Below are 71,117 nucleotides of genomic sequence, written 5' to 3' on the forward strand. Positions count from 1 at the left end.
GCTGGCAGTCACGAATAATCTTCTCCCCCTCCCTCCCTGGCATTTGTCACGGTGCCACTGAGTGTAAAAGCACAAAAGGCGGAGGTATGTCCCTCTTTGGCTAATGTATTTTAAAGATGGAGGCGCAACATGGCGGCCGTCATTCGAGCGACTCGCTCCTATGTATTCTGAATGATTCTGAAAGGCAGATTCTACGCTTACAAGAATACTTTGATTAGTTGGTGGAAGTAATTACACATGAATGAGTACATATTTGTGAAAGAACAAATGGGTTTTTGCTAAGAATCAACTCAAAAAATTACACAATGGAGCTTTAAAGATAAAGTGCAATACAGAACTAGCTTTACTGTATCTCTGCAGATATTTGTCGACATACTCCTAAAATCTTTTCAGTGATGCTCAGGCTGAACAGAAGTTAGTGAGAAGAGCTGACACAATAAAGTGACAAACATGCAACAAGCAAGTCCATTCTGGATTAATTAAACTGCAACTACATTACTGCACTGCTTCACTCTATTTCACCCAAACTACACACACACATACTCCTCCACTATGACAGTTGCATTAGAATGAATGAGAATCTCCAAACCAATCACTTTATAGCTTTATGGATCATCTGTCAGATCAACCATTAGACAGCCAACGTCTTGACATTTACCAACAAATTCATATTTCTCACAACACACACACACACACACACACACACACACACACTTGTGTGCACACGCACGCAAACACACAGAGAAAAGACGCACACTTAGTCACCCTCTTGGTCTGTGGTAGAACTACACCCACAAACAGCCACACAGACACACACTGAACGCTTGTTGACATTTCCCAGCTCTACGCATTTTTCTGCCAGGCATTTTCAAATGAAGGACATGAGATAGATCCCTGCGACTTAAGACAGATTGATCCGTTCCCGCCATAAAACTTGTTTCACAGCCTCTGAAGATGTGCTTCTCAGCAGCGTGCACACACTTGACACAGACAGATCCAATTCAAGCGTAAAATGTACTCGCCCTGTCTTGTTAGCCTCTTCTCTACAATGTGTGTGTGTGTGTGTGTGTGTGTGTGTGTGTGTGTGTGTGTGTGTGTGTGTGTGTCAGATTATGTGAGGTTGATAGAAGGGATGAAAGCTGAGCAGGCCCAAACCAGAGCTAGTTTGAAAGAACAACACATCACGACTTAGTTATGACACATCTTAAATTAGTCAGCGAGAGAAATAGGATGAAATTTTCAAATGCCAAAATCTATATCCAAATGCCAAAAAGATCAGCTGCTGTGAAATACCACGAAACCAGTCAACAACAACATCAAGTTGGGAAATAACCTGTGTGACGTGTGAAGTGAACCTAGTGTTTCTTTAACACATTAGCGAAGATCATGTGAATATTTCACCGGTGGAATCTTTTCTAATACCTTTGTAGGACGTTTATTGTTGTACATTAAAGGAGCACAGAGATGGACGACACCCAGAGCGTCTGTTAAACAATAAGGCAGGCAATACTCTTAACAAATCCCATGAATACACTAAAAGCAATGAATTGGTGTTACTAACAATTATTGTCTGTATACCCAAAACCTTATCTTCCTCTGTGCTGTAGAGCTCCATTGTTGTCCAAAAGCTATTAAGGTGCTCATATTATGCTTTTCGGCTTTTCCCATTCCTTTAAAGTCCACCCCAAAGGGACTTACCATCTCCAACAGAAAACTCTGTTCACAAACTGCTCCAAACAGCTCAATTGTAGTCCAGCCTTTACTTTCGTGACGTTACTTTGTAACACGTTATGATGCTCACCTAGCTGCTAGCATGGCACTCCCTCATACTCTGCTTCTGACTGGCTAGAAGTCCTTACCTAGCTACTGCGCATGTGCGACTCCCAACAAAGATGGAATAGAAGTGTGATGCCTCACTCGGTAGCTAAAACAGAGAGCTCAACACACAGGGTGAAAAGAGGAGCTGCAGCAATGTGCAGTACAACAAAAATATAGTGTTTTTTAAATTTTTAATTATACCATGTAAATCTATTCTGATATAACCTCTAAATACAATTATGAACCTGAAAATGAGCATATTATGAGCACTTTAAAACACATCAGAGAGCCACACCGCTGCTCTGGCTCACATGTTCCTTTATTAACCTTGATCATAACACAAATATAGAACATCACGAGCATTTTCCATTACAGTAAGTAGGTAAGTAAGTAAGGAACACTTTATTTATATAAATAGCACTTTTAAAAACATCTCTCAGAGATCTGAGGTGCAGTTAAACATAGTACTCATGAATCAACCGGAGTTTAAAATTCCAACAAAGAAAGCGGAAAGTAATGGACATCCGGCCAAAAAGAGTGAAATACGGCAGAATTTCCGTCGGCAACGGAGTAATCCCAGGAACGTCGTGGATATAGACTTTAGGCCGCTCTAACTGTTATTGTACGCCCAGTTTAATATGCAACTTAATTTTATACAATATTAGGGGTCCCTGCTCCATCTCTCATTCAGTTAAGGGGTCTTTGGCTTTAAAAATGTTGCAGACCCCTGATATAAATGTAAAGAATGCGGAGAAAATATGTGCACTTGGCCAACTGCTGTGAAAAGTGAACATGAAATAAAAATTGGGTGACTTGACCATTTTCCAACTCTTTGAACAGCACATCTAAAGAAGCATGTGAAGGCCCTTAAACCATAAAGCTAACTATCTCAACCTGCTCAGAGAGACCAAGACTCGACGGGACTGGTCCTAATTTCTCTGGTGTCCATGGGAACAGAGGTGAGGTCAGCAGAGGTTGGGACCAATGGGAGGCCAAGGGGCAGAGAGGACGAGAGGTCATGTGTGAAAAGCACAGGAGGTCAGTCCCAAGCGTCCAGCCAGACACCCACCAAAACGCACATACAGAGTAATGAGTATTAGGTATTAATAGAGCTGTAAGGACCAGGCCTGGTTTAGGGCCTAATGAGGCCCCGGGGTTATCAGAGATTCATATGACACTTCCTGTGCTTTGTTACAGGGAGAAATAGATACTTCACTTTGAACAATCACACCTGCTGGATGCTTCTGAAACCTTTCAACTCTGGTTGATTACAAATTTGGCTTTACTTTTGTAATTTTGCCCATCAATCTATTTCACAACTCACCATATTAATTTACTACAGTATTTTAATATTTATATAGGCCTGCTTATATCCTAAATGTATTTGCTTTAATTTAATAGCTTTCTTTCTATATGCTTGGTACTTCAATATTATTTTTTTCTAGCCATAATATCTCAACAACTAGATTTCCATGAAATTTGGTACACCCATTCATGGTTCCCGAGGATGAATCCTTCTGGTAACTTGAAGCACTACCAGATTGACATTTGTGGCTCAAAAAGATATCAATGACGTTAATGGCAGGCCACCAACTCTGTTTATAACCAAGCATCACAGAAATGAAAGGCCTCATGTAACCTTCCTTAAATATTATTTTAATTAGTTCCACGCCTTACATTTAGAAAAAAAGAGAGCACTGGTACTGAATCAGCACTTGGTATCAGCAGATTCTAAGTTCAGACTCTAAGTTCAGGTATCAGAATCAGTACCAAGAGAGAAAAAGTTGGATAAATGACATCCCTGCAGATCTCAACAAGTACTTTGGTGAGTACAATGTTACCATGAAGGCCAAAACTACAAAAAATAAGACACCGGTTTTAATAAGCCATAAAGGAGAATTCATTTTGGAGAATATGATGCTAGCACTTTCTTTACCATCGTCTAGCAATTGTTCTTCCTTTACTTGATGTTACATAAAAAGATGTATGTGTCATTTCACTCTCAGCATCCTTTTACCCACCAGTCAGTGTCTAAATCTAGAAGCATTGGGTCATACATCTCATTCCCACCACCAAGTGTTCAAGGTAACATGGGAGGTTGCTCCATTTGAAATATTCACACACAATGTCAGAACAGGTACAGCCACACGGCTAACGGTGGACCTTAACACAGTCTGTGCAGTCACCGCTGGATTTTCACACACATCTACTGTACAAGGTTACTGCGAAGCTGTAAAGTCACATCAGCATGCAGGGACCTGCTGCACGTGTGTTGCCTGTAAAGCACTTTGGGACATGTTCTCTGATCCATGACAAGTGAAGGGCTGAGTGGGAGGGGAGGCATAGAGAAGGAAAAAAGGGCTGCAGACAAAGAGTTTGTGTGGTATGCATGTGTGTTTGACTGTGCCTTCACACGGGCAAATCCTGTCTCATAAGCTGTTGTGATTGATGCAGCTTCACTGTAAATTAAACGTGATGTGGTCAAAATGTTCAAGTGTATCAGTGTACTGCCAATCTTTGATTTGTTGATCTAAGAGATGAAGGCACGACACTCTCTCATGGCCAAAGTGGAACATTTATTAGAAACCAGAAGCAACCTTCATCCAATCTTCTATAAACAATTTGTTTATTAACAATTAATCAAATGACTACTTTTAATGTGAAATAGGTAGCTCAACAGTGAATTGTTAACTGACTCTGCAGTTCCTCTCAGCTCTACATAGTGTTTTAGCATCTTTCAGCTTATCGTTTTGGTTTTACAGCCTGAAATTGTACTTATTTTTGGTTCACTTTCACTGCACTCACCAGTGTCGTTTCAGGCAGCAGCAGGCCACTGTTTTCAGCAAAAGGCTCTAAAAACAACACTTCACAAACACCCCAGCAGCAAGATATGTTTTTCAGATGGAAAGCAAAAGCAGAGCTAAAGGCAATTATAGATTACTAGGCACCAAATTGGAGTATCCCAGTTGCAATTACAACGTGAGTGCTAAAGTGAACGTTACAAGTTGGAAACTGGTAATTACATTAACTCTGATGACATGAACATAGTATTCGAGTATTTTCTCAAAGATATGAGTTCCTAAGAAGCTATACCTTTCTGTCTGTTTCTTGAGAAGCAAAAGGGATATTAACGTGAGACATTTCAGTTAATCAGTTTCTGGCTTTAGTGCATACTGTGATCATCCCAAATGCCAATTTTCTCAAGATAATTACCATTGATTTGCATGCATTTTTGAAACATTGCCATGTAGCCTATTAATTAAAGGTTTGGCATGGTTCCAAGGCTACAGACCACAGGGACAAGATCAACTTAATCAATTAAAAACACACACACAAAACAGGCAACATGGAGCTTATTTTGTTTGTACAACTGAGTACAATGAATGAATTAAAACAAAAGTCAGCGGTGAAAGTCGAGGTGCTGCTGCTCCTGTTATTGGTGGCACTGAGGTTGTGTTAGTGCATGCCTGTGTGTGTGTGTGTGTCCAGGGGAAAAAAAACAAAACATCAGACAGACCCCTGGAGCAGCTGTTGTCCCCAGTGTGCCCAATGCCACACACACACACACACACACACACACACACAACTTTATTTCTTTACCAAACTGTACTGTTCCTTTGTTTTTTCAATTGTGTGCTCTAAGCTAAAGTACACACGGACACACACAGAGACTGTTGCTGGGCTTATGCAACCTCACAGAAAGCCAGAATCAAAGGTTTACCAACAGATGTGAAAATCTTCAGTGATGTTTAGGGTGAGGGGGTTCAGAGAAATGTGTGTCAATGTGTGTGTTGAGGGATCGCGGTCATCATTTAGTGTTGAAATTAGGGCCATAACATGCATATATTCAAACCACCCCTCTTTACATCTGCTCTCAACTCTGATCTGACCCACACTCACCTCTACTACATCTTTTTAGAAATCTTTATGGTACTGCACCTAAATACATGCTCTTGAGGACCTCAGCTACCTTCCAGTTATATCAAACACGTCCACCAGATGTCTTTTTCTACAGTATACTGTAAATCTTTCCCTCATCCCTCGCGTCTCTTTAACCCTCGCCTTTCTGCCTCACCTCATGTCTCTGATTTGCTCTCTATCTCTAATCGTCTCCCTGGAGGTAAGACGGACAGATGTGCAACACACACACACACACACACACACACACACACACACACACACACACACACACACACACACACACTTTTGACCTAATTTCTTCAAGGAGGCCAGTTTAACAGAGCATATGAAAAGACAACAGCTGTACAGTACAAATAGACACAAAGGGGGATGTCCTTGTTTTCTTTAAAACTGCATTGTGACAAAAACAGTGGTTGAATACTTCAAATTACTCACCATGCTTTAAGACTGCAACTAACAATTTCCATTGTCGATCACTCTTTTTTTTCCACGCAGTGCCAGAAAAAAAGCATTAAATGCTCATTATAATGTTCCACATGTTGAAGGTGATGGATTAAAAGTTCTTGTTTTGTCTGACCAACAGTTTCAAACCAAAAGACATTTAGTTTACGATCATGAAAGACAAAGAAAAGCTAACAAATCATCACATTTGAGAAACTGCAACCAGGGAATAAATGAGGTTTGTTCAGTTAAAAAATGTGACAAAATATCTCCTAAGATTGCTAGTAAGTAGACATTGAGTTTAGATTTCTTTGTCAAACTATTGTTTCCAAGGTCAAAAATAAACTTTGTGTTTTTTTTATTTTTTTATTTTATTCACTGTTTTACCTCATACACAAAAACAGCTTCATCTTAATGTCAAAGACACATCTCAGTTGAACGCAGTATATAAGTACAAGGTGCAAACAACCTGATGGTTGTACCAAATGTTTGGTACTCGTGATATGAGAAACATGCATTAAAATGCCCACAGAAATCAGACATACACACACAAATTAAGGGCTTACATTATTATCTGCATTTGATGCAATTAAATCTTTTGGGAAAACAATTTCGGACCTGAGGGGATGACAGAGCAGTCATGAGAGGCTCACAAGCTCACTGGGAGTTCAACTCCAGGGTCTTCATCACACCAACGTGAATTCATAGTTTGGCATGAAATTCAAGTTGTTTAGATTTACACAAAGTGTGTTTTTGGTTAAAAACAAACCCAATGAGTAGTTGCAAATTACACCCACTGCATCCGGCTAATGAAATAAATCCTATTCCTCGATTTTCATTCAACAGCAGCAAAATGAGTATGTTTCTAAATATCTGTTTCAAAAGATGTATGACTCGTTTCATAATCAACTTAAAACCTAAGCAGATCTGTTCAAATTATTAAAACTTTCTGTAATGATTCATCTATGGGATTTTGTTTGTTTATGTGGCAAATAGATTTGGCAGAACTGATAGTAGATGGAGTTCAAAATAGCCTTAAAAATCTTTGCAGATGTGGGCTGACATCAAGTGAGACAACAAAATAAATGAAATGCAACTAAAAAAGCATTGATTAAATGTGAAATATCTAAACTACTATCAACAGAGCTAATACAAGTAAATCATTGCACTTTCACTATTTCTACATTTATTTCTTCTATAAGAGTTTTTCATGACTTTTACGGCCCTAAACCTGGAAATAGTCAACTTTAGACATGGAATTGACAGCATCCATTTTCTTTCTTTCTTTTACATCTTGGTTGGTTTCATTAAACCCAAGTAACATCCTACAATCATTTATCTAGTTTATCTAATGCCTCTGCCAGAGTGAGACCAGTGCAGGTGTTGGTGTAAGTGTTTGAGTGTGAATGTGAGAAAAAAAACAAAAACAAAGAGAAAGTGTCTTAAGCACGCCAAGAGCCAGGGGCAGGAATTAAATCCTCATTATGATCTGGCACCACCACCACTCTCTCCCTGTATGAGTGTGTTGTTCTACATTGCACTAATAATACAACTGCATCTTGACTATAGTCTGAAGATCAAAGACCCTGGTCAAAGGGGGATTTCCCTGCATTTTTATGTCTTAGGCAGCCAATCAAGTGCAAGCAAGGAATACATGCAAAATCTGCTTTTTCAAAATTTATAAAACAGTTTTATATCAATCACCTGTTTCCAAGCATCATAGATGCACAAATGCATACTATCACTTTAAAAGTACAGCCAGTGGTAACAGAATGTACTTCACTGCAGAACAAGCTGTTTGTGTAATAAGAGCAAGAGGCACATCAATGCCAACCATGCAGCATACGGCTGTACATGTTCCCTTTGCAATGTCATTTGTTTATTATTTCAATCGTAAAAGTGAGCTGGCACATGAGCCAAACATAGGCTAGCTGTTCCTCCTGTTTCCAGTCTTTGTGCTAAGCTAAGCTAACGGGCTGCTGGCTGTAGCTTATTTAACGTACTTTAATTTAGACCCTAGAGTGGTATCAATCTTCTAACTATCTAACTCTCGGCAAGACAACAATCAAGCATGTTTCCAAAAATGCCAAACTAGTGTGATTCATAAAGACAGTATTTTATATGTAAAATATCTGGATCACCTTTGAAAATATAAACCTCAGACTGGTGATTAAAAACCATAATAATCATTTTTACTGCCCCACATGTTCATTTTACACACACATTCATAAAATTCAATTAAATGTTTCAACCATTAAATAAAAAGCCAATCAGATTGTTGCTCTGAAAATAAATAATTAGACTGTTGACAGTTTATATTAAGGCACCTCGAGTACCCTAACAAAACAAAAACACAGATGCCCAGCCTGTTATTGCAATTAATCACATCGGACACACACACACGTAATGATGTACAGCTTGTCAGACTGAAAAGTGGAACATGCAGAGGTCTAGTCGAATAACCACTACAGCTTACTGACTGACTAGATGTCTGAACTGGCTTGCAGGCCAGCTGACTACCTTAGTTACAGGCCATTGATAGATTTATTGACTCTCTAATAAAATCACTGAATGATTATCACCAATCAATATCGCAGCAATTGGCATTTTCTGAAGAACGCCTGAAACTAACTACTAATGGAGTGATAGATTGATTGACCAGTTTGTTAACTACTCAGCTCTGCAATACTTCTCAGATCGCCCTGAGGCTAGAAATGGAGTACCCTAGATTTGTACAATATATGTACAGTAATTTCATACCAAAAAAAAAAAGCACAAACCAGTTGAATTCATACACTACAGAGCAACTAAAAATCAACAGGGTAAACTTCACATCCAATCTGACTTCCTGCAAAGATGCCAAAAATTCATATCTGATGACGGAGAAAGGAGGATTGAGAGTGCTCTGACTCCAGTGAAGTTGTGTTAACAGATGCAACTCGGCAACATGCTGGTAAAAGCTGATGAATATTTCAGAATATTGGTCGGCACACAGAGCATGAATTGCTGTTTGGAGAAACCCCTGTGCCCTGTAAATATGTATGTACCTCAGTTGGAAACAGCCTGTATTATTAATATTCACTTTTCAAACTCAGTGATTACGTTTGGTCCAACAATATGTATAGGGTGTGCGATGCAGGTAGTTTACTTCTTTCACTACAAGAAAAATAAAAACCTAATTTCACATATGTTAAACTAATCACTGTAGCTGTAAAATGCTGAATAGAAATATAATAAAGGAGAAGAACTGAGTCCATGTACTGTAGTTCTGTTGAGGACTGCTCAGTGTGGATGTAAGTGCAAACCCAAACCTCTTAAATATTTTAAGAATGTAAAAGTACTGGTCTCTTCCCCATATTCATTCAGCAGTGGTAGGCCACCACAACAGCCAGCAAACTGCTTCAGAAAAAAATAAAACATAAAAAATACATATTTCTATAACTCCTGCAAAATGCATCTGCAAAAGGCCCACTGCTTGCATTGAGTGCAGCGTGCTAACCATGTGTAATGTTTACATTTTGGGGCAGCAGCAACTCATCTTGTGCATCAAACTGGACTTTAAATGTAACTCGCTGACACCTGGAGTAAAGCAATTAATACCAGTGGCTCACAGGCAAAATCACTCCCTCCATATTTCCCATTTTTCCCCTGCTCTCCTTCTTTGCTCATAACTGGAAGCTTTCAGCAGAAAACACCGCTCTTAAATAATTTGTATTCATGTGTTATCATGCTGGCTAAGGGCACTTTTGGCTCTCAGATATGGCTGCTGATCCAACAAGCGCACTAAAACACTGTCAACAGAAATACAACAAAACAAGCATGACAGTCTAAAAACGAGTTATCAGCAAAATAATCAGCTAACAGCAAACACACAGAGACGTGTGTAAAATGTTACACCGATGTAACAGTGTGAGCAACAGCCTGAAAAAGCAAGATGTGTTACTGTCTCACATGCATGGATGGCTAATGAGGCAATGGGCCCCTGGGCACAAACATGTAAAGGTCCCCACCCCTCTTACGTAGGAGCAAAACCCCAGACTGAGAGACACAAAACGACTGCAAACAATGCGTTAACGTCTCGTTTTTGGTCATTTTGTATGTCTTTGTAGTTGTTTTGTGTCTCTTTGTGGTCGTTTTGTGTCTCTTTGTGGTCACTTTGCATCTCTTTGTGGTTGTTTTGTGGGTATTTGTGGTTGTTTCCATGACCCTTTAAAGCAAACAGTCACTTCATACAGAGGCTCTGGCCCAAAAGGCCCAAGTGGTCAGAGGCCCTGGTAGGCTTGTTCAGTTATCCATCCATGCTCACATGTGGTATAAGGTCTGGGGTACCCACTCAGACACAGACAACACACCTGCTGACACACATCCTGAGGCTGGCTAGTATCTAACATATGTTCAGTGTGGTTGAGTAGCAACAACCTGTTTGGCACCTAGATAACTGACCTCCTCCTACGTTCCTGCAACGTTTCCTCTCAGCAAGAGAGACAAGCTTCAAGTCTTTACCGTCTTTGTTTGTATGTGTAATTTTTTTTATTGTTATCTATCTGAAGAGCAGATATGTGTCTGCAGTCGCCATGTGTGTGTGTCTAAATCCCCACCGCCACGTCAGAACAGTTGGAGTAACACCTCAGGTCCCCAGTCCATAGCTGTCTGAGCCACAGCAAACACTGCCGCCCCGAGCGTAGCGGACAGCCCCCACACTGCCATCTTCACAACCGCGTTCCCCTTCCCCCACAGCTGGCCGCGGTCTCGGGGCAAAGCTGCTTCCAGTCCTGAGCGTCGAGAGGCTACGAGCACAGAACAGAAAGGAGGGGTCAGACTGTGAGGAGCGGAGACATGGAGGGGTCAAGAGGATTCATAATGCTGGAACCTGAACCAAAAGGAGGATCAAGTTGCATTTTGTTACTGGGATTGAAAACAAAAAGGGGATCAAGGGATGTCAAAACACAAGGAGTAGAGACAAGAGGGGCAAAAGTATTAAACAACCAATCTTGCTCCATGATCTGTTCTAAGAAGTACTCTCACTTTAATTACCTAGAGGCCCAAAGAGTTCTAAACTCCACTTAAAGTTAGCCAACATTCATCACTTGTTTAACATTTAGACAGCAGGTTGTCTCTTACTGACTCCCATTCATTGTCTGCCACAGTGAAATCAGGAGGTGCGCTTTCTGTCCGTTACGCACCTCATATTGGACGCTGCTAATTGAATTTTGATGAAACTGCAGGGAATGATGTGCATCAATTTTAATATTACATTGCTTGGCCCAAGGGGAATGTTAAAGCATATTTGTGATTGCTTGTACATCACAGACAATATGTCAGAAGCCACTGATCAGATTCTCACAAAACCGACGGGAATAACGCATCTCTTTGTTCTGTTCTGGCATATTGCACTTGATTGGTCTGATGGGGGTACTACATCATTTGTTTACTTGTTATTGATTGGCCCAAAGGGGGCTGCGTTTGTAGGGGGTGACATATTTATTGCCTTGTTCTGAACAGTTGTGTTCATGTGTAAAATGTGAAGAACTGTGGATCCATCAAGCGATTTTGATGTTTGAAATGTTTGTTCTTACAATCTCCCAGTCAATAATTCTTTGTTCCCCAACTTCAAAGAGCATCCAAAATAATTTACTTTCACTTCACTCATCTGCACGTGTGTCTGTACTGTCTGTATGTGTGCAGTCCTTCTTCAGAGTCAGTATTAAGATTACAGTTCCTATTTTTACCGTGTCTGGAGGTGGTGGAGCCCTGGGCCTTGGTGAGGCGTTGGAGAACTGAGTCGGGCCTCTGGTGGAGGGTGGAGAGTTGAAACGCCTGGAAGGTGTTGATGGACAGACTGACAGACAACAAAGGAAGAGAAGGATGGAAAGATGGAGGTGGGGAGAGTTAGTCGGTGATGGAGAACAGAGTCAGGTCTAAGGTGAAGCATAGGCAGCTGGAATGACATGAAGAGATGGATTGAAGGATCAACTGATGGATAAAGACAGGTGGGGGAAGACAATTTGAGAGATCTGCTAACTCAGTAGCTCTTGTAAATAGGAAGCTATGGGAGTAATGCATTATGGGACATCTTTCAGTCAAGGCCTTGTGTCAGTGATGTCACTTCCTCTCCTGAACAATGACTGTAAGTAACACTGAAGGACAAAGAGAGGGAGACTGATGGAGAGACTAATGTAGTTGTGAATCTAATGTTTCCTCCTCGATAATAAAAAATTTGGAAAAATGGTCACATGCTTGGTTACACACACATACACACAAACTAAATGGCCTGTACATGGAAGCAGCACCACTGAGTCTGGAAGTCAGCGCTGTATATTAGAGAGAGTTTGGCCAACTCAAATCATGGGCGCCATATTGGATATCATCGTCAGATGACTCTACAGCGTAACCCTATGGGACGAATATGCTATTTTGAAATAAATCGCTTATTTTCACCATAAACAGGCATATACATGTTATTATCAACGTTTTTCAGTATGTAAAAGGCCGTTACGGAAATATTCCAATGTATATTTACCTTCTATATCGTAAATGGGCCTATAAAAAATGCCCATTATAGTGAGTGACCACATTGCCTAATAAGTCTCTGAGCAGTGTTTACCTTTCTAATGTCCGCTAGCATATGTACAGGCTAACTATAGCCAGTTAGCTTTACCAAAAACTCACCCATCTCGTAGGATCGAAGCTTAATATTTCATTCAATAAAATGATGGTACAAAAGGAGCACTAACACCACAGGTCTTATGTTGACAACGTGGACGCAGATATAGGAAACTCTTAAAGCAGTTGTAATATTTACCTAGCAGGTTAGGCTAACGCTGTTGCGCTAACGTTAGCAAACGCCAGCGTAGCGTTAGCTAGCTGTCTAAACTTGTGAAAAGCCGAACAACATCCCTGTTCAAGCTGTTTCACTTTCCCTCCAATGTTATTATGAACATAATAAAGACACCTGGACTCGGTCGAGACCAAAACCCATATGACTTTGGCAAGATCACAAGCATTTAGGTACATGGAGTGCTAGTGAAAAAGCTAACGCTAACATAAGGCATGACTAACTTCAAACTTCATTCATTTCTAAAGCAGTGTTAAAAGTTTTTTGACAGCATGGTACACATTAACGATGGTATGACTATATTTTTCCTATGTAATTTGTTATCGTAAGTCGAAGAGAGAAATTGACATTTACCTCACACAATAATGAGTAGTCACTTAGCCTCCAGTTATTACATTTTTCCACTATTCCCTGCACTATGTCAATGGAAATCAGATGATGTTGGTATCCAACATGGAGTCCACGATACACGTGACCACCTCGGAACCAATCACATAACGGGATAGCTCAGAACATTCGATTCTCTAGTTGGCCAAACTCTCTAATATACGGCTCTGCTGGAAGTGTTTTTAGAGCACCCCCTCTTGGTTACTAAGGAATTACATGATGTAATTCCTTAGTAACCCTCACCTGTAATTTACATCACACTCAAATACACCACCTCAAAACATTTTATAAACTTTTGTATTAGTGTCACGTGTTCTGATGAAATTCTTGAGCACAGAAAGTGCAGGAGCAATTAGTCAAGTAATTGATTGAGTTTATTGACGGATCACTTTCAGACAACAATTTTGACAACTGACTAATTGTTTAAGTCATTTATTTTTAAATATCCACTGTTTCCAGCGTCTTAAATGTGAACATTTGCTGGATTTCTCTGAGCAAGTCATTTGAAAATAATAAATGGTAGGTTGTGATTCATTAACCAAAAACTGATTTACCGATTAAGTGATGATTAAAATAATCATGATTTGCAGCCCTAGATGCAATACAGTTTGAGTAAATATCAAAAGGAAAAATGACATGCATGACTTTTATTAAATGGTTTTCCCACTTGCTTGAGCAGAATGCAACAATTATTATTTATAGAGCACAATGGGCTTTACACCTTCTATCCTTAGACCTTTGATTTTGGTAAGGAAAAACTCAAATTTATAGATTAAAGTGCTCATAATTATGATTATTACTGAAGTATGACCTTTCATGACACCTCATTCATCTTATATGGATGCATAGTAGTAACATTATTATTATTATTATTATTATTATTATTATTATTATTAACAATTTTTAGTTTAAATTCTTGTCCACTCACCTCTTGCGAGACTGCAGTGCTGCCCGCTTGGCCAGTAGAGATGGAGGGTACTGGTCAAACAGGTCCTGGGCCTGGCCAATCAGGAGTTCATACGGGAGGTCCTGGGGGATGCGGGAGAGGAGGTGGTGGACCATGGCCATGTCACACTCTGTTGTCTTTACCTCCTTCTCTCTGTGCAACACAATCTGTGGAGTAGAGGAGGGGTTAAAGGTTTTTCTGGGTAACCTTGGAGCAAACGTGAATTAGATTCTACATACTGTACACTGTGTACCTTTAGTGATACTAATGAGGCAGAATGAGCGCTTAGCAGTAAAATGGGCAGATGAAGAGTTAACCCTCATGCTGTGCACTGTACTCAGCCTTGAAGGAAACATGAACTTCCTTCTGCTTTGTTGTTTCACACACTTCAAACAGAACTCTCCCTCTGCCCAGCCCCTTCGCATAAGCACACGCGCACACACACACACACACACACACACACACACACACACACACACACACTAAGATCCTCAACTGCAAAAGAGCAAAACGTGCACAATAGTACATGCTAATTAACATTATAATATAATAATAATTAATAACATAATTAACAAAAAGGCCTATCCACACTCAAATTAACACCTATTTCCACAAACACACATGCACACATAAATGTTCCAGCAGTAAACATTTCTGCCAAAAGTTGGTTTGAGCACCACAAGAACAAGTTTTAGAGAGTACCAAGTGAAAAAAGTCACAAATATGAAAATGCTTTTCCTTTGTAATCTGTTTATCCTTCTCAGTCAAACATCAATCAGCTCTCCTTGTCATTCTGTTTCCTGATGCAGTCCTCGTCTTTTTCCCTCTCTTTCCCATTTTATCTCTCCCTCTGTACCCCTCTTTCTTTCTCTCATCTGTTCATTAGGAGGTATCTAATTAACTAGTCCAGTGACTACACAGTACTCTGCCTCACAGTATGCATGAGTACATAAGTGTGTGTGTGTGTGTGTGTGTGTGTGTGTGTGTGTGTGTGTGTGTGTGTGTGTGTGTGTGTGTGTGTGTGTCTGTTAGCATGTATTCACGTGTGAGTGTCCTGGATTACTGACAAAACAAAGTCACTGCCTCTTACCAAATCCCCTCTTACCGTAGCGGCCAGGTAAATGGGCATCAGTGGGTGTGAGGCCAAGAAGAAGTCGTAGAGTCTCATGGTGTGTTTGAAGTCTGACAGCACGTGGCCGTACCATGTAATGAGCCAGGATAGTGCGAAGATGGTTCCCACCTCCGCTCTAAAAGAAAACGACAAATTTATAAAGAGATGTTAACGTAAACAAACAGACGAACGCACATGCAATGCTTTATTTTTTAACATTTATTTAACCAGGAAAGCCTTACTGCGATGAATACAAATGCAAATATAAAATCACAAATACAATTTTAGCTTATATATTTATTATAAAGTATATTCAGCAATAATATGAAAACATGTGGGAAGATTATACTGTTTTCCTGTCTTCTAGGCACCTACTGGTTTCATCACATCACAATCCATCACAAAGAGCAAGTCCAAGTCAATTTTCATACTGTAATCGAAATGAATGAAAACCAATGGCTGCGTGGAAGGTAGGAAATAATTTGGAAAACTAATGGTACACCCAGCGGTGTGCAGTACTGTATAGTATAAGCAATTCTTAGATAAAATATAAGAAATAAACTGGTGTGATCCAGTTAACCTTAGCCAAAAAATAAAATAAAAATGTCTAAGCAGAGAAGCTGAGATGCCCTGACTTTTAATCCCTAGAATGGTTCAAACGCTGCCGCTGGATCCAATGATTCCCAAAATCTATCTCAAATGGATTTTGGTTAGACCCTCCCTGAGAAACTACTACGTTTTTCAAACATGTCTTCAAAAAGGTTTGTAACACAGGTTTTCCCCTGAAATGTGTATTCTCCACATTTTCCAGAGATGATGACATCATCATCATTATTATTATTTTCTCAGACTTGACAAAGCTCCTCTAGAGCTACAAAAGACATCATACAACATGAGTAGTACTTTCTCTGATTTGTAAACTGAACTTATCATAAATTGTAAGGCTTAATCCAAAGGTAATAAAACATTGGGGTGTGCAAGATTTTTAAAGAATTGGCTATATGAAAAAAAAATGTTGAAGGTAAATTTTCTTTACCTTCACATACTGTTTATATCCCTCCTATGCCCTTCCCTTCTCTGTCTTTGTTGTGTGGAAAAATAAATATGTAGAAAATAAATAGGTAGTTTTTTTTGACAGAGTCTCAAGTAAATTGGATACTCTTAGAGGTTGTTGATGAATATTAGATAGGAACACTCAGAGAGGAAGAAGGATAAGTACAACGGAGTGACAAGTGAAAAGAAGTAGGGGGAGTGATGGACAGGGGGAGGGGTAAGGAGAGGGAGAAAAGGGTTGGGAGCATACATGATGAGAGGGACATAAAAGAGATAAAATGAACTGGGAAAGAGAGAGAAAGGGGAAAGAAGAAAGGAGGCAAAGATAAGAAGGCAGGTAAGGGGAAGTGGAAGTGCTCACAAAAAAGAGCGTTCCAAACTTTGAAGTCTGGTGTTGTTTATCCTGCTGTTTTTTTGTACTTTTCTGTTTGTGTGAGCTTCTTGTATTTGAGTAGACGGGCAATTTGCAAATATGGAGGATGCCAGCACAGCATCAATTATGAACAGGCAACAAGACAGCAAAGTTACTGTAGACACACACAGGCAAGCATGTACGCACGCACATACACACACATCAAAATTCCTTTGAGGACATTTCATGACTCACAAACATCCCAAATCCTAGTCCTCACTACAAATCCCAACATTGACCTACAGTAGCTAGTTGTTTCAATAAACTGCAAAAAGATCATGAATCATGTTTTGGCTAATTACACCTAACAAATAAAAGTAAATGTGGTGCACACCTTGCACAAACTGCTCTGAAACAGCTGTTGGACCATCTGACACGAGAACTCCCCAATGAGATTGAGTTCCAATTCAAACACAAACCATTTCACGGTTTGTCTCTCTGTGACGCTCTCAGGTGAAAATCAACACTGTGATGCCCTCTAGTGGTTTTAACTTACATTACCATGTTTAAAGCAACTTACAAAAAGTACATTCAAATGTGAGTGTGTATCTCTCTACTAAAAATAGCTAGAAGTGTGTTCAGTGCAGCAGTACAGTTTGCATAAGCCCAGCAACAGTCTCTGTGTGTGTCCGTGTGTACTTTAGCTTAGAGCACACAATTGAAAAACAAAGGAACAGAGTACAGTTTGGTAAAGAAATAAAGTACTGTGTGTGTGTGTGTGTGTGTGTGTGTGTGTGTGTGTGTGTGTGTGTGTGAGAGATTACCTGATCATGAACTCATGTAGTTCTGCATCAACCTGTTCCAATATAGGCATCAGATAGTTTAAAATGTGTTTAGTGCTGTCCATGGTAGGATCCATGAAATCCCTACAGGCAGAGAAAACGTTTTGATGTACAAATATTATTGCTAAATAATTTGTAATATAGTTAGTTAATTGTGTCCTGTGGAGAAAAAAAATAGAAAAGAATATACAACCTGAGATGGTAATTGGACAGAGTGTCCAGCATGGCGATGGCCATCCGCTCCCCAACTACCAGCAGCAGAGTGACGGCCACATCATGGTAGCCTTGGTAGTAATGGAGCTGAGGGGTGCATTTCAAAACTTCCAGTATGATGTCAATCAGCTGCTCCTGAAGAATGGCTTTCTCTGTGGCTGGCATACCTGAGGGAGATCATAAATAAATACAATGTTAATAGAAAAAATAACACAACCAAAAACAACTGGGAAATGCCTGTGATTGGCATTGTAGTAGTCTCACATTGCCAGACCTACCCAATCTTCTTGGGCGGCACTAAGTGCTGGCGCTCATAGGCAAGGTGCCTATGCAAAATAGCCCCGGGAAGGAACTTGTTTTGGTGGAACATGTGCACATTGTTTTAGTCGTGCAACAGCAAATTCAGATTGGACAGATAATCTAGCTAGCTGTCTGGATTTACACAGCAGAGATCTGAGGAGCAGTTAACCATAGTCCTCATAAATCCACCGGAGTTTAGAATGCCAACGCAAAGAAAGCGGAAGGTGACTGACATCCAGCCAAAAATGAGGGACATCTGGCGGAACTTCCGGCGGCACCGGAACTATCCCAAAAATGAAATGTCATTGTAATAGACTAGCATTGTAGTGAATAGGTCAACACAGGTTATCTGAGTGCTTATAACCAGGGTTTTACACAGACTGCTCATTTGTGATGTGAATAAGGTCAACATAATTCCCTTGCACAACATGTGCATAAAACATCAAGTTTAACTTCCCAAACGTACAACCTGAAAACATATTTATGCACATACACAAAAGTGCAACAGCAAAAAGACAAATTATGCATTAATGTAGCAGCTTAGTATACAGACAGAGACCAACAAAACTAAATTAGTCAGTAGCTTTTTCCAAAAAATAACAATTTTTTGCTTCCTCCTGGCAGAAAGCTTTATATAGTCAACATCACAATTAACTGGGATTGAACTGACAGCTTCTCGGTTAGATAAGACACTTTTCTTTGTTGCTTTACCACCTTTGTGATTTTGGCTGACAACACAGGCATCTTGTTACATAAGAATATTCCTTGTTGCAGCTTTTACTCAATACTTCAATAATTATTAAGCCTTGCCAGATATCTGCATGTTGCTGGAAGTACGGGGGTACAGTTTGATCAATGGCACTGTGAGCTAAACTGCTATCTTTAGAGATAACATACACACACACACACACACACACACACAGCATTTCACTATCTTTGTGGGGACCCGTCATTGACATAATGCATTCCCTAGCCCCTTACAAAACCTGAACCATCACAACTAAATGCCTAACCTTAACCCTTGCCCTCACCCTCACCATAACCTAATTCTATCCCTAATCCTAAAACCAAGTCTTAACCCTCAAACAGCCCTTTAAACTTGTGGGGTCCAGCATTTTGGCCCCACAAAGTTGTCCGGACCCCACAAGTATACTGTATTCCAGTTTTTGGACCCCACAAATATAGTTAAACAACACACACACACACACACTTTAATCATTTATTTATGTCCACATGAAGAAAAATAGTACAGGACACAAATAATACCGATGCAATACAATACATACACAAACTCATGGACCAGTGACACGCAGCAAATCTTCACAATATCACTTAACAAGTATAATACTCAGTTCTTAAGGGTATAAGTAGCAGCATCTCCACCATATGTGGCGGCTGCCAATAATAGCAGATATGGCACAGTACTTTGCAAGTTGTTTAGCCCTCTTTTTGGCCATCCCAAGTTGTTGCAGCCCTCTTACTACCAACCTGTGTGTGTTTCCTAGGCGCACACACACACACACACACACACACACACACACACACACACACACACACACACACACACACACACACACACACACACACACACACACACACACACACACACACACACACCTTTAGGGAACCGCTTCATGGACCTCCTGACATCCAGGACTACTTGGTTGTAGTCCTTGTGGTTCTCCCTCACATCTCGACCTACAACAGAAGAAATGTTATTATTATTGTTGTCAGTATTAGTAATTGTAACAGTATTATATAGCACACATCAACCCAGTAAATTTTAGTATCAATCAACTACTAACCAGGTTTATGTGGTAGATTATACACATTGATGTTCAGTAGTTTGGGCCAGACTTTCCTCCTCAGTTCATCAGTGAGCAGTCCTCCCTTACTAGCTGCTGCTCTCCTCAAGGTCTCAATGTCCACTGGATCACTGCACATTCAAAAGTCAGAATTGGACAATTGACAATGTGACAGCATGTACGTGTCCACATGCCTAGGTTAAATGGACAAAGAAAACGGTTGTTTTGTTCTTTTGCAATTAAACGTGAATTCACAAAATCAGACTGCTCCATTCTGCATGAGCTTTTCTGAGCCATTTGCCCAACCAGGTCCCACATGGCTTCTGATACTAATGTCTTCATGATCTACATCACACTATTCCTCTGGGCACATGTGAGTAATCTTTATGTGTGAAATTAGCATAGCAGGGAGCGATGAAGGTCACTGTCTACGGATAAATGCATACCATCTAATTGTGGAACAGCGAGCAGCAGAGAGAGGGCTATTCCCACTTGGGAAAACACATCCTCTGGCTCATTGCTTTGGTGCTAATGGAGGCATTTTGTATGATGGAAACTGTCAAAACTTAATAGATTTCTAGAAATGTTGGCATATCAAGGCAGATTTTAAAGGAAAGCTACTGTGGGGTAAGAACCTTGTATCTACTGGGCAAACCGTATTACATAGGGTATTGTGTTAAAAAGGATTATGTGGTATTTCATCACTAGAACATAATTGTTAAATGCTATGTATTTGTACTTCAGTATTTCTCAGCCATTAGCAAGATAGCTCATTTGTAGCCGTTTAATAAATAAATAAGACAAATAAACATAACAGCAATCCAGAGGGTGTTTGGACTGAATGTGACAAACTCGTAGGCCGGGAGGAAAAATGACTGAATATGTCCTCCTGGATGCCACTGAGGGCAGAAGAAAGAGAAAGCATCCTTAACAAGCAAACTGTAGCTGATAATTATATTTTTAACCTGATCAAAGCCTGATGAATCTCAGCCAACTTCTGTTTTCTTCCACAATGTGGTTCTGTAAAAGAGAGACAGGAATGAGGAGGGAGAGAGAAAGGTAATAGGGTGAGAGAAGAAGGGATGGGGAGGAGGTGTGACAGAGCCAGAAAGAAATATTTGAGGGATGAAAATAAGAATGAGAAAAAGAAGGAAGGAGACACATAGGGATGAAAAAAAAGGGAAAGAGGAAAGAATGACGGATAGATGATGTGGAAAAAGAGAAAGGAGAAGACATTGAGGGAGACGAGAGATCATGTTGGTGTTATAAATAGAGGCTACCAAGTGGAACGCACTACAGACACAAAAACAAAAACAGTTTGTAGTGTTGGGACAAATAATTAACACACATTTAAAGTATGACTTTTACATAGATATTAATAATTTTTGTAGAACTTTTTTTCTCCTTAACATAATTGCAGAAAAGATTTGAGGTGTTCCTTATTGTATCCCTATTGAATAATTATTTTGACACCATTAAGTGCCTTTCATGCAAACAATGCCTTACAATGACTGATTATAATTAGTCATAAATATGACCATAGTTAGTTATGTATGTGCTATGCAGTGAGTTTGGATCAAATTCCAAATAAGGTGTTTGAATGACTGGGTTGAAAGGGTTAAACCAAAGTCCAGTGTTTATGTGACATGACATAAGTGATGGCAGGTGGTTGTTGTTTTTTTTTACAGTGAATAATGACATAATCATGTCCATCGTTCTCTCTCTGGCTAACAGCTTTAACTACAAATTGCCAAGTTGGCTGACAGGCTGCCACGCAATCACCACTGGTAGACAAGTAGCTGACGTTTGCTTGCTTTGACAAACGTGTAAAAAAAAAAAAAAAAGAAGAAGAACAGAACATCTGGCGGTTCGATACAGGTTAGGACAACAGCGGACAACTTGTGATTCGTGTCTTGTAGTTTGTGTGACTGTGAGCTGGCTGCAGTAATAGTATTAAGTTAGCTGGCATTTTGCACTGGACAGGTTAAGTTCCTGTCTGTAGGCTACACGTTCTGTAGATCGATATAAGTAAATATATAGGCTGGTTTGTGTGGCTAGTCTGTATCATAGACTGTAAAATCGGTATTTATGTCTAGTGTACGTTTATTGAACACTACCTAGTTAGCTAACTATCTGTTGCTTACCTCTTGTGACAGATCCATTCCCATTCACTCCAACTCCAGTGTTTTGTTTCTTCTTCTTTAGCCTTTTCATCCCTTTAAAAGCTGACTTCCGAATGAACACGTTTGTGTTGTGCCATAGGCAAGTTAAAAAATAAAAAGTATGTCTCTAAACAGGTGAAAACACTGACAACATTTGGCTATACGTGAACGTTTCTCTCAACAGCTGTCCCTGACAGAATCATACTAACTTGAGATCATCGTGCTACGCTCCAATTGGGCAGATATGACACGCAACACAGCGCACGAATGCCATTGGCTCCCCGTCGACTCGCACTGCAAGCTGACTTGACTGTGTAGTTTTGTAGTTCTGATATTCGGGGAATAATGGACTGTTTTATTTTATGTTATAAAGGCATTCACTTGATTGAAATGTGTTCCATGACACAATTACATACTCGGAATGTTTTCACCTGTTTCCACAAGGCGACAGTAAAGCGCTATATGGCAGTTGTTATTTCATATGAAATGAGTATATATTTTTTTGTCATAATGTACTGTAGGTTAACACATGGTCAACGGTACAATGGAATGTACTGGACGAGGAAACAGGTCAATTTAGCAATAAAGGCATTAGTCATAAAAAAAGCAAAATGAGATAAAATGACAAAGTAAAATGTACGATGTGATGCAAAATAAATAATACTATGTCAATAGGATATAATGGACAATCGTGCATGTATTGTGTGCACTACTTTTTCTCTTCTGAGTGTGAATAATATAAGATGTATACACAACAATGAGAAAAGAAAACAACACTGATATTGAACAGTTGCAAAATCCTACATGTGGAACAAAACCATAATACCAGTTTAAATACGGAATACCAATATGTATATGTAATTTCAATTTTGTATTGATTTATTTTTGTTAACTTTAATTCATTAGAATTGATTAAAGTGCAATGGTGGGATCTGTAATGTGAAGACCTTATTGTATTACATTACATGTATGCCTACTTACATTAAAGCTGTAAGTATAGCCATGTTGTTGATATAGGTGTAGGTGAAATCAGTGCTCTCAATGTTTTGCTTCTGCACACTAGTTGTCGGGTCATTTTAGGACATAGGGCTTTTCCCAAATCCCAAATTTGTACCTCCTCGACTCCTTGATCCTCCAGCTTGTGACCCGGAAATCATTCTCAGCGCGCCATGTTTAAGGACGTCCCAATTCCTAAAATGCACATCAAGGAGTGAGGATCAAGCATCGAGGAGGCTCCTCGGAGGAGTTATAATCGAGGACACACTGATGTATCCTCGCGGCACGTTAACAAAGAGACATGACAGAGCGAACTGAGGAGAGAGAGAGAGAGCCAAAAGGCGAGAGAGAGAGAGAGAGAGAGAGAGAGAGAGAGAGAGAGAGAGAGAGAGAGAGAGAGAGAGAGAGAGAGATAATATCCGCGGCTATGTGGTTAATCTAACGTTATGGATCGGGCAGTTCAGATCATACAAATTACCATTCTGATTAATAGCGGGTGGGTGAAATAATACGCAATCAACGAGGAAAATATTATTAACGTTCTCTAAAATGTGAACATAGCAGAGCAGAGCTGCTGTCGGACAGACAGCTTCATTTCTAAATGCGTCTGAGAGACACTTGAGAAACAGCAGCAACTTCATTAGGGTTAGGCTACTTCAGAATCTAAAGGTCTAGTTCTGTTTCCTCTGTCCAGTTTATAACTACAGTTAGTTTTGCTGCTTAAATATCCGACGATAGGCCTATCAGCTGCAGTGACATTTCTGCGAGCATGGAAACGTTTACAAGCAGCATATCTAATCATTAAAGTAGGTTAAATCGTTATAGAAAACACTCATCAGGCTAAATCAATACAATAGCCTCATCATTTAAAAAGCAACGGAGCCTGCAGAGACTGCCGAGGGCCAGTTAAACGTCCATGCGGGTTTCTAAATCGAAGAAAATAATTCAGTCAGGTGGGTGGAAGGTGGAAGATGTTAAGCTACAGGCGGATTCGGTATAGGCTATTATAAGTATATAGGCCCATGTGTGTGTGTGTGTGTGTGTGTGTGTGTGTGTGTAAAATACAACAAATAAAAATGTACAACCCCGTACATTGTTATCACATTTTGTCACGTTGTGAATTGAACTCAAAGTAGAAGTTGTCATGAACACGGTCCTGCTCCTCTGACAGAGATCATAAAATGCAGTATGACAAAACAATGGACAGCTGATGCAGTTTTGCTGCACGTCATATTTAATTGACGTGGCTTTTAATGACGGCTCCGAGGCAGAGAGGTCTCGTGTTTGTTAAATGCCTGTTGCCTCGACTCCTCTCTCCTCGAGGCTCTTCCTCGACTCCTCGGCTCGGATCTCCTGTGGGCGGGACTAAGACACGGGCAGAGGAATCGGGGATGTACAAACTGGGAATTGGGACAGGGCTATAGACTACAGAAGCGGTAGCAGAAACGTAAACTGCCCTGAGTTTTGCCTCGCAGGTCTGGTTGCATACAAACCCCGCCTTGACACTATACTAAAACTAATTTCACATTTACATAAAGACCTAGATAAATACCTTGACTGGATTCTAGGGGGAATAAACACATAGGCCTATTGTAAGTAAGTATTTCTTCAAAGTATACAGGACTAACTAGTGGGTTTGGAATGTGGAATAGGAACCGTAACTGCCACTTCTTTAGCATTGTGCCCCTACTGCTCTACACTGTCTATCCATGTAATCTATTAGCAACTTTCATAATCTCATTCTCATTTATTGATTAGTGGAGTTTGTGTTGGGAGTAATGCTGTCTGAGAGTCTAACCTTGGGGCAATTTTTCCAAGACTCCACAAAATCTTCTTTAATTAAACTGTATACATTTTAAAGTGTTCAGTTGGTTTATGAGTTAATTAATGAATACATAATAAAATAAATAAAATAAAAATAGATTAAACTATATGTACATACATTAGTACATTAGTACAGGTATATTGCCCTGTAAAGCTATTATACTGTCAAAGAATTACTGTTGTAGTTGTTGATGGTTAATAGCATAATGTCTTTAATCTTCTACATCTTTGTTATGGCTAGGAGTTCAGATTTTACAATGATATATGCTCATTAATTCACACAGTAAATGTCAGTTTTTGTAGTACAGCTAATCCGGAAGTGGATTGGGACATCTGCTCGATAGGGGGATATCAGTTGCAAACACAGACCTGGCAACCTTAATAACAATTGCAACTTGAGGTATTACGTGGTGACGAAACATCTTATCATAACCAGCACTGACACGACTTGGTGCTATTCATTTAACGTTAGCTCTTGATGTAACCTTATGGATGGAAACAGATAAACAGGTGACAGCAAGTTGACCAGCGATGCCATGCAGGTAAAAGCTGTATGACTGAAGCCGCAGAAATGAGCGATAGAGCCGAGATGAGAGGGCCCGTATCCCGCCGGAGGAGGACGACCATCTCCGGCGGAGGTGGCAGCGGAGCGGTGAAACAAGCCAACGGGAGCAAGTGGCACGATGCCGGAGAGAAACTGCCACTGTATCCCGCTAAAGCCAAAACAGACGAGGTGCCTAGGCAGGCGAGTAACAACGGGAAGGTGGACAGAGAGATGGGGATGTCAGGACAGCAGCAACAGCTCGCAAAACGTACGAGAAAACAGAGGAGTCTGGTGGAAGATATTAACGAGAAACTCAGGTAACCATTGGTTTTTCTTTTTTTTTTTTTTTTATAAATGGTACATTGACATTTAATGTTTCTGCTGTATTCATAGTAGGCTATGTGTCATTTAAGCCAGATGTTAACATTACTCATTTGTATAAAATCAGTTTTTTTCTTTAACTAATTGCCTTTTTCACCGGGGGTTAGCTGTCAGAGCTGTCCTTAGATCAAATGGGGCTCAAAGGGCCACTTCAATGTCCTGTAAGCACTCTTCAGGTTTAGTGACAGAAAACCAAGATACTGCATGCTTCTATAGAATATAAATTTTCCTTGAGGATTGGAAATTTACCTTCCATGTCCAACACCTTCTTTTGAATAAAATAAAACGTTTCTAACATGTTACTGGTATTTATTTAAGCACAAAACAAACTGCCACAACTGTTGGTGTTGTGAATTTGAGGCTTTGAGTAAGAATTGTAAATTTGTCTGAGTAGCAAGGTCATATAGAAATCATACATGAAAGATTGGTATATATACTGTACATATCAAGCCTTTAAATAGCATGTGTATTTGTTTACATGTGGTGTCATTTCAGCAGCCTTGCTTTACATGAGACTTTTACTTTGTGAAAGAGAGAGGGTGTAGCTCTAAGTTTGGATACATGTCAAGAGAATAGGACAGACATTGTGAAAGAAGACACAATAGCTTGACCTTTACCCTCAACATTTTATGGTAACACAACCACTTCGCCAGATATGTTCTATATGAGTGAAGCTTATTTTTGTAAGCTGCCAAGAGTCTGGCTGGCGTTTTACACAAACTTTTGGACTTAAATATATAAAGATTGGTATAAAGGGCACTAAGGTCACTCTGCAACACCAGAATGCTGAAATAAAATGACTATAGTGTTTGTGACAAAGTGTTTCCTATATTACAGCAACTGTGAAACATGGGCTTTTGCAATCCTGTGCTTGCCGACTACCTCTTCCGTGTACACATTCTTCTGCTAGTCTAGTCTTGCCATGTGTGTCCTGGCACTCAGTGAGGAACCCCCTCTATTATTTCCTCGCTCTAAATGCTCATTCCTTCCTTACTTCCACTCAAACCACCCCTGTCTCTACACCCCATCTTCCTTGTACGCCTTTCTATCTTTAATACTACATTATCCCCACTTTTTTTCTATACGGTTTCTCTTCTCTTTGTACTTGCTCCTTTGTTTCTCCTCTATACAATTTTCTCCTCTTAGTTATTTTCCAATTCTCCCTCCTTCTAACAGTTTGTTCTTTACTCCGTGCTCTTTGTTCTACTCATTCTTGCCTGATGAAGCGCCTCAGTTTTTTTACAATGCCCTTTGAACTCTTTCATTGCCTGGCGCAGTTGTAGGACCAAGCATTAGACTACTGGATGTGATTCATTTATTTAAAAGCCAGTAGGGCTAGGAATTAATTGCTACCACAGTACGCAATACACTTTAATGTTTTAAAAGTACTGCAACATGAAAAAAAATATAAATGTGTGCTGCATTGCATAGTGGGTACTCAACTCTGTCATGTCAAATTAGTAAAATCTGTAATTTGCTCAGTAGGGAGGGAAAGTAAAGAGCTTGATCAGTCCTAAAAATCAATAAAACTGACTTTATGTTACCATGCAGCTGTCACGTCCTCCAAGAGTCTCTCTTAAGTTCAGCCAGTGGCTACAGCAACTACAGAGGAATTCTCAACTGGTGTGTTGTCATGCTGGTGAGTAAAACTGCATGTCCATTGAGAGTGGAAAGTTGTACTGCACTGTGACTTTCAAAAACTATATACCACTAGAAATATAGACCTTGACACTTGGAGCAAAGAAATGACTCACAATACTGAATGAAAACATAACATGCAATTTATAATTTTCTCTTTCATGTCTTGATGTTGCCTCAAATTACAGTGTCTGTGGCCTTTTTGTATATCGACACATCGGTTGTTCTGTAAAGAGGGATTATTATGAACCAGTTGCATATTCCTCTACTTGTCTCACTGTCACACACACTCAGTTATGGACTTTTTGTCAGCTGTACTTGTGGTTCAGGTATACCTATAGTGAATATTATCAGGATTGAAGTGACAGACAACGTTCATAAGTTGAGCACACACTGAGGAAAAAATTATGAATATCAATGCAGTGAGAGAATTTTCTATCATCCCTAAATTTGCTGGAGTATAGATTATAGGGTGAAAAAGCATGAAGAATCTGTGAACACATAAAAAGTGTTGGATTTGTAGTGTCTTCTTTAATTTGATCCATATCCATTTAGTATTATATGGTTTTATTTTAAATCCTTGGTTTTAATAGTCCCATGTTTTTAATAAACGATTAACATCACTTACATGCCTGATGGATGTTTTCTTACAGTATCTTCTGCTCAAAGCAGAGTCAGCATGCTCGGCCAATTAAGTTGTTTCTCATTCTGAAATTCTAAAATAAAACATGAACCCAAAGATTAATCTTTGAGAAGGGACTTTTTTATTTATAGCTCTGAAAAAAGCCCCTGTGTGCATGACAGCTTATGCGTATAAATCTTACAGTGAGCTTGCTAGTAGTACATACTGAGAAGAATAACTTTAAAGCAGCAACAGTAGTGCAATTCAGTTTTTTTCCAAATCAAGCCTAATTTTGCAGTTCTGTGACACGATTAATTCCATCTTTGAAAGTTCATATTATTTTGACGAGCACATCTTTTACTTTATGGTCACCAGGGATGGCTGACACTGCTCAGTTCAGACTGTTTTTAGGAGGCCTTCAGGATTAGGCTATAAGAGTGTGAAGTGGAACTGTGTGCGTGCGTGTGTGCGTGCCTGCGTGTGTGTGTTTAGAAGCTTAGTTGTGTACTTTATCCTCGATAACCAGGACCGTCAGCTAGATGTATTGTTATACTTCCTTACTTTTTACACTTTGAAGCCAAGTGTTTAGAATTACTAATTCAACTCACGCACAAACTTGAAATATAGGTAGTCGGCAAAATAATAAAAATAAACCACTAGTTGCCTTTAGAGCAGCTACGCTTCTTTTAATTCTCTTAAAGTGCTTGTGAAGTGAAGTGTACATGTTTGTGATTGATATCAGACTGTTGTTGTTCAACATGACTTTCTTAAGTTGTTTGGAGGATGGAGGAGTGTAAGCTGCATGCATCACAGATGCTTCCATCTCATAACTGGGAAATCCATGAAAGGTTTGACTTAATGCAGGTGTTCATGGAAGCACTCTTGATTTAATCTGGTTTTCGAAAATGTTTTCCTGTTTCTTACACGAGCCAGTATTAGCATGTAATAACATATGACAAAGGCATACAGCATCTAAGATGTCCTTGGTCTACAGGCATGAGGTTTAAAGCTCTTATTAGCAAGACACACACAATGTTAAGCAGATTTAAATTGGTGCTAAAACATCTGTGCTAGTGAACCAACAAAAGCATGTGCAAAAGCAGTTGTTTTAAGATGCTGAACCTTGTTCAGTGTGGCTGGATGATATAAAGATGTAGTCAGACAGTGAAGATATTTGGCATAAGACACAATGTTGATCCTTGACGGGCAAAAAATAATCCCAGGATGTGGTACAGACATACCATTGTTCCCTCTGATGTACAGCCAAACGGACCATGTGAGCCGCTTCACCACAAGGATAGCGCATAGCAAAGCAAATCAGCCAGCTGGAAGTTTGTTATCACACTTAATACATTATACCAAGGTGTATTAAGGTACAGATTTTTTGTAATATGAATACAAACTGACTATGTAGATACAGAACAAATATGCAGCTGTAGTCTTTGCTGTTTGTCTAAAGAAAACCTCTGAACAGAAGACCTCGGCCAATGCAAAATGTTTAATAATTCAATCTTTGTTGGCGCCAGTTTTCTTAGGTTAGCTTTGTATGTCAGGGTAAAGTTCAGCCAACCCATGCAACTATTTCTATTTTTAAACTTAACAAATCGGACATGTCTCTCCACAGGACACTGAGATACAACATAAGTTCATTACTGAAACTTTATCGTCATATTTCATCTTGTTCATGCAGTATCATAATTGTTGACATTCCAGATTATTCAAGGTAATATAAATTGTGTCTATAGATTGTACATTTTGTATTACTTGGCTATTATTTGATTAAATGAGCCATTTTATTCAAATTGAAAAGAAAAAAACTATTTTAATGTCTCTGTCTGTTTTATTACTGAGGAAACTAAATGATTATAAAGACAATATAAATATTCTAATCTGTGGGTGCTAAAATATGTGAGTTAACAAATCAAAAAAGACATTTTTAAATTACTCCTACAAGATAACATTCCTGAGTTTAAACAATGCAATGGATATTACTGACTATAAGGACAGATAACAGATTGCAGAAAAACTGCAATTACGGCTAGACAGAAATGGTTCTTTACCCGGCAGCCTGGGTTCAGTTAATATACCCCCTGCTGAAGTGTCTTTGAGCCAGAAACTGAATTGCTGCCATCTCCCATGGGGTTGCCCTGTATCTGACTTTGCACACTGATGACACATTTATTGCAAAATTTGATTTTGCAATGTTCTCTATTAAAGCTCTAGACAGGCCACTGTCCCAATAATCGTGTTCTACGTGATGGACCTTTCTTGTCCATGCTAAAGGTTCATTAGGCAAAGGTTTCTGCTTTGGACAAAATACATAGTTGAATCAAAACCAGACTGCTGCAAGATCTTGGCAGGCCAGTGGGCTGAGGCGCCACATAATCACTACTGCATGACCTTATCGTGTGGCATACCCTCACTGTCCTCATTTTCTTCACTGTCTCTAACTCACGCACTGAACACACCATAAAAAAAATCATCAAAAAAATGAGGGTGGGTAGTTAGCTTTATCTCAGAAAACTCAGATAACTGATGGCTGAGTTAAAGCTGTACTCGGACCTTGAACTTTAACACAATATAATGATAAACATAATTTACCTGACACTTTTTAACAGAGTGAGCAACAGCAGGGTGTGACAGGTATCAAGGTGTACAGTATGAAATAAATATTATCAATGCAGTCGTTTAAACAAATCCTGTAGATATGAGCATGTAACTTTATATTGCTTGTGTTGCTATTTCTATTAAAATTTGCTATTAAAATGGCAGCAAACAACGATTTGCTATGTAAAGATATAGTGTCCTCAGCAGAGAATGAAATCACACTCCCTGTGTGTGTGTCTGAGCTTCTGTGTTATTTGACCACTTTTTTTCTGAATATGGAGTACAGCCCTAATCTGTCTGCCCCCTATCTAAAGTCACAGTTGTTTTTAAAAGTAAACATCCTGTTCTTGCTTTGAATACATACTCACTCAACACATACAAACAAACACTTTAAAATCTGCAGACTAATCATTAGAGAGTTGGAAGAGAAAATGATAAGCCAGATTTTTAGCAGAGAGCTAGAAATATATTTGGGTAAACAACGCCCAGATTAAGTGACTGGCCAGATGCAAAACAGCCTTGTTGATACTGTGAACTCATTATCTCCTGTTGTCCTCTCTTTCAGGTGCTGAGTAATGCACGCCTCTTCTTAGAAAACATTATAAAGTAAGTATGCATCTACACACAAACTTACATTGATGTAATGTATATACAAGCACGTGCTGTTACAACTCACTCCCATTTGGTTATACAACTGGCCATCTCTGCTCACCTTCTACTTCACTATTACTCCCTATTTTATTACATTAATTTTAAACTCAGAGAAAGGAACAGATATACTAAGGAAATGTTATTGTTTGTTTCTATAGAATTGAGACATAAGTAAGTGCCAGCATGGTGTGTCCAGATATAACCTGAAATATTATAATTTCATATTAAATTAGATAGAAAACTGTTTCTTTGTCAGTTGACAATCCTGGGGGTTTCACTCCCATTGTTATAGCTCACACTGTTGTTATGAACAGAGGGAGGTTTCTTGCCATAAACTTAACCACACCAGGCATTTACCAGTCCCTCCAGGATTTCGCGGCCTTTTTTTGAGATTGTTGTGGCCCAAAATGCCTGATTTCGCAGGAGCTTTTGTAAAAAGTTGCAATAAAAGTTGCGATGTCTTTTGTATGTCAAATCTGAACATATGTGTCAGTGGCTTGTTGATCTTTACATTGTTAGTTAATTTTCTATCCTGGCCTGGGCTGGGACACACATTCATATGGTTTGATAAAGTACTTATTGGACTTATCATTGCACTTACAATAACGAGCGTAGCTGTCCTCAATTTAGGTCATTGTGTCGTCTCATCTCCGGTTTTTCCTGCAGCCACCGTGTGTGATTGTGTGTGTTTGTGTGTGTGCGCGCGTCAGTCGCGGGGGGGACTGAGCAGCCCCGCCCGTTGCAGAGAGCCGACAGGATTGAAACAGCAGCAGCTTTCAGCGACTTTAGAGTGAAAAAACGTCACAGCGTACATTGATGTTAAAATGTATACAGGTTGGCAGGACGGTCTGAAATGTTTTGCACGGTCTTTCGCTGTATGTTTTGTTGGTGAATGTGAGATGTTCGAGTCAGTCACACACGTCTTGTCTTCATCAGAAACAAGGAAATGATCAACCCGTGGCCGTTCTCACTCCCGCTTGGTCATTGGCTCTCAGAGTCACATACTGACGGTAGTGGGACTGCTGGGATTGGTTGAAGTCGCGGGAAACTTCAGGTTATTGGTCAAATTTGCGGAAAAGTTGCGGTGATTGGTCAAAATTGCGAGTCGCACCAAATTCGCGGTGATTGGTTGAATTTGCGTGAATTGGCACGATCGCGACATCCTGGAGGGACTGATTTACATGACCACACCAATCTTCAACTTCAAACTCAACATCACATACACATTTTCAGCCTCCTATCTAAACAAACATTTTAAAAATGATGCCTGCTGGGATCAATCATTTTATTTTTCTCATCTCTAATGTAGGTATGGTATCTTGGTGGACCCTATCCAAGTAGTGTCTCTCTTCTTGAAGGACCCCTATAGCTGGCCAGCAGCTTGCCTCATTATTGGTATGGAGCATTTATTTTACTGCCTCAATGTCTTGTAAACAGATGTTGAATGACTCGCAGCCAATTGCCCTTCTGTGACCTCAGGATTAGCAAACAAGTGTTGTACCTGTAACTCCTGTACTTCAGGAAGCATTTGTCTCTATCACTGTAACACAAAGTGTTGTTGCCTGTAATAAAACATGTTTTACAGCCTCTCCATGTGCCAAATAGCTGAACCGATACAGCATGTTATAGCAGATGAGCCATGATGAGCCAGATGCTCAAAGAGAGCATATAGAAAACATTTTTGCGTGAGCTCCTTTCCTGAACATTCTAGCGCAGCTGTTATTGATTGATATTTAGGTTGCCTCCTCACATTGTCTATTTTCTGGCAACAGCTGGCTTTATCAAAGCAGTAAAACAAGTTGATGCAAAGGTGAATGAACACAGTTGTCCTCAGCAGGGACGGGCACTGGCTTGCAGGGTAACGGTAGAACAATCAATCTGAATAAAATGCTGCTATTTGGAGGAAAATGCTGGACTGTTATAGCAGCTGAAACTTGCCTGTGGACCATCATGCTCAACAAAATCAGTATTCACCACCAGTTATCAGTTTCTGTGGTTAATGGTGTTACACTGAGTAATAAAATAAAGTCAACATGTTTGACTGTTCTATGTTTCAGTGTCGAATGTGTTCATCTTAGCAGCCTTGTACACAGAAAGGCGTCTGGCTGTGGTGAGTGTTTACAATGATTTGCATACATTCTCCTAGTTGCAACACAGTTTCTTTTACTATTGTGGACACTGCAAATTTTGCTTTATTTTTTTTAAAATGTGTTTGCCTTTGTAAGCTTTGCTTATACATTACTAAACCTCCACCTTAATTTGGATTTGGAAGGGTGACATAACGTTGTTTAGGGATTTTGTGGAAAATATTGCTGCACCGTTTGATGAGAGTGTAGGTTTGTTTTTAATGTATTATTCAGGGATCTCCCATCAATGATGTTTACCTGAAGCATGTGCATTACACATCCTAGATTCTTGTCGGTAGATTCCGCATCACAGCACTCTCTTTTTACCTACTCTTAATTTTGATTAGAATATCACTCCTGGTTCAGATTAGATTACATATCCTCTAAAACGCCTCTCACAAATGTAATATTGTACCTGTAAAAAGCACATTAGATCTAGTGTTGCACAGTGAAAAAGCTGTGATTCTCTGGTTAAAGGAAAAAATAATGAAAGCATATCCACTGTCACAGATCAAATGTTTTACAGTGACAATACAATTTTCTTGTTTTACTTTCATCATTCCTAGGGTACCATTACCCAAATGACAGGACTGATTTTTCACATTTTTAACCTGACGTCCATGTTGATCTTCCCTTCAGCCACTGTACTCATTGTGACCTCCATGACCCCAGGTAATATATACATGTTGTTTACATGGCATATTTATTAGGCATTAATGAAGCACTATGAATGAATGCATGTGCATTTTGATGCTAGCACAAGAAAATGACAAAAATCACTATTTAAAAACTATTAACACCAATCTATCTACACACTATGTCATTCACTGCTCCTTGTTAATGGCCTGTGTGTGTGTGTGTGTGTGTGTGTGTGTGTGTGTGTGTGTGTGTGTGTGTGTGTGTGTGTGTGTCTGTGTCTGTGTGTCTGTCAGTGGGTGGTGTGCTTTCCCTAGGAATCTACACAGTGCTGTTTCTCAAGCTGTACTCGTACCAGGACACCAACAGGTGGTGTCGAGAAATCAGACAAGCGAAAGCCAAGAGACTAACGCGGTCATACTCATGTAAGTATATCAACACACACACACACACACACACACACACAAACTGTTGATGAAATGTTATCTAGATTATGAGTAGGCACACACATGTAAAATGCAGTACAAGGGCAGAGGTATGAGGTGCTCTTGAGCAGGGCACTTAAGCCCAGAGTTGCTCCAATGGAGCTGCTTAGTGGCCAACAGGTCAGATTAGCAGTAAGCCTAACATGGCTAAAGAAATAAAGTTTTAAAAATTGACTCATACACACAAATATTAGTGCACACTTAACAGGATTATATTGTTGTTGTTGTTGTTTTTTATTACTATGCTGCAACTACCATCTAGTGGTGACATGAAAAACTGCAGCTTTTGGCAAATAAAGTGGTGTGTTTTGAACAGCTGTTATCACTTATACCTCTTTCACACCACCTACCAGGGTTGGGCTATGGTTGTCTGCTCAGGGTTCACCCCTCCTTTTGGAAATTCAAACCAAGCCAGTCAACGTGGGTATATCCCTGGTCATGACATTTCAGAAATCACCTGGGTCACAACTCGGGAGCAATGCATAACAATTACCTTAGTGCTAGAAATGGGTGGGGCTTTATACGTCATATTCAGAGAACTATCCGCCTGTATGTCTACGCTGTACTGGTTGGTTTTAGGAAAAAAATAACGGGACACGGGACAACAACGGCACGGTTGGGTTTAGTAAAAGAAGAACGGGACGGTTGGGTTTAGGAAACGTGACACGCGGGACACGATCCCCGGTCTCCTGGGTGAAAGTCCTGTGTTGTTTGACCTATCCACCACCCCAACCAACCTCCCTATGCGGATTTTCAGCCTTTCATACTACTCGCTAGCGTTCTTTTCGCAGGAGAACTTGCTGTAAACTGACACGCAATCGCAAGGTAATGTAAGTCAGTGGAGGCCAAACGGCGTTGATAAACACGCTAAAAAGCGATTATGCGTCTTGATAACACGACAAAATGGCATACAAATTGGCGTGCCATACATACGCCACATCATGAGATCAGTCTGGAAAGAAAGCTTACTTTGATTGTTTTGCAGTGATTACTAAAGCCCAAATAAATAACCATCAAACACTTATCAGACCTCCTCTGCATATTTATTGCTTAGCTGGACAAGTAATTAGGTTACTCTATTATCGATTTTTTTACTATTTTAATACGAGGGGAGAACATTTCTCTTTGTTTGATTTCATTAAAAATAAAGTTGGGCTTTGCTGTTTGCTTCACGACTCATTTTTAAAAAAAGAAAAAATAGAGAGATTCGCACTACTCAGCAGCCGCACTGAACTGCAGGCTGGAGACGTGTGTCTCGTGCAAGAGAGAGGAAGTAAGAGTGTTAGTGCTGGGAGAATTAAACAAAACTTATTTTCATATGTTTAAGTTCTAACACTGGGTTTTACAGGCAGTTTTGCCTGTAAAAACTCCGCCACTGCTCTGCCAGCAGACTAGTGAACATCCGGGCACCCACTGCCAGTGGACTGTTCGGAAATAAATTGAACCGCTCCGCTGTTGTTGAAGCTGCCTGTGAAAATCCTAGTTTCATACAGTCTATGGTGAAAACTCAGCGTAAATCACAGTGAGACAAAATGTATGTTGTTTTTTCAAAGTGTGCGGCAAACATAGGCAGCATTTCCAACCAATCACATAATTCGTCCCGCCCCGGCTGTTAGCGACCCAGGTTGTGTGCAATTCACTCATGTTTTCATTGAAATCGACCCTAGCCTACCCTGATCAAACCTAGCTCGCTACCTGGGTCGCAAAGCCGAGTAGATCAAGGAGGGTTACCCCATTCAAACACACAGTCTACCTGGGTATAACCCTGATTGAGCCATTGGTGTGAAAGGGGTATTAGTGTGTTTTGAAGCTATTTTAATCCTTAATGCAACTTGATGGCTTTATCTCTTAGCTGTAGGAGCTAGAATAAATCGACAACACACACAGAAAACCAACATGCTCTTTGTCTCTTGTATTTATAATGTAATTTGGTGGCTTGTTGTAGAAAAACAAGGGTATGGTAGGTGTATGAAAGACGTAAAGTGAGTTAATTACCATCTCCATTTTTTTTGCATGCATGTGCATTTCAGGTCCATCTGTGGCACAATCCAATGGTTCAGCAGGTCATACTCATGTCTCCTACCCAGGCAACCTCACCCACAGAGGTAGCAATGACGCCTGTATAACTTGTAAAAAACAAAAACAATTTAATGATAAATAACCCTTAATTAACATTTTGTTTCTTTGTTTGTCTTTAGACATGTACTACTTTGTCTTTGCCCCAACTCTCTGCTACCAGCTCAACTTCCCACGGTCACCTCGAATACGCATAAGGTTCCTGATGAGAAGACTTTTTGAAATGGTGAGAGGGAACTTATTGTATATGTTCTTGATGTAAACTGAGATGGTGGAAAACAAACATGCATGTTACTTTTTTTTTCCTTTTGTCTCGCTCTTTCTTGTAGCTTTTCTTCATGCAGCTGTTGGTTGGACTGATTCAGCAGGTATGTTGAACATAGATTATACTCTGCACACACACATTGAAAACACAAAGTTCAACACAAAGTCATTTAAATCTCACCACTCAAACAATGCAAAGCAATTTTCATTTGCGTCTTTCAGTGGATGGTTCCCACCATACAGAACTCAATGAAACCATTCCAGGTGCGTACACACACACACACACACACACACACACACACACACACACACACACACAACTGTACTGTATATGAAGATAAATAGCTCTCATGACAGCAAGAAGCAAAGGATCATAGACTATAATTGATTTTGTCTAAAAGCTATAGTCCATAGTTTCTGTCTCCCCCATGAGGAATTTTAAGTAATGACAACAACACTGTCGCCGCATCCACATGATGCAAGCCTTCGGTGATCGCGCACCGCCCCCACCCCTCCTCCACGCAGTTGCTAGTAGCGCTTAACACGTCTAATCAAGGAGGACACGGAGATGCCCGCAAATGTCGCCGGACTACACCCTTTTGCAAACATAGCCATACTGAGAAATACAGGGGGAGTTTTGTGGAGCTTATAGGCTTAATAGCTTTGTATCAACTCATTTGGCATTGGCTTGAACGGACGTTCAAATACAAAATAGTTGCGCACTATAGCTTTAAGGGCATAACACCGTTAATGAGAAAATGTCATTGTTTGTGTCTTTCACAGGAAATGGACTTTTCTAGGATGGTGGAGCGCCTCCTAAAGTTAGCTGTGAGTATCATGACGTTCTCTAGCTACACTAGACACAATTATGTCCAGTCATAATGTAGCATCTCCAACCTGAATTAGAAATATAGCTATATATAAATTACCTAGGCTCTGAGCAGTAGTTGACAAGACTAAACGAGGAGTTACTTTCGAAACGGAACAGCTGGCAGGTTCACAATCACTGCAACACACTATTCACAAACATATTTTTATCTTGCGTTAGAAAATACCGCAAAATAAAATAAAGCTCTTTCGTTTCGTAAAAAATAAATAGGAAAACTGAAATAAATTGTCCTTGAAAAATAGAAAAAGTCAATCTACCCGGGTAGTAAACCAAAAACACATTCAAGTGTTCCTTATCTGAAATCCAGTATTCGAAATCCGGATCAGTTCAGTCACTCTGCAGAAGAGAATCCGGAACACACAGAAACACAGCGGAATGTTGCTCACTGGGACAGGCTCGCCATCGAAGTCGGCATGGTTTGGAACCAAACTAAATCCAGGATCAAAACACAATCTGTTCTTAACAGTACAGAATAGATTAAAAAAAAAAACAATAACAATCATTTCTATCTCATTTTCCATATATGGTACCTTATTTACTTTTTTCTCAATAAACCAGTTACACATTTAAAACCATTAGCTATGGTTTAGAGAACTGTTCAAATCACACTACAACTGTGCTCCATACAAGTCTGTTTGACTAGAGACCATAGTTTGCATTGGCAAAGACAAAACATGGTACAAAATTAAACGATAGCATTTCCACATTTCTTTTCTTACAGTAAATGATGTTTCTAAAAGGATTAATGCATTTTTTATATCATAACATATGATGAAATGTATGCTATTCAGTTTAAACATGAAATGAATGTAACGTTATTATTTCCCCATTAGTAACTTCACTTCAGTAAAAAACACATTTAGAACACAGTACTTCTAAATACTCTGTTCAGCAAAACATAAAAATCAAACATAATGATTTATGAACCAAGTGCAATATATAAACATTTTACAATACTCTCATGTCACTCCGATTGTTTTTTTTAAGTAGCATGAGATCTTAAAACCTAAAATTGTTGACTGATAGCATCACCTCATGTTAGCTAGCAATACGGTAAGTTAATGAGCACGTTGAGACAACAGAAACTCACCTGAGGGTTCAGCAGGAAAACAAGGTGGAAAACAACAGGAAAAAAACGTCTCCCACAATACAGTCCTCATGTTACTAGGAAAATATTATCTTATCCACACAACTCCTGATAAGAATTGACTAGATATTTCGCTTTATTTCGATCTATTTTCGCCACATGAATTAGAGCTTTTTTCTAATGCAACTTCATATTACGAAGAATCTCTCATAGCGGATTAACAACCGCGCTAGCGCGCCCTCTGCTGGCATTATGTAATTTGACACTCAAATAGTTAACCCTTTAGTGACAGCATATTCTATATGGGTTACAATAACCTTATAATGAAACATAAATAAAGAAAATGAAAAAACACCACGTTTACCACTTATTATTGCATATTGAATTATGAGGTTGTCTCCCGATAATTGTCTCACATGTGTATCAGGACTTTGTGTAGCCTATTAGAGGGGAGGTAGCAACATGGCAACCATAGTATGACCTTACCGACCTGGACAACTTTCCTAAAATCTACCTTGACTCTCTCTCTCTCTCTCTCTCTCTCTCTCTCTCTCTCTCCCAGGTCCCTAACCATCTGATATGGTTAATATTCTTCTATTGGTTTTTCCACTCTTCTATGAACTTTGTGGCAGAGCTGCTGCAGTTTGGAGACAGAGAGTTCTACAAAGACTGGTGGTGAGTAGAAGGAACATTTAAACGCACGCCATTCATGTGCAGTTGCACACACAAATACAGTATGCACACATGTAAAGAAACACAGCTAAACATTTGGATCACAACTAATAAAAACAGGCACACATGTTGAGGGTGTCCCATTTAAGCTGCAGGGTAATTTGGTAGATGTTTCCATCTAGTAAACAAGTGACAAGTGGGCTAAATCCACATATTTACAGCTGTGATCCCCCTAATTTAAGCGGACTATGTGTCACAAATCAAACAGGAATAAAAGTGTATTTATTTAAATATGTAGTCATCATTCAGAACACCCAGTGGTCTTGAAGTCAAATTCTCAAACTGTACCATTTTTGTTCATTTCAGGAACTCTGAGACTGTCACATATTTCTGGGCCAACTGGAATATCCCAGTTCACAAGTGGTGTCTGAGGTGAGCACCACATTTTTATTTTTTCAGCACTGACACCATTTGATGTGTTGGCTTCACATTTTCATTGTAGTCTGTATGAAATAAAATCCAAAGTACAATGATAGAAGAAATCAAGGTGCGGACTGTGTCATTGTGTGTTACAGACACTTCTATAAGCCAATGTTGAGGAAGGGGGTCAACAAGTTTCTGGCTCAAACCGCCGTCTTCCTGATGTCTGCCTTCTTCCACGAGGTAAACCAACAGCATTAAGTCTTCCTATGAGACACGAAACAACTACTAAAGTCTACACATATGCTAATTCAACCTCAAAACAGCTGTCATTTCTAATTAATGTCTGTACATTAAGTTGCCTGTTGGACAGTTGTTAGCTGACAGCTGTGAGGTGCTGGCTTGCAGGTAAACAATCTAAGTCGAAAAATTTGATTGCTGAAGCTAAAAATAAAAAGATTGCATCTGAGTTATGAGTGTGCAGCTCTTCCCTCCTTACATTTACACATTTTGAATATATATATTTTTAAAGTTCTGTGTCTGATTTATTGTATTTCTGTCTTTCTTCTTCAGTACCTGGTGAGTGTTCCTCTGAAGATGTTCCGACTGTGGGCCTTTATGGGAATGATGGCTCAGGTAAGACACATTGAACCGTCTGTCATTTTCTCTGCTCTGCTGTAGACAAACCCACTTTGACCTCTGAACTTCTCTTCAGGTTCCTCTGGCTTGGTTTGTGGGTCGTTTCCTGAATGGCAACTATGGCAACGCCGCTGTGTGGATGTCACTCATCATTGGCCAGCCTGTCGCTGTGTTGATGTACGTCCATGACTACTATGTCATTCATTATGGGAGCACTACGTAGTACCGGACAAACTCACACGTTCCCACAGTCACACCCAAACATGTACAAGTCATGTTGTATACCCACACACACACCAGCCTGCAGGACGACTTAATAAGTGAATGGCAAGTAAGTTAAAGTGACTTTAATAGAAAGCCCTGCTAATATGAACCTGTCAGTGAAAAGCAGCAACAGCAGGAATTTGACTTGTTGATTTTTGCACTAAAGAGAAATTAACCATAGTATTGTCAGGAAATGATTGTAACATAAGAAGTGCTTGCTTTAAAGTGGTATTCCACTTTAATAGGACAAACATACCTTTGTAGTCAGCCTCCTGTATTAGCAAACCTCGGGATCCACCATCACCACACACTCTTAATATCGGTTTCTAGCATTGGACGTTTCAACTTCAAACAAACGATCCTGGACCCAAAGTGAAATAGCATTTGGATATTTGTTATTGGAATTGATCCCTCACTGTTAGATTTGTTAGAAGTATGACTTTATCTTAAGCAAATTAAGCTAAACAAAAGTAAATGTGTGGTGCTAAGGTTTCCTAAAGTGGTCAATATTGGTGGTTGATGATTCATGAGCTCAAACAAAGGTTAGGTGCAATTTCCTCAACTTTAAAAGCAATTCACTGCATTTAAAAGTGGAAACACTGCGTGTAACCAAGCACTTCTCAAGTTCTGGGAAATGTGCACACTTTTGTGCAACAAATGTGAACCACTGCCGAGAAGAGGATCCTGCCTCCACAGAGCTGATGTGAAAATGTTCTTCCTATAACAGTGGTTGTGAAGTCTTTTTTTTTTCTTCATGTATCCAAAGACAACAAAGAAATGATGAAGCCGGACAAACAGTTTGTTTCACCTGAGCTAAGGCTTAAAAATGGCAATTTAGGATGTCTCCAGGTCTTCAAATTGACCAGTGAGTTTTTTTTTAATGTACATTTTGCATATGTATCCTGTATCCCTCTTTTTGATGCAGCACAGTTCTTGAGTATAAAGAAATTTATAATAAAAGGATTTGTAAACAAAAATAGTTAAAAACAGGAAACTGAAGGAAAATAAGCTAAAAAGTTTAGTAGGAACTGCAAAAGTCCGTGACCTTATTTGTACAGTCGTGGACCTCCAGGCAGCCTCTCATCTTCTGTCTCTCAACACCAAACATCATCAATGCCAGCTCTTAGTGCAACAGGACATGCTACATGTGCGTTATTTGTCTGTTATTTGCTTTGTGTCTTTTTTGTGTTCTGATTTGACTTATCAGATGGTGTATTTTATACTCTGTCTGCAGTTATGCTGTGCCAAATTATAATTTATGCTGTTTTATTTTTATATTAATGATTTAATGCAGTAGTTGATTTACTGATTTGAACCAATGAATGTTTTTTGCACTTTAAAGAGATGCATGCTGTTGACTAAAGCAATAGAGTACTATGAATGTATTCGTTTAAGTTATATCAATCGTGTAAGGAAAATATGATTGTTAAAATAATTTGTATGTTTTGTAATTACCTTGTTGACATTTTGTTGTTGTATAAGGTTAGCTCAATTTCAGTTTGATTCAAAGCAGCTGCGGTGGTAATGAGTTTTAAAACAACCTTTTCATGCCACAGGTTTTTTCAGTATATAAATTCTAGAGCCTATTTCTTGGTTTGACCTGATTTAAAAGATGCCAATATGATTATTGCCATATAATAAGTTACTGTGTTATTTTACTTTTTTATGTGTTGATGTGCTTTCCAAATACAGTGGCAGTTGACTGATCATGATAAATTAGAGCCTTTTCATTTTTCTTTCCTTATTGATCACATTTCAGGGAAAACATTGTTGTTAAAGAATAACACCAGTTATAAAGAAGACTGTGTTGGCATTCCTTATTGAAATGTACAAGTGCCTGCTGTAAAAATAAGTTTAAACTCAAAATGTAAAACATATACCAATTGTTTTACATGAAAAAGACAGAGGCCAAATACTTCCTTAACCTTATTCTATGTAGCAAATAGATTCACAATGCATTGATATTGAATTTTAAAATACTTGGCAACTGAAAACTTACTGCCCGCAGTTAAATGCAATGTTAACTTTAAAGAAATACTTTTTCTGTTGAAGCATCATAACCTCAGCTTGAGATGGGACTATTAAAACTCCTCTGAGAATATGTTGCATATCCTGGTTCATTTGTTTTGTGTTATTTTATTCGTCTGAAGCCTAGTGCTTCCTGTTTTCACATTATTACTGCACTGTCTGCTATTGGAATACGAGTTAAAAATGCTTAAGATGCAGCCTTAAAAGTTGAACTGTCTTTAGTTGTTTTGGGGTGATTGTGTGATGCAACATGTAGTAAAATGAATGTATTACTGATCTGTTCATACTGTACACAGAAATCCAAAGTAAAACATTATGTTTTGGGAATGCAAATCACTTTTATAGCCTTTCACTTGATTTGTGTCAATTGATAAAGATTATTTATATTTGATGAATGACTCGTCTATTTTTCTTTATATTTTAAAAAAAAAACACCTTCATTTTTATTAGCAGGTAACAGAGGAGTATCCTGAATTCCCTGGTTAGTTGCCAGCACATATTATTGCACACTATTGTATTGTGGCGAAAACGGATTCTATCATCTTTAAACCCCTTCAGTCGGCATTGAAAACTGAGGACAGAGAAGTCCATTAAAAAAAATTACTGTGCAGAGAGCAACATAAAACAGCACTCAAAAGCCATAGTTTCAAAATTACAATATTGCAAAGTTTTAAAGTTCATTGTATGTCTACACACAGAGAATCTGAAAGCTAAACTCCACATCAGGTCTGGGGGAACAGTGCAGGGTGAGAATCTCTACTGCTGCAAGAAACACACACAAACGGACAAGTGTTAGGCAAATATCTATCAAAGATAAAATATTTCCATTTGTAAAAAATACTGTATCGTGCAACATAATTATGTGGTTATATGTAGTGCATGTTTGCGTTCACCTTCGCTTTCTGGTTCTGGACAGGCAGGTAGAGTTTAAACTCGGCTGGGAGCTCGTCTTCAGCGTACAGTCTGTCTGAGAAATACACTCTCCTTATTCGACAGTTAGCGTGGATCTGAGATGAAAAGAGGTTAAACATAAGCAACAGAAAGTGGTTACAGTCTTAGAAGTTCACTGTAGAGATTACAGTTAACCAGAGACGGTTTAGAACTGAGACGCCCCAACTCAGGGTAGTTTCCTGTTTCTGTGTCACGTGGGCTCCGCCACAGCCACGCTTCTTTAGGAGACTAGCGGCAGGTCTTGAGTGCATTGATTCCAATGGGAGAAGTGAACGTGAACGCAGATTATGAGCGATTCTTTTGCCCCACGTTAACCAAAAAGTAAATATTGGACCCATTTTTCACAAGCCACATATCTCCAGAACATTCTGACACTAAAATGGCATTTTTCAAACGGACACATCAGAAGAAAATGTACTTTGTTAACACAGATAAGTTAACATCAGCTAACGTTCGTGAATGCCCAAACAAAACTAATCTCTGTGATGCTAAATATGTCTTTTAGCTGTGTAAATATCTCACGTTAGCAAAAGAAATTACTAATAAATTATACAAGTATAACTTTTCATCCATCCACACAACATTCACTACACTTTCAAACGAGGCCACGCCCCTTTAGGAGACAGAAGTGTGTACTGTTTCATACTATTGGCGCTGCTTGAAATGTGCTATCTTTAGTATAGGGGATCTTTGAGTTAACTAGTGCAAGTAGCATCTGGAGACAGCTCTGTGCACTAACCTGTACACGCAGCGTCTCGATGTAATTGGTCCCATAGGCCCTCCTGGTGAAGTCCGAAAGGTTGAACTGAATCTGGTTCCAGCCATCGTCCAGCCTCATAGGCATGGTGCAGATAAAAGGCTTCACTCGAGTCGTGCTTTGATAGTTACTCGCCCGAAACCGCCGGCGAACATTTTTATCATCTAACACCTGAAAGTTGAAAACGATTGGAAGAAAGCATGAGTGACCATGAACACAAATGTACTGGATGTTGTGTGCATACACGCATGAGTACACATGTTTGTATCTGCAGGAATGCCTACCCTACCTGGACTTCAAAGGTGAAATACTTCTTGAGATTTTTGATTATCATAACGAGAAAAGGAAGCTTGATGCCCAATGTTTTCTTGGGGTCTGCGGGACATGTTATATACGTGGTACTGCAGGGAGTAGAAGAAATAAAAAGTCAAGGGGGATGAATGAGGGTGACTGGAGCTTGAATGAGTTCACCTGAGCTGAAGAATCAGTTAAACAGACACAAACTCACCTGACGTTTGTCCCCTCAACTTCCAACACCAGTGAGTGGATGTCATTGTCTGTGATTCTCTTGATATGCCCATTCCTCACCTAAGGACACACAGAAATATTGTTTTTCTTAAGGTTTATACGAAGAAATCAAGCTATATCTCACTGGTAAAGGAGCGCTGTCCCCATCATTAAACGTCAAAGATATAATCAATGATGAAATCTATTATGCAGATAGATTTGTATTGGTGTATATGTTGGCCAAAAATAACAAGAAATAGCTGTTTTTTTTGTTGTTGTTGTTTTTTTTAGCAGAGTTTATTTTCTGACTGTAAAATGTCCTGGTCAATTATGTAATGTGTTTATGTTACAAATGACTATCAGCTGATCATATTTTTAATCTTTAACATAATAATATTAGTATTGGTCTATATATATATATATATATATATATATATATAATATAGCCAAAACATTTTACATCTTGTTGTCTTGTTAGTGTTAACGAGCCTCACACTTTTGACAAACAGTGTTAAACAAATGTTATCCTCCAACTGTTACTACCGTGTACCTGTTGCTTGGCAACAGCGCATTTCGGCCCACCGAGTATCCTGCTATAGTTAACGCTAACGTTATATTTAAAAATCAGTGAGAACTCGGTGCTTTCTAAATTGAAAAGGCAAGATACATTTTAATACACATTTCCATATTCTATCAGCGCCACGAGTCCCCTATATTCCATCCAGATCAATACTGGTGCTTTGATCACTACGGTAACCTGTGTTTAGTTTCAAAATATCAACAACAGGAAATGGTAAAGTAAACTTGGAAGAGAGCTGGCGTAACGTCATTTAATAACTTAATCAGGGAGTTTACCTTACTTTATTCTTTGCTGGAGCAGATTAACCCCACTTATCCCATTAACAATGTACTATTATGTAACGTTAACTACAAGCTCAAGCAGCTGTTTGAACACTGCATCCAAAACATACTTCACCAGAGATGAGTTCTAATATCATCCGTTTTAATGTTAAGCCCCAGACACATCAGACACAATGTCATTGGGGCACATAACGCTAGATAGCTTTAGCACGGCTAGCTAAGGAAGCTACATCATAGCATTCATTCTGAATCGCTACTCACCTTTTTATCCCATATCTGAAGTGGTTTGCTGCCAATGCTGTATAAAATGGACAAGAATCCGCTTTGAAACGTGTTTTTAAACATCTTCTCTGAGCTTAGTCCACAATTGTTAGCACGTGTTTACGTCTTCCAACTAAAACTGTTGCTAGCGAACAAACGTTACGTTTGTTTACAGATTTGGTTTCCGTCCCCAACGCTACCTGTTCCGTGTGGTACAAAATAACCAGTTCCGCTGCCGGAAATTAAAACGTTTCGGTTAAATAAAAGTCAGACTTCTCGTGTACTGTAGCTAGCTAATATCCCCACACGTCCTTACTTAGAACCATGGATGTTTTATGAGAACGCGTAAAAATAAAGAAAAGTGGTCACCCCTTCGTTATTTTGGTGTTGCTAGGGAGTAGAAGCTTTTGACGTTGTTCACGTCGGTTCTTAAATGGTGACACATCTCGCTCGCCATGGCAACAGAAAGCCTGACCAATGCATTCTGAGTGTTTTGGTTTTGGCTAATGGTTTGCTATATTTAACATAAAACTATATTAATATTAAGTTATTTTTAATTTAACTTGCATCTTTCATATGAGGGCATGGTATGGACTAAATGAATTTCATTAATTACTATTTATAATCTATGTTTATATGTTTTATAGGCTAGCTATATTATCATGAAAGGATAAGCAAAGTACTAAAAATTTCAAATAATCAAGTGATTGTTTATTTAATTTCCAAAATAGCATCAAAGTTGTTTCAGATATCATTTTGTGAAATATTTTTTAACAAACTTTTTTTTTTGGAGGACATAATTGCATGTCACAGTAACTTCATTTAACTTTTTTTTTATCTCAATATTGAATTATTGTCTAGCAAAAATCTTTACAAAAAAAGTTTAATATAGACTTTAATATTCTTTAAATATTGAAGATATTAGCTTCATTTTTCCTAGATGAAGATGCTCTACAAAAACTACACCACGAATCTCTGCTTTATTTGAGCAGGTCTTTAAATGCATCTCTGCTCATTGTCAATATAGTCATAATTCTGCACTGCAATTACTACTGCACTTCCATAAAGTTGTGGAGACAAAGACTTGAAAATAATTGTCAAAACCGTTGCAGCAGAAGCAGAAATATCCTGACTTTTAATCCCTAGTTTGGATGCTACGCTTAGCATAATACAATTTCTTTTCATTTGACCCTTTCTGGCTGGTTAAGGCTGGCAACTTTCAAACTCTATCCAAGTAAAGACAATCAAGCAATGTTAAAGTAACATTATGTTACTTTAGACATTTTTTCAGTCTCTAGAATGCTCTTTCAGACCCACAGAAGAGATTTGTTGTGCACTAGTAAATTGACTTTCAGAGGTTAAATTGTTGGAGTGGCCCTATAATTAAAAATAACAACAAAGCAACAATCTCTAGAAATAGACTTCCCACATACAACTATCAGCACTCCTTTCACCCACTAAATCCCCCTAAAGTGTAAAGTAGGACATCCTTCCTCTCGGTCTCCAGCACTGTAAACAAGCCGGGCAGGGATAGATACGACAATGTTTTCAAATATTTGAACAAGCCAAGAAACATTCAATCAAACATTAGCCAGGACCTTCGCAAAATGACATCACCAGAAATGCAACATAAATCAAAAGTCCCATATTTGTTTCATATGAAGTGAAGATGAATTCATGCACTAGCATTCGGACCAGGTATGTGCTACGACAGTTTGACATGTACTGTACACAGCTGCACACATGCACCTGGACGTACACACACGTAAACACACGCACACACACACACACACACACACACACACAGACACTCTCTCTCTCTCTCTTTCTCTCTCTCTCTGGAGTGGTGGCCATCTCTCTAGTTGTTTATGTCACTATGGTTTATAAGGTGCTGCTTCACTCCAAATAGTATATCTCTGTTAAAATAAATGTAAAATACGTCCTCTCCATCTCCAACTCTCTCCATCTCTCTCGCTCTCTCTCTCTCTCTCTCTCTCTCTCTCTCTCTCTCTCTCTCTCTCTCTCTCTCTCTCTACATGTGCTCTTTCTTTCGCTCTCTATTCCTGTAAGTGTGTGTGAATTTATTTAACCCCCCCCCCTTCTCTTCTCTAATTGAGTCAGGCATTTACACAGAGACAAAAAGAGTTGGGGAAGGACTTTTTTCCCCCTTTAGACCCTTTCAGTAGGGGACCACCCCGGAGACAGCTTTAAATAAACTTGAAATTGAAAACCTACTTGAGTAAAATAGTCCATTCCGGTCTCTCCTTCCTTTTGTCTCACAAAGACAAGATGCTGTTTCTGTGTCTTCATTTTTGCACATTTTTCTGTCTCTAGTACTAAGTCACTAAGTCAACTGTTATTTCACATCCTGTTATTCCCAATCCAATCATCAGTTGTATTCATTAACCTATACTATACATGCCTAGCTACCTACACTTTGACTTTCTGTTTTCTGCCATTTTCTTGTCTGCCTTGTTGGACACTACGGCCCCCATGTTTTAAACATCTATCTATCTATCTATCTATCTATCTATCTATCTATCTATCTATCTATCTATCTATCTATCTATCTATCTATCTATCTATCAAGAGGGGAGGAAAGGAGAGATGGATGGAGAGAAAAGTAAGGTTAATACAGTAAAATAAGGGGAAGAGAGCAGGAGAGGTGGAAGAAGATGAGGATAGAAGGAAGCTACCAGAGAGGAAGACTATTCTATACTGTACTGTATTCTAATTTGAAAGAGTAAGAGATGAGGAGGAGGTCCAGCTTTCTCATTGTACACTCTGCTGGAGGAATTGTCCTGTGCAGAGGTGTTCACATCCCATCTCTCTACTCTAGTCTGTCTACTAACCAGCTACAAAAAGAATAAAGAACACAGGAAGAAAGAAGAAGTAGAAGACTTTCAGCAACTCTGTAATGTTATCATAAGGATATAAACATCAAAACAAAATACATTGTGGGTTGATCTACTGGAAGAAGGCCTTTTCACTCTTTCTTTGACTTCACAAGGTAGGCTATGATTTAGAAACATGTTTTCTAACCTGTTTAGTGATCGTTTGACCTTTGTTTTTTCTTATTTTCTTCAGACAAAAAACGAAAATTAAAATGCTGCATTTTAGCTAATTTTACACAAGGGACCGTATGCATTAAACCTAAGGGTCGCCCTGTAATAATATTTGAAGCGACATATTTACAATACGTTGCCAACACCATTTAAACAGCTGTGCTTCTCTCACCTACATGTTACATGCAGCTCATTGATGTTTGATGGGACATTATGTGAAAACAGGAGCTTTCATTCATTAAAGATTACATTAAGTAAATTTTACCGTTCTGTCAAAAATTGTTGGGATTTACTGATTTAAAGTTTAGGTTAAAGCAAGCTTTGGAGATTTTATAGTTGCTTTTATATGATCCAATCTTAGCACTTAAATGTGCTGGGTGCTGGATAACAATAATCTGCACAAATCTTTTATTGTACTGTACATGGACATGCCATGTCAAAGAAATGGCTGAATCAGGAACCAGATAGCAGCATGTAGGACATGTTTTATCCAACTGTCAATATGATGATGAAGAGTGGAAAGACCTTCCTCGGCATGACATGTCAACAGATAGGAGCTCATCCGTCTCTGGTATTTATAAGGAAAGGAAAGACATTTTTTAAGGGTGTGTAAAAAAAAAAAAAAAAAAAAAAGACTTATAACAATAAGTCACAGAACTGTGATTTAGGGAGAATCCATTTGGTGATCTGCCTTGTTTTTGGAGAAGAAAGAATTTACCAAGTCCAGATTGAAAGAGGGGTAAAAGTATTCACTCTGGTGTCAATCTGGTGAAATTTAATTCAAATCCATCAAATGCTTTTCCTCATTTAAAGTCATTTACATCTGTTGAAATACTTGTTTTATAGTGCTTGTATTTATTATAGTAACTTATATTTAAGTGACCATTGCCCTGGTAGTCAAACATGTATTAAGGGTTAGCTCCTCATAATGATCATACTTTTAATTAAATATCCAAAACATGCAAACACAACTTGACTGTGACAAGAAAAGAGGTGTTTAATGTGAAATAGAAACTATGAAACATATATTGAAAGCACTGTGTACTGCGTGTTTGGTGAACTGTCTCTCCATTTCTGACTTATATATTTACATAAGAGCTGAACACACGGAAATATTCGGAAATCTTTTGCAGCTATGACAAGGATAGAAAGCCAAGATGATCAAACTACTGTATGAGCATTAAAGTTTATTCTCGTTTCACAAATCAATCACTCCAACTGCTGATGAAGACCATGTAATAAAGTTATTGCGTTGTGATGGCTTTGTCAAACTGTACAATTTATTTGGGCATTGGATCTTGAAAGTTACAGAACAAATTTACTGACACATTACAACTTAACTGTTTTTATTGGTAGCTTACCACTTCAGATGCAAGTCTTATTTTCCACCATTTTATCTTACCTACATACTCAAAGCCAAACCAGAATTCCTTTCAAATTCTTGGTCTATTTTTAGCTTAATGTATAGTTGAAACTGAACAGCATCTGCACTTTAAACAGGATGTGTCACATTCATCAAATTTATGAGACCAACGTATATCTCGTATTCAACACAACATGTGTCAGCAGTGTGTTAAATAGCAGCACACACTGACGTGGTTCATGTTAATACTGTGTTTAAAGTAACACACAAGGTCACGTACTTAACTTTGTTGAAAGTGTCACATCCTTTTAGAGCGCATATGAAGATGGATCTAGTCTTCTCTACAGTACGAGACAATGTTTACAAGATGAGGATTTCCAAAGTCTCTCTCTCTGGATTAACTTCTGCTGATGTTGACCACTTTTCATCCCCTTTCGTTACTCTTTCTTTTAGTTTTTAGTACGTGTGTGTCTGCTCACCAAGATGGAATATGTTGAGTTTTTTAAGCCAATTGGCGCACATTGCATCACTTTAGACCTGAGTTGTTTAAGTCTATTTATAATAAAATATCTACAGCTGACTCCAGGGTATAGGGTTGAGGCATCTGTCTCCTACAAACATTATGGGAGTTCCTGTCATTAGTTAAAATCCCTGCTGGGAGATGGTTAAAAGTAGACTGCAATAGCACAAGTTTAGAAAGATGCTTTTAGCATTTAAACATCAAACAAATTAGTCTTGGAGAATATTCAAGTTTATGTTTTAACTATGACAAAGACACAAATGACACAAAAGTTATTTAATTGCTTTAATGAAAGAAGAAAGCTACTAGTGACATAATTGGAATTCAACTCAGCAAACACCATATAAAACTGCCCAGTATGTAGATGATGTATTATTATATATATTCTTACAGAACCGTCACTTTATTGTTTCAGAATAATATCTTTTTTTTTTTGTCCTGTCTTTTTTTCACTTCTCCCACCACTCAGACACCAACCTGCCATTTATTCATCCTTTTCAACCAATGGAGAGCCTTCTCACCAACATCAGCTCCACCTCCACCCCTGAGCCCCTCATGCCCCTCTTGACCCCTGACCCAACTAACTGCAGCGCCTGGGACCAGCAGTGGGGACCACCATACATGCAAAGGTTAGCCCACCTGGATGTGCAGCTGTACCAAGACTTCTACGCTGTGTGGGTCGTTCTCATGGTAAGACAAGATACCAGTTAGTACGAGAAGGGATCGTGTCCACTTTTCCACCCAAATAAGCATTTAATGATTACCATTACTGCTAAAGATACAATGTAATATTTTATAAAACCTATCATTTAAAGCTACAGTGCATAGTTTCTGCCTCCCCTATGAGGAATTCTAAGAAGTGACAACAAAACTATCGGTACATCCACATAATACAAACCTTACGTGACCGCGCACCGCCCCCATGCCCCTTTCACACAGTTGCTTGTAACCAAGGAGGACACGGAGGATTAAAAAAACATGATGGACTCTATAGAAGAGGTAATTATCTTCACTCGAGTTTCTGCGTAGGAAAGTCACCGGACGCCACAATCTTCTGAACATAGCCATGAGAAGTACAGAGAGAGTTGTGTGGAGCTGATAGTCTTAATTAGCTTTGAAGCAACTCATTTGGCAATGGCTTGAATGTAACGGACGTTCATAAATATTAAAAAGTTACGCACTAAAGCTTTAAAAGATGTATGGCAGTAAACTAGATTTTTGTCAAAATACGTAAGCAAAAAAAAAGACAATAAGAATTAAAAAAAACTGAGTGAGTGAGTGAGTGAGTGAGTGAGTGAGTGAGTGAGTGAGTGAGTGAGTGAGTATAATATGACTTCATATTGGTTTGAAGTACAGCCACCCTGCCTACTCGGACTCAGTTTGACCATTTAACCAAAGAGAAACATCCACAGTTGTATTCCTCCCTGCTGCAGGTGTGTAACTGTCTGATGCTGGTGGTCGGTGTGGTCCTCAACAGTCTGGCTCTCTATGTCTTCTGTGGGGCCTCCACCCACTCCTCGGCCTCTGTGGTTTACACCATAAACCTTGCTGTAGCTGACCTGCTGGTGGCGCTGTCGTTGTCAGCGCGCATCGCTCTGTACCACAGTGGAGGGAGCTGTGTTGCCTGCTCCTATGTTCACACCTTCAGCTACTTTGTCAACATGTATTGTAGTATACTGTTTCTGACCAGGTGGGTGGGTCACTCCTTCATTTAACATTTAAAATGAAAACACACTATCAGCAAAAACTTTTTTACATCTACTTTCCTCCGTGACTCCCCTTTCACCACTCCTTTTTTCAGTATCTGTATAGATCGATACCTCGCTGTCGTCCATGTGTCCAGTACTCTCCATCGATGCAGGACCCCAGGAACAGCCAGGTGTGTCAGCGCCATAGTTTGGTTCATTGCAGTTGTGGTCACCTACTCCTTCCAGGTGAAGACACATGCACTACAAACACAACACAAACAAATACATACAGTAGATAGATCTTCAAACTATGGATTAAACAGAATAGATTTATGTTGTTTAAGCCTCTTATCTATCTAGTCTTTTCTCTCATCTGCTTTTGCCATGCAGACAACATTTGTGCTGATGAAGACATGCTGTCTGTAGTTGCTGCACCTTATTACAAAGGCTAGAACTATGATAATCTTTGGGTCAGCTTACCCGCTGAGGTGCTGTTTTTCTGATCTCCTCGCCCATCTCAGGGTCCAGAATTACATATAACGTCTATACATTTTTTGTTGATAACATTTGAACATTTGTAAGTGGCTTTCCTTACCTTGTTAGCTAAACAGATAGACATGCCAACTTCACATTTATTCAGTCTAATAATCCAAACAAAAACGTTTTTTGTGTCATTGGAAATGCACACTGCATCACTTGAGCTAAGCATATTTCCAAAGAAAGGCCCTTTCCGGGGGAATTTGGTACGATTGGCAGACCCTAAACCTTTCAAGGCTTTAGCAGTAAAAACTTGTCCCTATGTCGTAAAACATTTCATAGAGTTAAAGTAACTGGAAGGAGGTACAGCCTGCAGCAATTGCTCGATGGTGTTTTTTGCCTCCAACGACTCCTTCCAGGCAGCGCTGCGACCGCTGCCTCCAAGGCACCTAACCCTAACCTTAACCCTACCTAACCATAACCCTAACCATAACCATAACCATTGCCTAATTGACTTCAAGGCAGCGCTGCGACCGTTGACTTCAAGGCACCTAACCCTAACCTTAACCCTAACCCTGACCCTAACCATAACCAGTGCCTAATCCTAGTGCCTTCCAGGCAGTGTTGCCTGGAAGGAGCTGTTGGGGGCAAAAAACACCAATAAACGCAGCAATCCAGCCCACTAAATGGTTCACCCTGTGTTTGTGAAGATTTGAATTGCCTAGGGCAGTGGTTCCAAACCTGTGGGTTGTTACCCCACAAAGGGCCCCAATATAAATCTATAAAATAAATAAAATGAAGGGGTCACAAGAGGATTCAAGTAAGTAAGTAAGAAAGAAAAAATATGCCTGTTAGAGAAAACTAAGCTATTTTTCGGAACTTTCTCTAATTTTTGCTTTTTTTCTTGTGAAATATCTCTTCAGGCTTTTAAAGAGCCTTCAAAATAAACAACCAGAGAAGGAAAAATAACTTACTACAATAGCCTACATGCTAGGGTAAAGGAGAATCTCAGACAGGCAAACTCAGTATGCTCTTATAAATTTCTTTTTAAAACTCAGTTTTACTTTATGGCTTATTGTTGTAATTATTCAAAATGTTATCTTGTTTTATATTTTATTTACTTTAATTATTTGTTTCTACTGTAAAGCACTTTTTAACTTTTGTTTTAAAAGGCATACTATATAAAAAAAAAATTATTATTATGATTATTATTAACTCATATCCACAATGAGGCCATAACCGGTGGTGAGGGTTTTACATTGTATGGGGTCACAAAGCAAAAAGGTTAGGAACCACTGGGCACTTGTGAAAATGTTGAGTATTATAACTTTGAAGCGGAAAGAGCGCTTTAAGACTTGATGTGTTGGGATCTCTCGTCTGCTTTCTACAGACCACAGCCTTGGAGTTCAGCTCCTCCTGTGTGCTCCTCCCTGCCCTCTTCTACCTCACCATTCTGGAGTTTCTGCTTCCCCTGCTGGCCGTGGCGGGCTTCACTCTGCGCGTCGCCTGCTTTCTCTCCTCCAGCCACGGCCTGATGCCCCAGCAGAGCAGGGCGAGGAGGGCGCGTGCTGTCAGACTGTTGGCCACTGTCCTGGTGGTCTTCACCATCTGCTTCACGCCGTTCCACGTCCGGCAGGTGCTGGTTTATTTCCGGGTTAAAGTCGGAGGGGGGGGGCTAGGGCAGGGGGCGGGGCATGTACTCGCCTATCACATCACAGTTACCCTGAGCAGCCTGAACAGCTGCCTGGATCCAGTGGTTTACTGCTTTGTGACGGACAGCTTCAAAAGAGTGTGGAGAACGAGGAGGAGGGGAGTGAGGGAGGGGGACGGGGAGGCGGGGCACACAAGTGGGGGAGAAGGGGAGAGGAACTCGGTGAATAAAAATCCAGGTACGGCAATGGCAATAGCTCACAGCGTGGCCACACTTACCCTCACAAGCTCTCCCCTCTCTGCTGCCAACATGGAACAGTCCTCTTAATGACAGCTGACCCCCTCGACACCGGTGAGTGGAACAGTCCAGAGAGAAAGACTCACCGACAGTGATGGATAAGCAGATACCGAGAGAGATTTGGAGGCTGAAAAAAAACTAAATTTACAAAGAAAGATGTCAAATAAAATTCTCCTGTCGATGAAGAAAACATTACTTCAGTGGCTGCCTCCCTCCGTCCGTCCCTTTATGTCTCCATGTGTTTGTCTTTTCGTCCCCCTGACCTTGCTTGGATGTTGTCCTGAGACTGGTGAGAAGAAATACTGGACCACAAAGGGAAGGTTTTGATGTGAAACCGATGAGCTTGTACTGTTGGAGGAAACGCATGCTTTATTAAATTGTGATGTTGAGACATCCTTGAGACAGGATAAAAAAATATTGAAAGATCTTGAATTACAGTTCAGTCTACCAACTCATGGATTGGATTATTATGAAGCTATAGTTGAAATTTGGTGTCTAGTCCACTATATGAAAGATACACTTGTCAAATCTAATGCAATCCTATACACCAGCTCAGCCTTACATTCTTACTAAGACAATAATGCTCAGTTTTGATTGACACTGTCAGAGAGGTATTAATTCTCCTAAATGTGTATTATTGAGCTTGTAGTTAGCAGTGAACTGGACTAAACTATACTGAAAGGTGTTTCTAATGTTTTGTCATTTACAAACAAGTGGGGTAAAAACGCATTTCAGGGGCGGCCTCTAGCTCACCCAGTAAGAGCGTTCACCCCATGTTGGCTGAGTCCTGCAGCGGCGCAGGGTTCAAATCTGACCTGCTGCCCTTTGCTGCATGTCATCCCCCATCTCTCTCCCCCTCTCATATATATATATAGATATCCCATATACAGTCTATGATCTATCCACTTTCAAATAAAGGGAAAAAAATAATCTTTAAAAAAAAAAAAACACATTTTAATATAATGCTTTCCAATACAACACCACCACTAAGTACTCAAAGGTTTTGCATCATGTAATGTTCTTTCTTTGTCTAAAGTTAAACTTTTTTGTTAAATAATTTAGGACATATTCACTGTAATTAAAGCCACGTAGGCCATGTAACTATAAAACTCCAACAGGGACCTTTGTTACATGTTATACCCCTGTCTGTCTTACTACGCTTCCTGTCCAATAAAGGCAACATACAAATGCAAAAGTGGTATTTAGTTTCAACCAAGTAATGTGGCCAAATTATGACCTTTTGAATGGAAACACTCTAATGTGTGCTGTCTTACCATTTCTGTCACTATGTTTGGTCAGTGTTGCTATGTAAAGCCAAAGTAAAGGTTAAAAAACATTCCGAAATAACAACGTCAACGACATTAAAATGCAGAATGAAAGAGTTAGAGAGCAAAACAATAGGACAGAGTCTTGAGTCTACACATTAAATAAGCTAGCAGCAAAGTTCTCTTCAGAGGTATAAACACTTGTAACAGTTAGTCACTCAAGTACACAGTGAAGCTCTCTTTGTTTATCATTTCATAAGTGGCTAAATGGAGGGGTGTCGTCAGCGTCACACAAAACTTACATCTCTAAAACACTGACGTTGAAGGCAATTATGAAAAACAAACCCACTAACTGAGTTCAAAATTTTCCATTTCTCATATTCCAGAAAAAATATTTCTGACATTTTAGAAGACATGGTCACTGCTGTGGCTCGTAAAACATCTCGGAGAGATTGTCAAGTCAGGTAATGTAGATACTGTATGTGTGTTGTTTTTAGAAAGTTTCGTTATTTTTTCATTTATGTACATTTGGGAGCACTGGACTCAGTTCAAGAACTAAAAATCAACACAAAACCTACACAAACCTTAGTGTTCACTAAACGTGGGTATTAAAGGGATGAATCGAATGTATTTACTGTCAACTACAGCCTTGACACCATTGCATGTTCTTGACTTTTCTTATTTATTCCTTTTTTTTTTCTTTTTTTTTCGTTTTTTGTTTATATGTTATAACCATATTCTCTGATTTTTGACTATTGGATGATTTGTTAAATCTTAAGTTCTTTTTTCATTTTAAAACCTGTGTAAATAAATGAAATCTTATTATTTGCAGTAGTACAATTAAAATAGTTTCAGCAGCTTAATGCTTCTCTTCCAATATTTATTAGCAATTAAGACACAATCTTTTGCTGCTGTTGCATTCAGTGTCACTCTATGTTTCAAATGTGTTTTTTTTTTACTGCGAAGCATAATATCCAAAGATAACAAAACATGGTATGCCATGCTTCTTTTCTATATAAACAAAAATGTCAAAAGAACATAAGAAGTAAACAAAATTTAAAGAATGGTAATAATATCATCAACAATACTATTTATTGGCATCAAGTGTCACTCTCTAACAGTTAAACTATGTATGTTTACATAAACAGCCAAAATATTTCAGCAAACAATTTCGTGTAACAGAAAGATTGTACAAATCAGCTTGAACAGATCTACAGCTTGTCTGATTTACTCCATTAGAGGACAGTGTCTCAACACAGCAGAGTCTTACCCAGGCATTTTGTAACAGAAATGAAATGAAATCAGGCCGTGGTAACAAATCAAATATATACCTCTTCAGAATTTGATATTTTTTAAAACAATTTCCAAAGCACATGTAGCTGCTGCTCAGTTAAATATAAAAAGTTGATCTGTGTAATTTGTGTGTGCTGTTTTTTAAATCTGTTAAATATAATACAATCCAAACAGCAAACAAAATGGAATTGAAAACCTTGACAGATATTGTCTTCTACTCCAGAAAAACTCAAAAAGTGACAAATTATTGATTTATTATCTTCAGCTGTAGTCAACTAAACTAAGATGTGGTAAATATAATAGGGTTCACTCTCAAAACGTTTTTATTGATTACATATTAGAGAAGACCTGTTCAGTTTCACATGTGTCAGTCAAAGCAGCAATATGAGTCATTATATTGAGCGGTATTTCCCTTTAATCTCTCCAGAGGGGCAGCAGGTCATTACAGTTCACTTCACGCAATGTTCTGGCCTTGTAACTTTAGTCACATGACAAGCACACACACACACACACACACACACACACACACACAAGTTTCAGGTTCCTTCTCTTGTTTCTCTGTGACCCCGAGAGAAAAATCTGAATCTGCAGAAACAAAGTTTTCTGATCCTCCTCTCCTCTCTCTCAGCAGCCTGACCACACGGCATCCTGGGAAACTAGTCGGCTGCTCTGAAGTTGCTGAGCGAAGATGTTTTTGCCCTGGAAAAAAAGTTGAAGTTGTCCTGAAACTGACCAGACCAGCAAGTTACTTCACCAGCAGTCACGTTACATGATGACAACACTAAAACTCTCCATAGATATGAAAGACTTTATTACTTAACCCCTGCAGTGCTGAAAACCTCACAGCAAACTATTTATTTTTAATGAAGACCCTGTGAGGTCAGAGTGTTAAACCATTATTCTTGACTAAATTAATTTTTTTCATATATATAACTTTTCTCTTTGTTCTGCCTGAATGCCTGACTGTTTTCTTTTCTGTTACCAGTATTTCATAGGAGCTCAATTAAATTAAAGGTTCCTAACATGCAATCAGAGTGAAACTGACATGCTGTGTTGTTCAAATCTGCAGGTAAAATCAATGGAATGAAAAGACTGCAATGAGAGGGAAATTTCTAATTCTGAACATTCACTGGTAATAAGATAAGAACATTTCTGTGAACAGAATCTCCATCCTTCTGAATATCTGCATCCCCTCATACTAAATGTACATTTAATCCATTTTTAACATTCAAACCAGATCACATATGTTGAAGATTTTACAGTATAACTTTCTAAAATATTATTGATATCCACAGTTTTTCTGGGAACATATTTAATGTATCTAAACCCAATGCATATAATGCCAACTTTCCATTAAATGTGTATTTTTTTTGATGATATTGTATATGTAAATGCAATTTTATTAATATGTTTGCCTCCGTACTATTGTATTCTAAATTACATGTTTTTCATCTAATGTTGAAGTTACATGGGTATTACTATGTTCAATGCAACTTCTATGAATCATAGTGCAAATATAATTTAATTTTACTATAATTTATGTGGAGCTTGTAATCACCAAATTTGCATAGTTTTGAAAAATGTGTTTATCCAACTGCATGAAAAACTGCAAAAATCATTCCTTTACCTAAGAATGCAACTGTACCATTTAGTGGCCCTAATAGTCAACCAATTAGCTTGCTGCCAGCTTAAAGTAAGATCATGGAGAAAATTGCTTTTGGACAAATCAGTGAATGATTTATATACAGATTATCAACATGCCTCAACAGGCACAGCCCTCACTCAAATGTCAGATGACTGGCACAGAGCAATAGAAAATTAGTAGGGGCTGTGCTGTTGGATTTCACTGCGGCTTTTGATATCATTGATCACAATTTCTTATTAAAAAAACTAAAATGTTATGGTTTCGATTCAAGTGCAATACTTTGGCTAGAAAGCTATTTAGCAAATAGGACACAAACTGTGTACTTTAATGGGAGTTTTTCTGAGGTAAAATCAGTAAGCTGTGGAATTCCACAAGGAAGCTGTCTGGGGCCATTGATATATTCCATATTTACCAATGAATTACCTTTAACCTTAAAAAATTCAAAAATTGCAATGTATGCTGATGACTCAACAATATACATGGCGGCATCCACAGCTGAGAGGCTTACTAGTGTTTTGAATGAGGAATTGCAGTCGGCATTGGAATGGGTAACAATTAACCACCTAGTTTTTAATGTATCTAAAACCACAAGCATTGTATTTGGAACAAAAAATCTGTTGAATGAACCAAAATTGAATTTATATGTTGAAGGTATGGCAGTTGAACAGGTACAAAGGACCAAGCTTCTTGGCGTTATAGTGGACAGTAAATTATCCTGGTCTCAACATATTGATGGGGTGGTGAAAAAAATGGACAGAGGTCTCTCAGTTATAAGGAAATGTTCAAATTTTCTCCTTAAAAATGTAATGGGAAACATCATTAAAACGATTCTCCTATCCCATTTGGACTACCCTTCAGGGGTTTGGTCAGGTGGTGCCATATCAACTATAAAGAAATTGCAAATTGCTCAGAATAAGGCCGCACGCCCATTCAGATCTAGCATTGATGCAATGCATGGCTGCCTATCCTGGTTAAATGTAAAGGCTCTGACACACCAACCCGACGGCCGACCGTTGGCAAAAAAGGCAGTCGGACTGATCAGTTGGCTCCCGTCTCTCAAAAAAGTGCTTCGGAACACACCGAAGCGATGCTGACTTGAGCGTACGTTCTGCGTGTGCACAAGACGTAATACGTCTCCATAACAGCAGGCGGCGCTAATCTGTATTGTTGCCCAAAAAATGAAAACCTGAAATGACATTGTCATTGTTTTCATCAGAGAGTGTTGGTAGTCAAGAAGGATCGTTGTTGTCATTACTTGCTGAATGGAAGAAAATACGACGGCTATTAATAAAAAGATACTAGTGTTGTCAGCTCTCGGGCTTCTTCTTGTGGAAGAAGCACTGATTTGCTAGTCAAGGGCTAGCACTCCACCAATCAGATTGGTCATTGAGTCCGACTGCCCACTGGCCGATTCAACAAGTCAAATCAGCCAAAATGGATGTCGACGGCTCCTCCGACTGACGACGGCACGGAACACACCGAACAGACTCGAGTCACCGACCTCGCCAGACTGTCCGACGGCCGATAATCGGGTTGGTGTGTCAAAGCCTTAAGGAATAGATTAACTGCCTCATTGCTCAACTTTACTAGAAATATTTTAGTGACTAAACTGCCGAGGGTGTTGTATCAGCATCTTTGTCTTAGTTCTGATAAACATGACTATGCATGCTACGGAGGGCAGATTTGCATTACCTAAGGTAAGAACAAACAAAGGGAAAAACACCGTAGTATATGATTAATTGGAATGCAATGCCTAGTCATGTCATTCAAGAAAACAGAAAATTTCAAAGTATTACTTAAAGAACATCTCCTAGCTGAGCAGTTCTCTGCATTTGCTAATACTCAATGAATGCTGTCAGTCTCATTGAGGGTTTCATGTGTGCTTTTGCTTGGTCTGATTATCAGTGATCAATGTCATAATCTCATCTCTACATTCTGTGAATAATTTAAACTAGGTCCTGTGAGTTGAGTTACCTTGAGTTGAATGTTGTTATGTCTTGTTATTATTTTGGTTGTTTTTCGTTCAGTGATGTATTGAATGTTGGGTGGACTCCAGGAAGAATAGCTGTGGCTATGGCCGCAGCTAATGGAGATCCCAATAAATCAAAATCAAATCAAGTCCCTTCTTGTTCTTACATGTTTTAAAATGTTAAATAATGAAAGGGGCCATTGTTGGTTTAATTCTGAACAGATTTTAAAGGTGCGTTCCATACAGTGTGCATCCAGAGTCCTACATATGAAGGCTCAAGCATATTTACAGAACATAGAGATATATACAGTCTTTATATAGAAAACAAAACTACTAACAAAAATAATCATCTTTTTTATAGCAGCAAAAAAAGAAGAAACTAAAAGAGAAATATGTATATTTACATCTTTTTTTCAAATAACAAGGCATATTATATATATAGTACACTGCACATACTTGCTTTCCCATTCTTTAAGTATTCTTGATTTAATCTCTGTGAGGATCTAAGTATATAGGCATCTCTCTCCTCCGCCATTAACAGTACTGTTTACCAGAGGTAGAGCCACACACATACACACACACACACACTGAGTATGGCCAGGTTGGACTAACTGCATGGCTGCCACGCTGCTGCCACTGACAGCTGCTGGCTTGGAACATGAAACAGCATCGCCACGTCGCCACATCATTCAATGATCAGGACGGTGGAGCCAACATGACTGCCACTGAAAAAGTGCAAAGGTCAAACTCTCATGTGTGGCTCTGCCTTAAAATTGAAACAGATACTAAAAAACAAAAAAAAATTCTAGTTGAGTTAAAACACCAGAACAGATACAACAACGACCTTCGGTATTGCAGCTATCGATTCCAGAGTTAAGTGTAAACCAGGTGAAGCAAAGAACAGAGAACATGAAGCCAAAACAAACACTGACATTTTTAACACACTCTTGCATTACATGACGACTGCACGCACACGCACACATACACAATCCAGTCAGTTCCTCTAACATCTCCCGTAACAGCAAATAGAACAGCTTTCATTTATTCTAAATATCAACAGTTATTTTTTTGTCTTCCTTTTGCAAAACACTTCGGTTTTTGTTTTTTCTTAACTTATTATGTGCAAGTTCTGTGCAATGTCTGGCTTGTTGAACATCAAAATAAACATGATTTCAGCTTAAACCACTTCACATTCATTGACTTTGTTTGAAACATTTAAGTCACAAGATGGAATCAAAGGTAAGAACTCAATCTCCCAGCAGACCATGCTGCTGTCTGAACATTCCAGAGTCTGCTGTAAATAAAAGGCTTGGGACATTCAAAACAAAACAAAAACAAAATCAAAGACTTTGTTGCATTGGAACAGAAACACTCAAGTTGCACTTCAAGTATTTGAGGGCTGGAGTTTCTCGCCTACACTTTTAACAAAGGGTGTTGCTCGCGACAACACGCATCTCATCTTTCATCCACATGCATGTTGTGTTGAAAAGAAACAAGATGTATGGCGTCTGAAACTTCACTCATAAATGTGCAAAAAGAAAGTCCCATGCCTGTTGAATGTGTACTGACCCAGACCGAGCACAATGCTTTAGCTTCAAGAGTACGTGTTGGTTTTTCTTCACACATTTAAGTTTAACGGAAAGACACAAACAAACATCCAGCCATGCATTAGAAAATACATCCCTGACCTATAGGACAAAAAAGAATGGAGCTCGAGTGATTTGTACAAAGTCCTACTTTGGTGTTCCACACATGCATATTGCTGTTGTTACATGCAAACCTCCAAAGTTTTTTTTTTTTTTTTTTATCTTCACGTTTGTCATTGAACTGAAGTTGTGTGTCCTATAGTTAATCCAGAATATTTTATTGCCCCAGTGGTTACAGAAGCCATTAAAATCTCTGGCATCTGTACCTCCTCGTCTTTTGTCATTGTCCCATCCCTGCTTTTTTCGTCCCAGCACCACAGCCAGAGCAGGATTCAATCCTGGAAGCAAAATTCTCTCTCTCTCTCTCTCTCTCTCTCTCTCTCTCTCTCTCTCTCTCTCTCTCTCTCTCTCTCTCTCTCTCTCTCTCTCTCTCTCTCTCTCTCTCTCTCTCTCTCTCTCTCTCTCTCTCTCTCTCTCTCTCTCTCTCTCTCTCTCTCTCTCTCTCTCTCTCTCTCTCTCTCTCTCTCTCTCTCTCTCTCTCGTCTGCTCTGAGACTGACTGAATGTACCTGAAATTATAGAAGGAATCTATTCTGTTAGAAACAGGGTTAAACTCTGCACCAACACCCAACCAAATAAAAATAACAACCACATCATCAGTGAGTGAATTCTCTTCTAAAACAAAAAATAAGCTTCTTTGTTAAATGCTCTAATACACACCATAATAAAACGTTCTTTCATCAGTAAATTAAGTCAATGCAATTTACATTTTGATTCCTTCAATTTGCTTGTTTCAGCTGATTGAGCTGAAAGGAAAACTGACCCAAATCCACAGCCTTTCACCTGACAGATGCAGGGGAAAAAACACCCAGATTTCACCACCACAAACAAGCCTGCACAACCATCACACACATTCCTCTCCCCCAGCTGATTAACAGAGGCCATTATTGCAACAAAGATCTGATTTGTCAGAAAACAAAAGACACAAAAACATCTTCAATATTTCTTTCTTACTACAGTACAAGTTTTTTTTTTTTTCAAACGTCAAGCATTGTCAGCTATTGAAACATTCCAAGATGCAGTATTAATAAAAGTTTAGCTTTAATTTGTAGAACTTGCATGTGTTTTAATGAAATATATTTGTGATGAGCCCATTTGTCTCGTCACTGTGTATAAATGTTAAACCGGGTTAAAGTAAAGCTAAAGTCAACAATTTTACTTCCTCATCCACCGTCACACTTGCTGCCGCTTGCCCTTATGAAACAGCAGAGGCAGCATGGAGCATCACCCATCGCTCACAACACTTTAATTAAACTAACTGAAGCTGTTCGGTTCAATAATTAATATATTCTGGTCAGCTCGCTGGCTTTTTCTGTAATTTAGTAAATTATTCTTGATATTTTGTTGTTTATTTAGGAGGCAAAGTTGGATTTTTCACAAGTCGACGACCAGTAAAGTTGTAGTTTTCAAGACCGGCAATTTCAATTAACTCAATAAATCTGTCTGCAAGGACTCTCGGAAAGTGTAAAATCTGCCACCATTCTCTTTTTTGGATCAAGTTAAGACATGCATTTTGCAAATTTGTAACAATTCAAACTATGCTTTAGTTCAAACATTTAAAAGAACAGTGTGGCATTTTTGGAAATACGGAGATGAAAAGGTCAATATCACTCTCATGTCTATCTGCCGAATATTTTTATAACTTTTTTTAGAGTGAAAACATTTCCCCAGCCCTTCTTTTATCCCTGTATCTTCTTCTATGTCAATTCAGCGTACAACACACAGATGTAATGAGCATCTAAAATACTATATTATACTTATATTTGGCCCAGTACAGTGGAACCAAGATACTTAAACCAGGAGCGTAAATCCTCCACTAAGACTCAAGCAACAAGCCTAAACTATAGGCTACTAGTCAAGAAGAATTTATTTTGCCTCTCTTATATTATATATTTTTCTTTCATTATATCTAGCATCCACTCTAATACTCCTGTGTCCCATTCCAGACTCTTGACGATTACTGGTAGAGTTACTGGATCCACTGGAATCCCCGTCCTGCTGGTGACCTAAGACGCATGAATCCAACTCCCGAAGAGGATTTTAAAAGCAAGGCTTTTCAAACTTAATGCTATTTAACACTATTTAAAACAATGGCTCAGCTAATGTACAGTTAGTGACTAACATTGTACTAACAGCATATTCTAAAAAATAAAATATAAAAAATAAGCAAGAGGGTAGAGGAAGAGAAAACTCCACATCTCTATCCTCTTCTTCTCTAGTGTTTGGTTTGTCTCTTCTCTGCTCCTCCAACATGCAGCATGTAGGTTAGCCTAGATTATTTAAAACAAACATAGGCATCATTCTGGGCCCTCAATAAATCATGAAAATAATATTTGGGATTGTAATGCCCTGTATACTGCACATATTGCATCTGCGCTTATTATTTCCTGGAATTTCCCTCAATACACATCTGTATTCTTGACCCTCAATATACAGGCAACTCCTGAGCAGAGCCTATTGTCAACGTTGCCCTGGAGCAGAGGCTAAATTAAAGACTTCAGCACTTCTGCCATTGGGAGGAGGACAAAACAAAATAAAAAATACTCACTTGCAATCCATCTGGGGACTTAAGATCAATAATTTTTTCCCCAGGAACCAGGCTTTGGGCTCTTAGTTTCAGAAAATGACACTTCCAAAAGTCTTGAAGTCTTAAAGCTACTGTCGCAGAGTGCTGTAAAATTCCACCAAAATCTGAGTATGTGATTGGGTTTATTTTGGTGAAACGTCAGCAGACACACACACTCTCATCGATCTCGTTTGCATCATCTTAGCAAAGATTCAAGCCGATTCTACAGCGAGGAAAAACAATTTTCAGCATTTTTGAATGATTGCAGCTTCGAGGACTAATGTTCGTCAACAATGTTGATTATTCATGTATTCATTCGATTGCGTTACCCCAGATGAAGAGGGGGGTGTGTGTGTGTGTGTGTGTGTGTGTGTGTGTGGGTGTGTGTGTGTGTGCATGCGCTAGTCCCCTGAAGTTTCCTGTCCAGGTGGCTGCTCAGTAGCACCTCCTTGAGGCCCTGAGAGACAGAGACAACCTCTCCGTTAAACTTTGACCAATGGATTACTCACTTCTGGACGACCCAGATGGATCAGTCAAATGTCTGTGGGGGCTATGTGGAAGGAATTTCTATGATGGCTGAAAACAGCACTGGGACCTGAATGCTTTTTTTGTAGGGTAAGATGGTCTGGTGTGACACTGGTCCCACGTCAGATTAAGTTGTTTTCTTCAGCAAATCAATACACACCGAATCAGAAAAAGCCTGTCAAAGCAAGAACAGACACGTAAAGTAGATCAAGCGCACACCAACCGCCTTCCTCTCTCTTCTTTGTGTCTGTAAACTCCAGCACGACGAGGACAGTGATATCCGTATATCTTTCCATCAGCGAACGTTTCAAAAGTGAAGTTAGTTGGTTCTGCAGCAACAAGTCTGTCGACTCAAGTCAACCAATCACAGAGCAGACTCATTCTCTGTGTGACAGGAAGAGATGGTGGTGGTTGGCTGGCCCTTCTTGTTGAGTTTCAGGAAGCTGGGTTTTTCTGTCACCACTGTAACAGCCACTTCATCGGTGTTGGGATTCTCCAGCTTTGTCAAGGACCGTTTTGAAGCTTTGGCTGATTCCCCATCCCTGTCAATCATAGTAAAAATCACAACTGTTAGGACTGTATTCTAGGCTTAAAGATATAGTCTGACAATCTTGGAAATATGCTTATTCGCTTTCTTGCCAGGAGCCAGAGGTTGATTAGTTTAACTTAGCATTGATACTGGAATCAGTCAGGCTAACTGTTTCCCCATTTCCAGTCTTTGTGCTAAGCTAAGCTAACCAGCTGCTGGCTGTAGCGTCACGTTTACCATAAAGACATAAGAGTTGTGGCGGTCTTCTCATCTAACTCTTGGCATGAAAGTGAATACGTGTATTTCCTAAAATGATAAAATATTCTTTTAATCTCAGCAAAAGATTAGAATCAGGTGGTTTTCTTACCCGTTAGGAGTCGGGTAAATGACCAGGAAGAGGGCGGTCAAGAATCCGAGGAAGGAGCCCCCAGAAGCCACCATGGGAATGACACGGACGCTGCCAACAGCCTCCACGACAGCACCCAGAGCTGAGGCCACCAAGATCTGACTGATGTACACCTGCAAAATAACCAGTGATTATATAACAACACAGTCCTTTCTGCAAACTATAGCATAGAAACTATGCCACAAAGACTTCATTAAGACAATATGAACACTCACCTGGCAGGATAAGATAGCACAATCTATGCCAAAGCCTCTCCGGGAGTTACCAGGACTGTGCCTGATGTACTGCAGGAGACGGAGACAGCTACAGTTAATGAAAGCTACATATTACAAAAAATATCTATCTATATATATTGTAAACATATTTATCTATCTACATATTGGAAACATTGATCTATCTACATATTAGAAAAATATCTATCTATCTATCTATCTATCTATCTATCTATCTAATAATTCTGGGACTGTACACATTAACTAACATCATATCATCATCAAATTATGTCGGTACCTCTTTCATTTCGTGATACTGTCCCAGCAGAGCATAAGGACAGTAGGAGATACTCATGGAGATGATGCCCATGCTGCTGATCATCACCATGGAAACATACACATTAGGAAAGATTGCCATAACAGCAGTTCCTATGAAGGGGAAAAAAAAATACTTACTAGCCGCTCACATTTATTTTTGTTATATGTTGTATCGTGATTCATACCTATGGCAAATGCAAGCGTTCCCAAGATGTAGATGACCTTAATGCTGAGGTCAAAATTGTCAAGGTACTTTTGAAGGATAGCTGGAAAAAAGTAGATGAGTTGATTGGTTAGAAAAAAGTGCACTTTACAGCCAGAGATCTTGTTTTCTTGAAGACAGTTAGCAATCCAATGTGGAGGTGTGTACGCATTAACTTTTTTCCTTTGCTTTTTTGAGTCTTGAGCTGCCGTAACAAGTGAATTTCCTCAGTGTGCAATCAATAAAGTTTCTCTTATCTTATGAGACAATGTGCATTCCTGTGTGCTTGTGTGTTACCTGAGCATGTGGCAGCAGTCATGGCATATATAACTAGTCCCCAACATCCCATCTGAACTCCTTTGTGATAATCCTCCAATAAAGTAGAGTTAACAGGAGCCTGAGAGAGACAAAAACAGGCTTAGTTTAGTTTAGTGAGCTGTGGATTAACTAAGGCAGAGACCGAGTTTAGTTCAGCTTGAACCTGCTGTAGACAGCTTGACATGACGCATAAAAATATCAGAATAAGAGACAGTTGGAGCTGTTTTCTATTACTTTATATTAGAGATTATGTAATGCAGCAGAGAACAAGTTTCCAGGTCAAATGATGATTAATCTCACTAGATTTAGTACTGTCCTTCGTCTATTTCTGAAATTTTAAATTTCCACTTTGGCTTGGACAAGCCATCACGTCATTAAAGTAACTGAACTAAAGGGGAATGTATATATTGTCTGTGTGTATTTAGCTGCTGCTTCACGTACAGTAGGGTCTCCATGGTAGATGACTTGTCCCATGAAGTCAGTGAAGAAGACGGCCTCTGCAATAATGGAGAACCAGGTGAGCAGGTGACAGGCGCACAGGCGAAGCAGCTCCGGAGGCATCTTCAGCATGGAGAGCCACAGCAGCCGCACAGTGGTCTCAACCTGAAGACAGGACCCAGAAGAGACACTTAGGGCCCTATTTTAACGATCTGAAACGCAAGTATCAAACGCAAGTAGCTTTGTGGGCGGATCTCGGGCGCTGTTGTTATTATACCGGTGGGATAAATGACTCTTGCGCCCGACGCAAATCTAAAATGGGATGGTCTGAATTTGCTACATTACTCTAGGTGTGGTTTGGGCGTAACGTGCAATAAACCAATCAGAGCGTTATCTCACATTCCCTTTAAAAGCATTATAATGGCGGATTTGCTAGGTGCACGCTCTTAATACATCCATGAGAGCATGCCAGGAGCGGTTCACAGCCGAGGAGACCGACGGTTTCTATTGATTTTTTTTTTTTGACAAAATGTAAATAAAGAAATGTCACAAAAACTTTCCGATGTTTTGCGCTCACTCTCACTGAATCACAAGGTTATGAATGCATGGTGATATTTTTGCAATGTAGTCTAACATTAGACCGAGATTACCTCACTATAGACGATGCAGCTCTTCTGTCTCTTCTCCCGTGCTGCTGCTGCCGGGGCATTTGGGTTAAGTTGCATCGGCACATGCAGTTCAAAATCACATCTCCTTAAGTCCTCTAATATTTCCTCATTTATGTCATCAACACATCCATGATTCATGGAAATGTTGTGTAAAACAAGGTCATATTTTTCCTTGTATTTATGTATGGTTTGCAAAAATGGGAACTGCTGGGTCCGTGAGATGAGAGAAGCAAAGTGTATGCGCCGTGTGCACACACTACATTACGGCCAAGCATCCGCCCTTAAAATAGCATCTGAATAACGCGCCACTGACTTTAGACTAGGTTTTTCCTGGTCTGTGGCGGAATTTCTTTCTGAAACTGCAAAATAGCACTAGGGAACGTTTGCGCCAGAACACGCCTCCTCTTTTTGCTGAACCGCCCCTGGGAGCACAAGTTCATTCCCTAATTTACCAACGTGAGTCTGTGGAGGAAAAAGTCCGCTGTGCGTCGGGCGCAAAATAGGAATGATACATACGTCGGAGTATAAAGTCAATTGCGCTGGGTGCAAGATAGGGCCCTTAAGATGTTGGAAAGAAATGACAGGGCTAGGTTGTTGTCATGGATACAGGTTAGTTAATTCTTCCTCACCTCTCCTTCTTCGCTCTCTGTATCCCCGCTGGAGGAGTTGGTGTTTCCACTGCGGTGTCTGTTTCTCTGCCTGTGACTCCTCCTGTGTCTGGCCTCCACTTCGTACAGGTCGTTCATGCTGCGAGATGGCTTGATGAGATAAGCGGCATTGGCCCGGCGATAGCGGTAGCGGTGGCTCCCCACTCGACCGTAGTAGGAGAAGGTATAGGACGGCTGGCGGTAGAAGACATGGCGGTGACGTGACTGCCGCATGGGGGCTCCAGTACTGGAAGCTGGAATAAGAGACAGATTACGGATTAACATTAAGTGATGGTTTACTCTTGTTTTTTACAGGTTAGGAAACCATAATAGACTGAGGATAGGGGAAGACATCTTCCCATTGGTATTGTACATCTCTTCTCCACCAGGCCCACTGGTATGGGATTGGAGTAACGTACACTCCTTTTGGCAGGAAATTACACGGATTATCTCCACCTTGAAAAACTACAATTTTCTTGAATCTCCTTAATGACTCCTCAGAGTTGATGCTCCCAGAAAATGTGAATAACACATGGACCTATTCCTTTAAACATTTCAAATGCAGTTAATAAAATCATATAATTTTAAAGTATTCCATCATATCAGTTAATATAACTGGATAATTCATTTTTTTCATTTAATCTCAAATTGCACAAAGTTAAATTTAAGACAAGCATAAACAACAAATGAAAACACCAACCTTTGACCATCCCAGCGCGATGTGCCTGTCCTTTAGAGCTCAGCATGTTAGTGCCATCCCCATCAGGATTAGTTACACTGGCTAACAGCCGCCCGTTAAGTGTCCGCTGCTCATTGAGTTGGTTGTTCAGTAACGCCTCCTCACCTTCGTCATTTTCCATTTCCTGTAGGAAAGCAGAGAGGCGGGAAATCCTCGGGGTGGTAGCGTGTGTTTGGTGTTTGTTGGTTTGGAGCAGGTCTTGACTTCCTGCACTGCTGCTGCGTCTGATGTTGCCAAAC

At 39.3% G+C, this 71,117-nt stretch overlaps 5 protein-coding genes across 9 annotated transcripts in view; 2 read left to right on the forward strand and 3 right to left on the reverse strand.

The window, feature by feature from the left end:
- Window positions 1-10,712: 10,712 nt before the first annotated feature.
- Window positions 10,713-22,656, reverse strand: zgc:63863 (uncharacterized protein LOC393372 homolog). 3 transcript variants are annotated; one of them, XM_031296150.2, is made up of 10 exons: window positions 22,169-22,655; window positions 20,990-21,044; window positions 20,025-20,155; window positions 19,837-19,917; window positions 17,900-18,086; window positions 17,689-17,790; window positions 15,439-15,595; window positions 14,331-14,515; window positions 11,910-12,019; window positions 10,713-10,967 (listed from the first exon to the last, which is right to left on the reverse strand). In XM_031296150.2, exons 1-10 carry the CDS (start codon window positions 22,236-22,238, stop codon window positions 10,786-10,788), a joined length of 1,260 nt encoding a protein of 419 aa, XP_031152010.1. In that variant the 5' UTR covers window positions 22,239-22,655; the 3' UTR covers window positions 10,713-10,785. The 3 variants fall into 3 exon arrangements, with proteins under 3 accessions (XP_031152010.1, XP_031152011.1, XP_031152012.1); XM_031296151.2 differs by having other exon boundaries at window positions 15,454-15,595; window positions 22,169-22,651; XM_031296152.2 differs by having other exon boundaries at window positions 10,774-10,999; window positions 22,169-22,656.
- A 2,640-nt stretch (window positions 22,657-25,296) lies between these two features.
- On the forward strand, window positions 25,297-43,106 carry dgat1a (diacylglycerol O-acyltransferase 1a). The gene is made up of 17 exons (XM_031296149.2): window positions 25,297-25,867; window positions 27,483-27,570; window positions 31,364-31,404; window positions 32,759-32,844; window positions 33,507-33,559; window positions 34,142-34,247; window positions 34,508-34,636; window positions 36,727-36,801; window positions 36,895-36,998; window positions 37,102-37,140; window positions 37,259-37,300; window positions 37,820-37,864; window positions 39,575-39,687; window positions 40,051-40,116; window positions 40,260-40,347; window positions 40,678-40,740; window positions 40,820-43,106. The coding sequence occupies exons 1-17, from the start codon at window positions 25,560-25,562 to the stop codon at window positions 40,964-40,966; spliced, it is 1,593 nt and encodes a 530-aa protein (XP_031152009.1). The 5' UTR covers window positions 25,297-25,559; the 3' UTR covers window positions 40,967-43,106.
- Window positions 43,107-43,464: 358 nt separating this feature from the next.
- Window positions 43,465-46,781, reverse strand: cfap20 (cilia and flagella associated protein 20). Of its 2 annotated transcripts, none has more exons than XM_031296155.2 (6): window positions 46,373-46,781; window positions 45,252-45,331; window positions 45,033-45,144; window positions 44,726-44,914; window positions 43,929-44,042; window positions 43,465-43,794 (listed from the first exon to the last, which is right to left on the reverse strand). In XM_031296155.2, exons 1-6 carry the CDS (start codon window positions 46,454-46,456, stop codon window positions 43,792-43,794), a joined length of 582 nt encoding a protein of 193 aa, XP_031152015.1. In that variant the 5' UTR covers window positions 46,457-46,781; the 3' UTR covers window positions 43,465-43,791. The 2 variants fall into 2 exon arrangements, with proteins under 2 accessions (XP_031152015.1, XP_031152014.1); XM_031296154.2 differs by having other exon boundaries at window positions 43,622-43,797; window positions 46,373-46,780.
- Window positions 46,782-51,824: 5,043 nt separating this feature from the next.
- LOC116047508 (G-protein coupled receptor 20) lies at window positions 51,825-59,649 on the forward strand. Its single transcript, XM_031296360.2, has 5 exons — window positions 51,825-52,010; window positions 52,754-53,010; window positions 53,122-53,254; window positions 54,876-55,487; window positions 58,623-59,649. Exons 1-4 carry the CDS (start codon window positions 51,825-51,827, stop codon window positions 55,461-55,463), a joined length of 1,164 nt encoding a protein of 387 aa, XP_031152220.2. The 3' UTR covers window positions 55,464-55,487; window positions 58,623-59,649.
- A 4,125-nt stretch (window positions 59,650-63,774) lies between these two features.
- LOC116047381 (solute carrier family 45 member 4) overlaps window positions 63,775-71,117 on the reverse strand; it is a 55,830-nt gene continuing 48,487 nt past the window's right edge. For both annotated transcript variants that reach the window (XM_031296157.2, XM_035992867.1), the window contains exons 8-16: window positions 70,840-71,117; window positions 70,122-70,393; window positions 68,828-68,989; window positions 68,366-68,465; window positions 68,052-68,132; window positions 67,847-67,977; window positions 67,552-67,620; window positions 67,298-67,449; window positions 63,775-66,943 (exon numbers count right to left, since the gene is read on the reverse strand). The exon at window positions 70,840-71,117 is cut by the window's right edge and continues 178 nt beyond it. In XM_031296157.2, coding sequence (XP_031152017.1) covers window positions 66,766-66,943; window positions 67,298-67,449; window positions 67,552-67,620; window positions 67,847-67,977; window positions 68,052-68,132; window positions 68,366-68,465; window positions 68,828-68,989; window positions 70,122-70,393; window positions 70,840-71,117 — 1,423 coding nt within the window. In that variant the 3' untranslated portion in view covers window positions 63,775-66,765. The remainder of the gene's footprint in view (window positions 66,944-67,297; window positions 67,450-67,551; window positions 67,621-67,846; window positions 67,978-68,051; window positions 68,133-68,365; window positions 68,466-68,827; window positions 68,990-70,121; window positions 70,394-70,839) is intronic.

The sequence above is a fragment of the Sander lucioperca genome, chromosome 16 (assembly GCF_008315115.2).
Source record: "Sander lucioperca isolate FBNREF2018 chromosome 16, SLUC_FBN_1.2, whole genome shotgun sequence".
In the NCBI taxonomy this organism is placed as follows: Eukaryota; Metazoa; Chordata; class Actinopteri; order Perciformes; family Percidae; genus Sander; species Sander lucioperca.

What these genes read in the sequence shown, in the direction of transcription:
- LOC116047508 (XM_031296360.2), top strand. Translation starts at nt 51,825, where the DNA reads ATGGAGAGCCTTCTCACCAACATCAGCTCCACCTCCACCCCTGAGCCC. An exon ending in CTGTGTGGGTCGTTCTCATG is followed by an intron (nt 52,011 to 52,753) that starts GTAAGACAAGAT and finishes TCCCTGCTGCAG; the next exon opens with GTGTGTAACTGTCTGATGCT. An exon ending in AGTATACTGTTTCTGACCAG is followed by an intron (nt 53,011 to 53,121) that starts GTGGGTGGGTCA and finishes TCCTTTTTTCAG; the next exon opens with TATCTGTATAGATCGATACC.
- dgat1a (XM_031296149.2), top strand. Translation starts at nt 25,560, where the DNA reads ATGACTGAAGCCGCAGAAATGAGCGATAGAGCCGAGATGAGAGGGCCC. An exon ending in GATATTAACGAGAAACTCAG is followed by an intron (nt 25,868 to 27,482) that starts GTAACCATTGGT and finishes GTTACCATGCAG; the next exon opens with CTGTCACGTCCTCCAAGAGT. An exon ending in GAGTTCTACAAAGACTGGTG is followed by an intron (nt 39,688 to 40,050) that starts GTGAGTAGAAGG and finishes TGTTCATTTCAG; the next exon opens with GAACTCTGAGACTGTCACAT.
- zgc:63863 (XM_031296150.2), bottom strand. Translation starts at nt 22,238, where the DNA reads ATGAAAAGGCTAAAGAAGAAGAAACAAAACACTGGAGTTGGAGTGAAT. An exon ending in ATTCATCAGGCTTTGATCAG is followed by an intron (nt 20,156 to 20,989) that starts GTTAAAAATATA and finishes TTGAATGTGCAG; the next exon opens with TGATCCAGTGGACATTGAGA. An exon ending in GCACTGCAGTCTCGCAAGAG is followed by an intron (nt 12,020 to 14,330) that starts GTGAGTGGACAA and finishes GTTGTCTGTCAG; the next exon opens with TCTGTCCATCAACACCTTCC.
- cfap20 (XM_031296154.2), bottom strand. Translation starts at nt 46,456, where the DNA reads ATGTTTAAAAACACGTTTCAAAGCGGATTCTTGTCCATTTTATACAGC. An exon ending in ATTTCACCTTTGAAGTCCAG is followed by an intron (nt 44,915 to 45,032) that starts GTAGGGTAGGCA and finishes TTCAACTTTCAG; the next exon opens with GTGTTAGATGATAAAAATGT. An exon ending in TCGAGACGCTGCGTGTACAG is followed by an intron (nt 44,043 to 44,725) that starts GTTAGTGCACAG and finishes TTTTCATCTCAG; the next exon opens with ATCCACGCTAACTGTCGAAT.